Genomic DNA, 72,089 nt, shown 5'->3' with positions numbered 1-72,089 from the left:
ACCTGTGCTTCGGGAAAGGCACACCCTAATGGCTTGTTCTCCAGGTGTCTGACACAGCTGTGTGCCCACGACGCACGTGCAGGTGGTCACTTAACTTTCTTACGGAAATATTTACGACAGCAGTTTCCGCTACAGTGACAGTCTCATATAAAAATTTCAGAGGTCGAGAATTTACGTTGCAAATGTGTAGAAACAAAATCCTTTGAATATAACAGTGTCCAAGAAATTTTCGCCGTCATTGTGATACATTCACGCATTTACACACATTTCATAACTCTTAAAGTACGATTCTTGGTTTCCAACATCCTTTTTCACAAGTCAAGAGTCACTAACTTCTATCCATTATTCATATACATATAAACACGTAATCACATTCCTTATATAGCATCAGCCTATTGATCATAAACATACCTCAACAACATAATACACATCGTCGTCGTAAAAATAACATCATAACATCTCAGTCAATTCTCAAAATCGTCGTAGCTTCCTCCAATAATTTCAAAACCTAAAAAAAATTCTCTGCTCATTTCAATAGTGTCATCTACCTCAAACGTACTTTAAATATTATGATCCCATACCAAATATATCATTCAAAGCTCTCATAATATCACAATGGGTCCGCAAAAATATGAACAGTTCACAAAGTACAGACAAAATACAATTTCATAAGTGTGAAGTTACCCAACTGTGTAATTGCGTAAACATGTGTCACTGATGTAGTAAAAAAAATGTTTATCTCTGTCAAATAATCAGATAGCTGTGTAATTATGTGTTAGAGAAATATGGTACTGATGTGTAAAGTTGTGTAAGCAAATACCATATTAGCTAGGGCTCCTTGTGCGTGCCAAACACATGGTACACAAAGTAAGCGTGTACCCCCCTGAGGATAAATGTAATTATACCCTCAAGTGTTACAAATTACAGCAATGGAATGAAATGTATCACGGAAAACTTTCTATGTAATTCAAAACTCTTTAAAAATAAATGTTTTAAGTATAAAATTAATCACTCAAATACGTGTCCTATAGCGCTAAATGTGCGTCTTGCTGTAAGATAATTCTGTGGAAGTGTCGTAATTATCGTCCTCCGAAAGCTCAGTTCTGCAGAAGTCAATGTACTTACCTGATGATAAACAAAAGTGAAATGCTTTGCTTATAGATATCGTAGTTATTACGCTTATTGTTGTGATGAAGGAAGTACTGTACTGTAACGTATTGTTGTGCTACGGAAAAGGCTGTCTCATTGTAGCTATACCACAAAAGTTACTAATAAAACATGTTTTTCTTTCCAAAAGAATTCAGAAAACTGTGCAAATATAAAACAGATACACCGCAAAAGCAACATTGTAAATTGTCACTCATTAGTAGCGTCGTGATAAAATCGTGTAGCTGTCACATAAACTAACCTCTGTGTCATCTGGTATCTCACAGAAAGTACTTTAAACCCAGAATGTATTTTCAACTAAACCAAAATGTTGCATTAAAATCTCATTAGCAGTACCAGTATGTGTCCTAAGTATTTAAGCCTGATAGTCGTTACGTAATCGTGCAGCTAACAAGCAAGAATGTACAAATACAACACTGAGTCGTCTGTTCACTATAACAAAACATTCGTAATTTCTGTTTAAACATGTTCCCTAGGTTCTAGACTGGATGTTTAACTTCAAACATTGTTGCATGTTAACAGTTTCTCAGAGTGACAAATTGTACTAGTAGCGTGGAGTGAAAAGTTTTATGGCAAAGACTAAGTTAAAAAGCAGATTATCTCTCAATAAACGGTTTTACATGTGAAATGTGGTGTAAACCTTTACTCTTCCTAGTGCACAGAGTTTCAACTTCAAAGCAATTATCATGTTGTATACAGCGGTAAAGAATGCTAAAATTTTTCTCAAGGCTAGCGTCTTATGTTATTTTTCTCGGAGCCAGCGGGCGCACGCGGCTGCCTGCTGTGCGAGTCATTGTCTGTCTCTTTGTTGGCGCGCGCCGTTATTGGGATTAGGAGACCTAACTTCTACAAATTCGCCTTGCCGAGAGGGCCCAGCTCTGTTAGAATCCCGCCAGTTCTGATGCAATTCAGGTCTGTCGTTATGAATATATCGTCTGTCGTCATGTCGGTAGGTTCCGTAGTTTCTTCGTTGTCCGTCACGTGGTGGAGAATTTCTCCCTGAATCGTAACTGTGCGCCGAACTGTTGCGTCTGAAGTTATTCCGCCTCCCTTGATAATAATTGTTTTGGTTTCCATATCGTATGTGTCTCTGGCTGTCTCTGTGATAGTCATTACTATGGAAATGCAATCTTTCTCTGTAATTATTTTTACTCTGCCAACGGTTGTCATACGGGTGGTGTCTGTTTTGCTCACGATTTGCGAGGTAAGAATAGCCTTGACGTGTCCAGTTATTATTTCTTTCATCGCGGAATTGTGACGGATGTGACCTGTAATTGTTTTGTTTCTGTTTCCGCGTTCCGCGATTGTCAGTGTCAATTTCCAGTCCCTGAAAAGCCTCAATGTCTTCTTTGCAACGTCCTGCTAAAATAATATGTCGTAAATGTTCAGGTAATTTGATTAAGCAAATGCGGATGAGTTCTGATGGGCTGTATGGGTTTCACAGGTACTGATTCTTGTGCAACATGTCTTCAAAATATTTCACAAGACTGGAGAATTCAGATTGTTCTAAATGTTTCATCATTATGATGCCATGTTTTACTCGGTCTTGTGTGGCTTGAGACCAATATGCTGAGAGGAAGGCATGATAAAAATCTCCTTCACTGTGACAATCGTGAATGACCGATCGCATTCTTACAGATGGTTCATTCTCCAAGTAGCCACACATAAATTCTAATCTGTGCTGCAATGACCGGTTGGGAGGAAAACAATGAGAGAATTGATGGAGCCACGCTTGTGGATGAATGTCGTTGCCAGCATTCATAAACGTTTTTAATTTACGTGTAGTAATGAACAGCTTATAGTCAAAATCATCATGTCGGCGAGTCGCATGTCGGTCATTGTTACGCCGTGTCGGCTGTTCAATCTCAAAATTCGGTGTGCCTTGCCAATTTCTTTCATAATTTCCGAAGTGTCCTGTGTTATTATTTTGTGGTTGATCCGTATTTCTATGTCCCTCTTCCCGTATTGGGGCGCGAGTGTCCTCTGAAATACGTAATTCTTGTATTACCTGTGTCAGCTGATCTTGTACTTCGCGGATTTCTCTTTGGTGTTGCGTATTAATTTGATTCAGATTTTGTTTCAGTTTCCTAATTTGTTCGCTCTCTTCTGTGTCATTAAAGACTACCGGTTTTGTGTCGTTCACATTATCATCTACCTTCGTAGATAAGTTAGTGAACTGACCCGAAAGTTCGGCTACTTTCTCCGATAGTGAACACATTTCCTCAGTGTGTTTTTCTGAACCAAGTTTCAGATTGTCCATTTGTGTTGAAATCGAATCTACTGTGTCCTTCAAGTTTTCCTGAGTTTTTGCAAGTTGCGTAACCGAATCGGTAGATGCAACTGAGTCAAATTTAGCTTGTAAGGTCTCATGATTTTCATGAACAGTAGTTTGCAGTTCTTTTATGGCTGCTTCGTGATTCTGTAGAGCATTTTCATGACGCGAAAAAATAGGTTGGAAATGCTCACAAATTTGTGTTTTTACGTCGTTACAGACTTTTTGACATTTCGATTCAATGTGATGTAACTCAGTAGTTAAATCCTCACGTGTTTGTTCAAGTGTGGTGTCTAACTTTTGAAGATTTTGTTCCATTGCGTCTAACTGTTGCTGTGTTTGTCTCTGATGTTGTTCCATTGTGTCTAACTTTTTAAGATTTTGTTCCACTGTGTCTAACTTTTGAAGATTTTGTTCCATTATGTCTAAATTTTGAAGATTTTGTTCCATTATGTCTAACTTTTGAAGCTTTTGTCCCATTTGTTGCATTAATTGCAATAACAGTGCACTGGTGTCTGAAACATGTTCCTCAGTGCTATTCGGCAGTGAAGTTGCACCGGCAACATTCACATTTTGACAAGCAGAAAATGTGTCTTGACTCATCTGAGAAAACGGTGAGGACCCAAAACCTGAGTCTACAATATTTGCGAGATTGTTTCCTGTCATTTCGGATTCCTGAGGCGAGCTGTTGCCGACCGATCGATCGATAATGCTTCCCTGTTCTCTAATTGTTTCACTGTCTACACCATTGTTTGCCGCCCGCTCCATTTCCCTATGCACAATTACCAAATTACTACTTTGAACATTAGTTAATTCATTACTCTGCGGCGCTAACACACTGCTTTCGTCTTCACTGTCATTTCTCAATTTAGTTTGGAGCCTAGTATTACGTTTTTCACACGCCATTATTGTCACAGTATTTCACACGACAACACAGAAAAGCACAATTTGAAGAGCAAAGATAAGAGAACACATTAACATAACACTGAAAATAATATCTAGTTAATTGCAGCTGCGAAATACTTGGTGCAAATCTACATGCGTGCCACACCTGTTTTACTGTACAACAATGAAAGACTGCAACTACAAAGGAGATTTTCTCTACAATTACGCGCTAGCAATAAACAAAATCTACACTAATTACACAAACTACAAGAAAAAATCAGAAGATTCCAGTGAGGTATCCTAGGCTATGGGTCGACATATGAAACTTACCCTTTGAACAATTTATACACGACTGTCCTTAACCTGACACACAATATTTTTAGCGCAACGCAATCTGACTTTCAAAATTCCCTACAAAAGAATGGCCCTGACTAACATTAAACTATACCTTTCACGAATCACTTACCTCACAAAAATCTTCGCTGCTCAAGCTACTGCAATACAGCGAGCGCCACTACTGCCAGCTAAATAAAAGATTCAAACTATGGAAGGCACTAACTACTGATAGGGATAGTTAGCAAATGAAAGATATTAATAGAGAACAAACAATGTATTTACCTTGATATCATCATATATATAGCAGTTCATGACAAATTACAAAACTCCGCCATCTCTCTCCCCACATCCACCACTGCTGGCGGCTCACCTCCAACTGCGCAATGCTACGCGCTGTTAACATCCAGCTGCCTAACACTACAATGGCGAGTATTACAACAATGCAAAGCAGCCACAGACTGCACACAGCACAGCCAGTGATTTTCATACAGAGGTGGCGTTACCAAAAAAAACCTAAACAGCCTACTTACAATACCTCGACATATTTCTCGAGTAACATACATAATTCTATTTTCTGTTCTCCCGATAAGGCTTTCGCTTCAGCGGATTTGCATGGTACGAGCGAAGAATTTATGTCGTTTGGCCCACTGTTCTTTAGTTCAGGTGCAAGTTTTGTAAGAGGAGTATTTCAGGCATCGATCTCAGAACGACATTTGCCAAGAATGTTATATGATTTTCTGTAGAAAGTTAATTTTTATTTCATTCACCAGCAATGCTCAGAAAATTATTGTTAAATAATGTACATATATCTGGTTTATCAGTAACAGAAATATTTTTATTGTGAACTGAATGATATTGTCGACCTTGTGCTCCTGACCAGACACTTCCTTCACAACTGACCATACAGTTTTAATTTTATCCTATGAATTAGCTATTCTATTTGCATACCACATAATCTTTGCCTTCCTAATAACGTTTTTAAGCACCTTACAATACTGTCTATAATGGGCTACTTTAACTTGACTGTAGCTACTCATAAGATTCTGAAATAATCCCCGCTTTGTACTATGTGATATCCTTATCCCACTAGTCAGCCACCCAGATTGCCCATTTAGAATGTTCTAATAGAATGCAACTCTCAAAGAGAATGAGAAAAGTGTTAAGGAAACCATTGAATTTATCATCTGTGTTATCAGCACTATAATCATCTGCACAACATTCAAATATCTGTCCAGTGCAGTGTCATGATACATCTATGGACACAAATGGAATACTGTTTTCTATGTACATAGCCTCTCCCCCACTCTGCAAGGAACTCCTTGACAAACACCCATCTAACTGTAGCCTGATAAAGGAAGCTTCTGAATTGTCAAATTATTTAAGTGGTGCTCTGATATACCATAATTTCAGAGTCAACATCTATAAGCAGTTCACTAACTTTATCTCTAATAACTCTTATATTTAGATGAAATATGCGAATTCCTTCTTTACTTGAAAATATGACTTCCTTGGAAGGTGAGCCCTTAGTTAGAGGGACTTCCTTTAAGCAGGTATACAGCTGACTTCAATCTAAAAAAGGTGCAACTCTAACACTAACTACTACAGGAATTTTGCCATGAGTGACACCACCACCACCACCGACCACACTGTTACCTATAAGCTTAGCCTGCCTCCCCTTCTCATACCTATTGAGGTGCAGGCCATGCCTAATGAAACATCTACTGATAGACACAACTGGCATCACTGAGATGTGATCCATGCCATCTACCCCATTAGTTAGAACTGGTCTGATGATTGTATTATATAACTATTTTAGTTTTCCTAGTCAGCAGTTTGGACCCTAAGATGTTTTGTATTGCATAATAGGCTCAGTTAGCATTTTCTTTTATTTCTGTCTGATTTTGTTCAACTATCACTGACCTCATAAATTTGAACTGCCCAACACACTCGACTTTGTGTTCACCAATTATTAGATGTGATTGGTTATCCCATCGATTTCTACATCATTGAACTATCATGTACATAGTTTTCTCGTCATTTACTTTCAGACCTAGTCTTGATGCTTCTGTTGCAAGCTCCACAAACAAATGCCTAATCTCTGTTTCACTGTTTCCAGTGAGCACTATGCTAACGTGTTAATTTTGCTTTCTTTGAGGATCTCAGCAGGTACCAGTTTAAGTTTCCTCACAACTCTTTCTAAAGCTGTATTGAATAGAAAGTGGGACAAAGCATCTCCATTGTCTTAACACAGTTTCATTATTAATGTGATCAAATGGTTCAAATGGCTCTGAGCACTATGGGACTTAACTGCTGTTGTCATCAGTCCCCTAGAACTTACTGAAACTTGAATAACCTAAGGACATCACACACATCCATGTCCGAGGCGGGATTCGAACCTCCGACCGTAGCGGTCACACAGTTCCAGACTGTAGCGCCTAGAACCACTCAGCCACTCCAGTTGGCTAAAATGGTCAGACTTTATTCCATTTAGTAAAACCCGGCTTGTACTTTCATCCAAGGATACTTTGTAGAGATTTTTCAGTTTAATTGGGAAACCAAATTCAGTCATTACATCCTTGTCTATGGATGGAGTCATAAGCTTCGATGAAATCACTGAACAGAAAATGTGTTTTTGTTTATATTCCCAAACTTTTTCATTTATGGATTTGATTGCAAATATGTTATCATTGATGGATTTGTTTTTTCGAAGTCATTTTGATAATCCCCAACTATATTTTCTGCATATGGTATTCAGCAGCATTGCAATAAACAAGGTAAGATCTTGTAAGCAGCATTGACTAATGATAATCCTCTGTTGTTTCGGGGTTTTTTCTTGTCTCCTTTTTTATGTATAGGGACTATTAATGATTCTCTCCACTCTATTGGAATGTTCTCTGTTTTCAGGTTATCTGTACTGTATAAGGTGAAATAAACGTCTGAGCAATGCTTCTCCTCCATATTTTAGTATCTCAGCTGGGATGCTGTCACTGCCAGTTGCTTTACCATTTATTAGGCAGTTGATATACTCTACCACCTCTTCATATTGGATTGTCTAATTTCCTCACAGTTGCGACTGTTGCTGGAACTAGTAATTGGTGCTTCTGGATCAGAATACTCCTTGCTTGTCACTAAAATTTTTCTGGGTTCAGTCATCACATTGGCATTTAAAACCATCATCATGTTGGTTTTGTAATTAAAACCTTTTATAATTTTTTTATTGTAACATACATTTCCTGGATGTTGTTATTTTGATGGTACTCATGAATAGACTTCATCTGTTGTTTTAGAAATTGTTACCTTTGCTTCCAGTTAATTTTTTTTGCCTGTGTTTGAGCCCACCGGTAAGCAACTTCTATTTCTGGATTCTTATTTGTTTGCAACCATTTTTACCATAGTTGTATTCAGCTTCTTCAGTCTCTTCATCGCACCATTTCTTCGTGCCTATCTTAGCTCTCTGCAGGTTATTATTGGCAGCTGTGAGGATGACTACTCTTACATTGTTTACACGGTATTCATCACTGATCATTTCGATTCTTTCTTCCGTATTACTTAAGGCAACAAACCAGTTTGAAACTTCAACTTTGTTCTTCGTTATACCTTTTCTAACTATCACATTTTGCAAATGAAGTATGTTCATGTTTTTTGGTCTAGATTTCACCTTTGGTGCGGCCATCAGCTTGATTTTCATTGTGATTCTTACTAGATTATGATCTGAAATAATTTCAGCTCCTCAGAAGGATCATACACCACCAATAATTTTTCTCTGTTTGCTATCTATGAGAACATGATCAATCCGTAGCTGTTTTCTTGTCACTTGAGTACCATGTATCTTTATGTATTCTTTTATGTGCTAAGATAGCACTGCCGGTGATCATATTTGTTGATGCAGTAAAATTCATCACCCAAGTGGAATTTATTTTTGCATTAAAACTGCTGATATCACTTCCACAGGTCTGATAAGTTTTCATAGAAGATATCCTGTATTACATCATCTTTGTCATTAGCTGGTGCATGACAGTTTATTAGTGACAAGTTGAACCACTTGCACCTGATTCTAAGAAAGCATAGTCTTTCATCAATGGCATCAAACTTTATTATTGTAGGTAGAATATCATTTAGTACACAAAAAACCGTTCCAAATTCGTAATAACAATTTTCATTAGCGCTGGTGAATAGTGTGTACTTATCCAAATCTTATATCTCTGACCTAATAGTGGTGTTTCCTGGATTGCTGCTATTGCTACATTGTTAATGTCTAGTTGCTTGCTGAGTGTTCAGAAGGATCCTATTTTAAACATACTCTGTACATTCCATATTCCAACTCTCATGTTTGACTTCCATTACAACATCATCATATTTTCGGGTCAATTTTTCATCTGAGGCATATGTGACTTATTCATAATATTAGTTTTCTGTACCTGGGTTACTGGCCCTGTGTACAACCTCTAACCTCGAAGACCGGGTCTTTTTCTGTAGGAGTGTTCCTCCTTTAGCCCTTGTAAATTTCTCTACATAGTACAAGACAACAGTGCTGATTTTGGTCCACCCTGAGTATTTTATTTCCTCAGTACCCATCATATCTGAGGAGCTTTCCCCTATCTGCCACCTGTGGAGGTGTCCGATGGGAGACTAGCAACCTCGACACAGCTTCTGCTTTCATATGATCGAAAAACAAATTACAGTGACTGCCTTCAACATGCCATACAGATTCTAAACATATAAATTTCTCTGGAACATTCTTTATTGGAACAGCAATAAATACATTCATTCTATTAAGTCATGACCTTTTATCCTTACTTTACAGGTTTATTTACACTAAGAAAATTTATTCTTAATATATTTTAACCTTATTTAAACGACTGTGGCATATTTTATTTGTCATTCAATACATGAACACTTAAACCCGATATCAAAAATCTAAAAAAGAAGATCAATCACTTATTGATTCAGTTGAAACAGGTTGGATTGAAGGAATGGGGGAAAAAGTTTTTTAAGAAATTGAACAAAATAGATGAGTTAAAAAAATAGTTCCATACAATCGATATTATTTAGAAGAAATCAATGACATTATAGCAATTAAGCAATATGACAGTGATTATATGTTGAGTAAATCAGAAGTAAATAATTTTTAAAGAACTATAAAAAAGAAAAATAGAAGTTAAGGAAGAGGTTTTAAAAAATTATGAGTGAAAGAATCAATCACAGTGAATATAATATTTTTGAAGTAAGACATTTTGCCACATTTAAATCTATTGGTAAGTTACCAGCTGAATTCAATGGTAATTATTTGAAAATTGATGAAATAGTGTATGTAAGAACAGATGGATAATGAAAGTTGTAACTAAATAACAAATAACTAAGGATGATTTAGGTACAGAATTTTAGTCTCTTGGTTTACAAAATTAATCTAGAATTGTATTCGAATGGCATATTATATATAATGAAAGTAAAATAAAATCAAGAATGCTAACAAATATAATATTTTGATTAAAACTATTACTGAAAATTATTTTGCTAGTTGTTCAGAAAGAAACTTAGTGATTCATTTGAAAAATCTGGTCAAGGCTTAGGATAAGAATGTTTGGAAATTAATTGATTAGTAGTAATCCATGAAAAAGAATAACTGGAAATAAAAATTGTCATAATGAAAAGCAGGATATAACTAAATATTAACTAATAAATTTTGTAGTTAATGATCTTAATGGAATTCCTTATTTAATAAGAATTTTGAATAATTTACCACACACTTTTTGGAAAAGTGAAAATTATGTTAGAGGATTATTTAACACTTTAAGTATCGGATTACCATTTGACATACTTCTTCCAGGTTATAAATTTTGTAATCCAGGAACAAAATTGGAAGAAAGATTAGCTATAGGAGATAAAGGAATTAATCCATTAGATGAAAAAATGAAATGTCGTGTGGCTAGCACCTCCCCTCGGGTAGACCATACGCCTGGTGCAGGTCTTTCGAGTTGACGCCACTTCGGCGACCTGCGCATCGATGGAAATGAAATGATGATGATTAGGACAACACAACACCCAATCCTTGACTGGAGAAAATCTCCAACCCAGCCGGGAATCAAACCCAGGACCTTAGGATTGACATTCCGGCACACTGACCACTCTGCTACCGGGACTGGACTCATTAGATGAAGAATGATAAAAGATAATACTTCTTATACATATAACAAAGAACTATAAAGAAGTTACAAAGCAGATACAAACTTCAGTTATTTGCAAAGAAAGAATGCATGCAAGTGTTTTTCATTAGGAGAAAAAATAGTTGCAACAGCAATTAGAGGAATAATGTATGGAAAACGAATATTGCAAATCGGTTTACATTTTGATAATAATGGATGGGATTTATAAAGAATTTTTACTAATTTTTAAACTGTTGAATGAAACTTTCACAAAAATTTTACTTTGTTTTCTAGTGGCTAAATTAAACCAAAATCCCTTAAACTCAATAATGAACAATTAAATAGCACTTCACAATTTGAACTGATATATAAAAATTAAAAAGAAAACAAGTGGCAAAAATTTAGTTCTTTCATTAATTATTACTCTTGTGAAAAAATGGCTGATTATGTAACAAAAAAGAAAGAAACAGATTATTGGCAGCGTTACCATATTTAACTGCACGTGGTTCACTTGCTGGTGGTTCTGCAGCAATTGCAAATGCAGTTATAAGTAACAAAGAAGGTGATAAAGAATTAGAAGAACAAAAAATACGTAATTTAGCAATTGAAAAAGAAAGGAAGTAGAAAATGATTTCACAGAAACAATAGAAAAATTTATAATTATTTATCTAATTTTGACACAGAAGAATTAGTTAAATAGTTAAAACTTAATAATGTTTAGGTCGTTTTTATTTGAAAGTGGAATAATAAATTTATATGCTTCTGAATATATTGGTGACTATCACATTTGTTGATATACAAATAAATGTTTTTGGTTCATATGGAGGAAATATACATCAACAACTAATTAACTATTTGGAAAAAAAACAAATTTTTACTACAATATGGAGAAAATACAAAACTCCAATGAAGTTATTTGTAGACATTTGTGCCTGTATGTTTTAAAACTATTAAATATGAATTATAAGTATAATGACACTTTATGTTCAATAAAAGGACATTTCTCAAAATTCCAACCATTAGACCCAAAATTTAATACAGAAATAAGTTAAAAAATCAAATATATCGTCAGTAGATTCAGAAGAAAGAATGAAATAGTATCTTTAAAGTAGTAATCAGGTTTATTGGTTTTAAATGTAAGGCAATTGAGAATGTAATTGATACAATACAAGCAAAAGCTATCATGAATAATCATTATTTACAGAATGAATACAAGATTATCACAGATTTAAAACAAAGAAATGGTATTTGTGATCATATCACGGAACATCAGAATAATGAAGTAAATGAAAGAAAACAAGCAATAATCACACATTAGATTATATAATTTCACTAGAAAAAATTTGTTCCAAAAATAAATAAATAGGGCCATGAAGTTAGTAGACATCTACAAAAACTGAATCCCTTACAATCAAGAAATTGAAAATAAATTTCTTATTTTTTATTCTATATAATTCAAGAATTATAATTACATTTACTGTCTGAATTGCAAAAAAAGTTTATATAAGATAATAATCCTCAAAAATTAACAACTAAAATTGGAAGACAAGGAATAAAAGGCATTTGTTCAGACTATAAACCTGAAAATTATTTTAAAAAATTGGAAAGTAATGTTGTAACTATTCGTAAACAAATTAGCAATTACTTACATAAGCCCATCACAAAAAATTTAAACCAGAAAATGTAATTTCTTTTGGAATAAAAGAATCATAGCATACTTACATAGTTGGAATGGATTCAGGTAATCTGAAATGAATTTTTAAAAAAGGATAAATTCCAGTTAAAGGTAAAATAGGTAAAACTATATATATATATATATATCTTTTCAAAAAAACTCCACCAAAGCCGGTCCCAAGCCTGGTTGAAAAAGGAGGAGGGGGAGGAGTACACCTCGTTAAAAAACCTTCGTTCACCTGGCCTGAGTGATAGTACCTCGTGAGGGTTCCTTGCCAGGGAAACGGTGAAGACCTCAACGGCAGTGAAGGCGGCGATGAAGATCATCAGAACGGCGGGACTGGCGGAAGAGGCAGGCTTTTGTATAAAAGCACCAGACTGTAGCGTCTGTTCCCACAGTGGGCGGCTGCAAAAGGCATTTGTCCCACACGTTAGTGGCGGCCTCACTTATAATTCTAAGCTAAATGCTTGAATTTTTATCATCGAAAGGTTCAACTACCTTTCCCCAAACCAAACTTTAACCTAAGACATGATGGTAAATTTCAAAATGAAAACTACTCCAGGAAGTAACCAATCTTCCATCGCTATTCATGGCGGTGCAACTAGGCCTTTGGATTCTGGAGAGCATAGAACATCATGTAAGGAAGAGTCGGAGCTTCCTAGTACTTCTTCAAAGATAAGACCGAAGAAAAAACATCTACTGGGGACTCTGAATATCAACACACTTATGAAAGTTGGAAAACTAAAACACAAAACGGACACTATCAATCTACGCAACATACTTATATTAGCTCTTCAAGAAACAAGGTATCTGTATGAAAATGCATTTGAATCAGGTGGATACAGGATCTACAAAGGAAAACCAGCCATTAAAAATTCCAATAATACGACTATATTAGGGACCACATTTATGGTCAAACAGCAACTTACGGAATCAATAACTAATTTTAGCTCCCCATCAGAACGAATTTCATTTCTGACGTTCAAGTCAGGCAATAAACGCTACACTACTATTAATGCACATGCATCTATTAACCAACATAACAGAACAAATGTTGACAACGTGGAAGATCTTTGGGAAATGCTTGAACACGAAACATCCATATTACCAAAAGAACATATAAAAATTTTTGTGGGAGACTTTAATGCACAAGTTGGCAGAGAAATAAAATTTAAATCAGTAGTTAGAGATTATCCAGCGCATGCAAGAACCAACAGAAATGGTGAAAGACTCATAGATTTTTGTAGACAGTTTAATCTAAAATTAATGTCGAAATGTTTCAGGAAACTTGCAAGAAAGAAAAAATCGTGGGTATCACCTAATCCAAATCAAGCTGAATATCAGTTGGACCATGTGGCAATAACGACTCGCTACTACAAGGAAATCTTCGATGTCAGAGTGAGGAAGGGCCTAAACATAGACTCAGATCATTATCTGACAGAAATAAAGACCATGTTCCAACCAAACAAACCTAAACCAAAACCAAGAAGATTTCCAAGAGTAAACACTAAATTTCTCCTGCAAAAGCAGGACAAATTCTGTCATATATTAAACACACGAAAAATGGATAATTGGGAAGAAATTAAAGAAACAATGATAGAGTCAGTTAAAGAAATGGGACAGCCACGAAGAATACCAAAACACAGATGGTGGAATGAGCTGTGTGATGAAGCAATTGACACTCGACTAAAGGCATGGAAAAAATGGAACAGTAATAAGAAACACGAATACTGGGAAGAGTTTAAAGAAGAAAGGAAAAAGACAGCAAAAATCATCAGATCAGTGAAAAGAAAATATGACAAAGACAGATTAGAAGAAATGGATTCTGATTTCAAAAGGTACAACACTACAGACTTCTATAAGACTTTCAGAGAAGTCTTAACAGGATTCCAGTCACCAAGTTTACATTTTAAAGATAAAAATGGAAAAATGGTTTTAAGCAATAAAGAGAACTGCCAAATCTAAGCTGAATACTTTGAAAATATATTAAATTGTGAAGAGTCTAATGACAGGTTACAGTTTCAAAAACCACAACATGAAAATCCACTGTCGGAACCACCTACAGTAGAAGAAATAGAAAAGATTATCAAAGCATTGAATAATAACAAAGCACCAGGTGAGGATGGGATAGTGGCAGAAATGTGGAAACTAGGGGGCTTATCCACATGTCAGAAAATTCACAAAGTAATTAAAGACATTTGGACAAAAGGAATCATACCCAGTGACTGGAAACAAGCATTGATCCACCCTCTCCTTAAAAAAGGAGATAATACAGACACCAACAACTACAGGGGCATATCCTTGTTACCAGTGACATACAAAATACTTTCTAAAGCACTTTTAAATAGTATAGAGGAACAAGCAGGACCTAATATAGGAGATTATCAAGCAGGATTTAGAAAAGGTAGATCATGTGCAACACAGATTCTTAATTTAAAAACAATTTTGAGAGTGAGAGCTATACAAAATAAAAATACAGTAGTTACTTTCATAGACTTCTAGAAGGCCTACAATTCAGTTGACAGACACACACTATTCCAGATACTTTATCAATCAGGGGTAGATGAAAACACCAGAAGACTTGTTGAACAAACGCTCACAGATACAACATCAAGAATTAAGTTTCAAGGCGAAATTTCTGAACCATTCAAAATCAAAACAGGAGTTCGACAAGGTGACCGACGGTCCCCAATTCTCTTTAACTTGGTTTTAGATAAAGTAGTAAAAACATGGGAAACACATTAAAAAACAGAGGCACAAAGGGTATAAGCATGGGCCAAGGAAAGAACCAATTTGAAGTAAAATGTTTAGCCTTTGCGGATGATATGACATTGATAACTGAAAACCGAACAGACGCAACAGTTGATATGTTACACGAAATTGCTGAAAAGACTGGTCTAAAAATATCCTACGAAAAAACCGAGTATATAGAACACAAACATAATACAGAAAAGTTTATGAAAACAAAGTATGGAAAAATTAAAAGAGTTGATAGATTCAAATACCTGGGGGAGTGGATCCAAGCCAATAGACTGGATAACACAACAAATAAAGAAAGAATAAAAAAGTTGGAATTTGCATATAAATTAACACAAAACTACTACAATAAGAAATCAATATCCATACAAGCAAAGATTAAACATTATAATTCAGTTATTAGGACACAAGCAACATATGGATCAGAGTGCCTAACATTGAATAAGAAAGGCGAACTAGGAAAAAGAGAGAGAAAAATATTAAGATAAATTCTAGGTCCTGAGAAAAACAGGGAAAATAGGTGGACTAAAAGGAGAAATGAAGACCTATACAAAAATACAGAAAAGATCACAGATACAATGAGGAAGAGATGGCTAAAATTTTATGGACATTTAAAAAGAATGGAAGAAAGACGTATTACAAAGAAAATTTTTAATTACGTTAGTAAGCTGAAAAACACTGTAGGATGGATAGAAGCAGTAAAGAAAGACGCCAACAAAATAGGTGTTACAGAAGAAATAATACGTGACAGGAATAACTTTAGGCTACTTATAGAAAACGCAAACTATGAAGAAAATGCGCCAAAACCTCGACCCAAGAGAGTGTGGACAGATGAGCAGAGACGAGCAGTTGGCGAGAAAATGAAGAAGTACTGGGAAGAACGGAAGAAAATGAAACACCAAAGGTCTTAAGTTGCATGCGGTCCATAGCTGGCCAAATTCACAATTAAAAAAAAATCTTTTCAAAAAATATTCATCTTTAGATCGCCAACAAATTGCAAACATGTAATGGTAAACAATTTTATAATATATAATTTGAAGGATTATTGAAAAATTTTACATAAATCATTATTCATCATTTAGTGAATTAAATTCATCTGATGTTGAAATATTTTTATAAAACATTGAATGAAAGATTTTGTAAGAAATTTTCTCTTAAAGGAAATTATGAAATTATAAATGGGTTGACTTAGGTACTAAGCTAACCAAAGAATATAATATCACTAAACATACAACGATAAAATGAAACCGAAAGAAGTAATTAAAGAAACTGAAAAAACCTTATTGGAAATTGTTTATGTAACAAATTTGTTAGATGCTGAACCTAATAATAAAACTTGAAATAAAACTGAAATATGTAAACCTAATGGAATTTCCGTACGGGGTATATTGCTCACAGCTCTAAAGAAACTGAAAATGCTGTTCTTATGTAGTCACATATAGATTGAAAGATTCAAATGTAAACAAATAAAAGACAAGTTTTATGAAGAAGAACTCCTGAATTTAATTTTGTAGAAGTTTATGTGTATAAAAACGTTTTAAATAACAAAGGTAATAATATACATGTAAATGGTTACATTTTGAAAATTCACACAATAGTTGGGAAATAAAACTAATGTAATTCTTTAATATGTTTAAAAATTATGTATGTAAATGGAGAGTGTTATTAGGATTTAAACATATTACATTGAATATAACAATCATTATTGTTTTATTAAAATAGATAAGGTATTTATGTTGTTCAAAAATGGGTTAACAAAAACGACTTAATGCCAAAATCATTTGAGGACTTTAAAATTTAGTTGATGGAATGCAATAGTTTCAATCAATTTCGTTAATTATATTTACATAAAAAGTTTACGAATATTATTTTTAACTTTATTATGAAAAAAGTATTTCGAAATTTGATTTAAATTCTAAGAAATGTATATGAGATTATTTATACAATTGTTCTCATTAATAGTGTTTAAGTTCATTCATAAAAATTTACCAAGGTTAGTACAAAATAATTCTTAAAATTTCTTCACAATTGAGTGTTTCTGATAACATGTATTTGATTTTGTAAATTTTTAAGTGGACCTTGAGTAACATAATATTTATAATTAATATCCTGTAATGTGAAAATAATAAAACTTCATATTAAATTTCGTTCACTTATTTCTGGAAGAACATGTGGCAGTAAGATATATATTCTATCATTTATTTCAGATAAAATTTCTAAATCTGAATCAAATTTTTCAACTGATTCTTGTATGTAATTATCGTTACTTTTATTCAGTTCCTTTAACTTATTGATTAACCTTTACACTATCATTTACATTAATATTTATTTTATATTCACAATGTTTTTCAATAGATAGTAAAACTATTTCATAAACTGAGTTTTGAAACATTTCTGCTAAAGGCAACTGTAATTTTATAATTAATTAATATAACACTGTTACATTTATTAAAATCTGTATATCAATGTAAGTAAATTTTTTTTACACCTTCAGTCTTTGTATTTTTATATATTTGCTTCTTACATAGTCACTCAAAGTTTTCCTGCATTGCCAGTACTGCTAAATATTGCACATATCTTTTGCTTTAAAGCACAACTTATTTTTTCGTCTATAATTATCAATTACATTTTGTTGTTGTATACATATTTATTACTTTTTAGATCTACAAGTGTCTCCATTCACAAGTAATAAAATTTATTATAATGTGATCTTTTAATTCCAATATTTTTGCCTTATAAATGAAAAGCAAAAATAAAATGATTTGTCCAGTGCGCAGTCAAGACCTAGAAAGTCTCCAAGAAATTAAAATAACAAAACAGAATATGCCTCAAAAACGGGTATAATGATTCTAAAAGAAAGAAACAAACACAATATCACTATAATTGTCAAACTATATCATTTATTCGTGACAAATGTGTAAGGAAAATAAAAATACACCTAATTATAAACAATTCAAAAGAAGGAAAATATCTTTAATTTCCCATAAAAATGTAGTAAGAGATTATAAGAAAGTGGAATGATTTTGGGGAAAAATTCTTTATAAAAATTATTTGGAAAACGTAAGAATTACTATGTCATGAAATAATACTAAAAATTATTTATCACCAACTTCATTCACTTTCATTTTCGATCTTGCTCTCAATGTGCTCTAATACAATTTTACAACAGTTTCCATCTTTCATTTTTCCTAAACCTTATGTTTTGGATAATTACCTGTGTCAAAGCAATCAATCATTGACTCCATATTCTTATAAAAATATTTAGTTCTGGTATCATAAATGAAAGTATCAGTTCATATTGCATAAATCAATATTTTCACCATATTTTTGTTTCATAAAAATATAAATTGTTATATTGAACATTATTTTTATTTCCTTCTTATGAATTGCTTCTAGATTTTGTGAAAATGCAGTAGTATGTTCATAACTTTTAAAGGAAATATATTGCATGTATTTGATTGAATCTGTTATTGTTTTAATATTTTGTCTATTTCTCATATTTTCAATGTTTTCCCAAATACAGAATTTTCATTAACTTCTTCTTTCTCATTTTCATGTAAAGGGCTTATTCCTTTTGTGGTACAAGTCCATTACATCCACTTTTCTGCCTATAATACTTCTGAAATTAATGATCCAAACTAACAGAAAGAAAGCTTCATCTCTACCAAGAAGCTATATGCTTGAATATTTCTGGTATCTCAACTGCAGATTTTTCAGCACTCAATTAATATTAAGTATCTGTATCTCGAAGTGAACAAAAATGGACATGTACCACCATTGAAATAAACCGGTCATATTAAATTTAAAGTATTTCTTCAAAAGAATAAATTGTTCAAATGATAAGATTGTATGAATTTTCCTTAATTTTAATCCAAGATTTAAACATTGTTTAAAATTTCTATAATGCAGAACATATTTTTCTTTATTATTTAAAAGTGTTAATAATTTATTCTCTATTTCTGGTGCTAGTTCACGTCTTTATGTAAGTCATGTTTTTTATTTGGATACTCTATTTAGACTTCGAAAATACAGCAAAATTTATAATCATCTGACCTTTTAAGTACTTTTTCACACTTAAAACATCCTGGTTTTACAAAACTGAATCTGGTAATTGGTTAAAAAAAGAGACTTTACCCAACCATGAATTATTTGCCTTTAAGTATGCAGTATAATTTGATTGTTTCTTTGGCTCTAAATTTTTCATGAATCTATTTATTTAAAACTTCGAGAAATTCCACTCCGAATTCCCTTGTCAAGAAATATAATCATATTGTAACTGTGTAACAAATGAATTCAATCTTCGTAATTTTTACATAGAATCCCAAGACAATTCTGGTGCAGGAAAGTACCATGATGAATCAAGTTCATAAGATTTGATACACATACCTCTGAAATTTTCGAAAATATCTAAAAAAAATTGAAAACAGGAGGTTTATTATGTAACTTTGTATATTCATCAGAATTTTTAATATTTAATTTTTTCCAAACCTGTTTTTGCTTGATTATAATCTACATTGGAAATATTATGTTAATCATGGCTCAAATAAGAACATTCGTTTCTAGGTACCTTAGTTTCTTGAAATTTTTCCTCAGAATCCATATATACATATGGATAAACTGCTGTTTTAATTATTAAAGCTAGTTCTTCACTATCCAAAATTTTTATTTTTCTCTAAATTGTATTTTTGTAAGAGGAGGAGATAATTTTTCAATACTTGAAGCCATAAATTTAAATGTATTCATAAATCTTAATGTTAATCCATCTTCAACATACATACTAAAAGAAATATATTTTTGGTCATTATTTTGAATTGCATCAGTATCTTCATTATCTATTGTTAATTCTTTGATAAATGACTGAGCATCATAATTTCTTAAATTATGAATATAAACTGGAATAAACTTAGGATTTTGATAAGTAAGATTGCAATCTTCAAATGTTACTCCTGACATTTTCCTGTAAATGACAATGATCTCTTATTTTCTTTTCTCTAAATGTAGAGTCTTTTTCACAAATAAAGCAAGTTTCTAAATTTTTTTAACTGATTATAGCAGTTTCTCTAGTGACTTCTTTTAACTTTTCAACGATTGTTTCTGCATCTTTACCAGTATTCTTAACATGATTTTTATAGTCTCTGATGAAATAGCTAACATAATAATTGAATGAATTTTGTACATGTTTTTGATATTTACTAATATAAAATTTTTCAGGAAATTGGTTGACAAGTGTTAATATCTTTTAAGAAACATTCGAAATCTGCATAAATTACGAAAGATACCCTTCCATAATTATCATAATTTTGATATTCAATTTTTTGACCTTTCAAAGGCATATTAATTTTTACTTCTTTATGTTCTTTGCTATCATTCTGATGATTGCTTAATTTTTCTTGTGAATCAAAATATATTAAAATCATCACAATGATAAATTTTCCCATTGTTTTGGCTTGTTTGTGAACTAATTAGTCAAGACATATTTTATATCTAACAATAACATAAATTATTTTCATGTTTAATTAGAAGAAGATTAACATTATTTATACATGACAAAAACTTCCACATGGTGTGCAAGATGTATGAGACATGCGAAATATCCTAATACTTCAAGAACAATTCAATAATTCCAATTCCACAGAAAGCAGGGGCTGACAGATGTGCATCTTACTCAACTATCAGTTAGTAAGTCACAGTTGCTGAATATTAGCATGAATTCCTTGCGGAAAAGTTGAAAAAATGGACAAAGCCAATCTTGGGGAGGATCAGTTATGATTCTGGAGAAATGTAGGAACATATGAAGCAGTATTGACCCTATGACTTATCTTACAAGGTAGTTTAAGGAAAGGCAAACCAGCATATAGCTTTTGAGAATGTTGACTAGGTCATTCTCTTTCAAATTCTGATGGTAGTAGGAGTAAAACACAGCGAGTGAAAGGGTATTTACATTTTGTGCAGAAACCAGACTGCTGTTATAAGAGTCGAGGAACATGAAAGAGAAGCAATGACAGACAAGGGACTGAGATATGGTTGTAGACTATTGTTGATGTTATTCAATCTGTACACTGAACAAGCTGTAAAGGAAGCATAAGAAAAGTTTGAAGGAGGAATTAAAGTTGAGGGACAAGAAATAAAAGCTTTGATGTTTGCCAGTGGCATTGTAATCCTATCAGAGACAGCAAAGGACTTGGGATAGCAGCTGAACGGAATGGACAGTGCCTTTAAAGGAGGGTAAAAGATGAGCAACAACAAAATCACAATAAGGGCCATGCAGTGTAGTCGAATTAAATCAGGTGATACTGCGAAAATTAGATTAGGAAGCGACACACTTAAAATAGCAAATGAGTGTAGCTCTTTGGGCAGCAAGATAACTGATGATGGCTGAAGTAGGGAGCATAAAAAATTTTGGCTGGTTATGGGATGAAAAGCGTTTATGAATAAGACAAATTTGTTAAAATCGAATATAAGGTTAAGTCTCAGTATACCCTGGGGATAACGAGGTGGTGACAGGAAGGACGGCAGGATACTCATTGCATTAACCATGCCACCTCAGTTAATAACCCTGCTGATCCTCTGCCAATGTGGGAGATAGGCACAAGGTTCAAACGGTTCAAATGGCTCTGAGCGCTATGGAACTTAACATCTGAGGTCATCAGTCCGCTAGAACTTAGAACTACTTAAGCCTAATTAACATAAGAACATCACACGCAACCAGGCCTGAGGCAGGATTCAAACATGTGACTGTAACAGTTGCGAGGTTCCGCACTGATGCGCCGAAAACCGCTAGGCCACCGCGGACAGCTAGGCACGAGGTAATGGATGACTACCACATCCATCTAGTTAACATTTCCTTGAGTTACATGTCAAAATAAATTTCCAGGAAAGACATATTATAAGGTAATACATTTTTTCGACCTGTCAATGATTTGTTACGTCGCAGCTTGCTGAAGATACAGTAGATGACACCCATCTTGAATACTGTTTAAGACATAGTAAAGCCTAATGCCTAATGCATAATACATAACACAAGATGCGAATTGCATGGCTACTAAACCCCAACGCTGTGAGGAATGGAATAAATTGAGAAGTTTGCTAGCAATCGGTTCAGATGTGATTGAAAAGTGCATTTGTCAACATGTCTCTCATTTCGATTGGACAGAAGAGCGTTCTTAAGAGTCAGGAGCTGAAATGGCTAGGAAATCTCCGCATAAAACTGGCGCTGGGGCAAAAAATACAAGCTGAAGATCCTTACTCTGAACATCAAAATGTATTTAAACCTACTTCTCAACTGCTAGGGATATTTGGAGCATTATTCCAAAATAAGACAGATCACAACATTGAAAACAATCTATTTATGAAAGCAGAAGGTAGAGAGGAGATGATGATTACTAGGACGAAATTAATGATGATGATTATGGTGAAGGAGAGTGAGTCTCTAAGAAATCACCAACATATATCGACCAGAATGCAGTGGTGGAGCGATTAGCTTTCTTGCAACTATCGAAAGAGGTGGGAAATATTTCTCATGATAACGAAACAATATCTGTTGGAGAGGAGGTTTGTGAACCACTGATTATATACTACAGATTCGAAAAATAAGGGAAACATTAGTTAGCTCTGTATGAGAACATTAGCTCTCACCTACACTCAGTAAAATGACATGAGGAACCTGTAAGTCTTACCATAAAATTCTGTCTTTATTTACTCTGCTTAAACTAGCCTGTAACTTAGATTTGCCGTAGTGCCCAGATAAATATAACGTTGTGTATATTTTAATAAGCAATACAGAAAATTTAAGTGCAGAAATAATTAATTTTCTTGTAAAGTTTGTCGAACTTTCGGCGATTTTTAGAAGTGGCAGTCATATTTGTGCATTTTATTCTGTATTTCGATGCATTTAAAGTGTGGTACTGAAATCGAACTGTTCTTCTCCACTAATGCATGACTCATTTAACCAGTGCAACATATTGTCTTTGTAACAGGTGTTACAGATAATTTAGATGTAGGAATATTTCATTTGAAGATTCGTTGTGCCTGCCGGGTGGCGATATCTTACATGTAATGCAAATTAATTTGTTCTAATTTTCTTAGAGATCGTGCATATTACTATAAACTATACATGTAGCTTACATATATTTTGATAAGTTATACAGGCAATTTACAATCGCATATATTTAATTTGAAAATCAATAGAGTTTTCAAGAGTGTAGCACTCATTGAAGTTTTGTCATTAACGAGTGCTGTTAAACCTAAAAGTCTTAGCAGTAGTACCAATATGCAAGCTGTGTCCTTTTTAATACATAGTGCAACCAATATAGATACTCAAGTGTTTAATTTCAAAATTCATTAGTTGCACAAAGAGTGAAATCTTATGTGTTATACAACAGATGATAAATAATTTTATTTATTTTGCAGTTACCGACTTTGTCATCATCTTCGGAGATGTCACATCACTGCCACCATCTTTGCTGATATTGTAAGTATGTATAAACAAAGTACGTTATTCTGCAGTTTATGTCATATACTGTACTAAAACGACAACCTCTTTCCTAAAATCGCATTTTGGAGTGTTATTATATTAGATGCTGGTGTAGCTGATTACAGTTTTCACAGGCATTCCTCCAAGTGTAGGAGTTTGTTCAATTAACTGTAATAATTGCCAGTATTTGAATTTTTTCTCATTTTACATCACCTATTTATCCTCCTACACTGTTCTGAAACTGTTAGGTGATGACAATATACATCATCAGACCGAACAAACTTTTTAGCACATATTTTAGAATATTTTGGTATTTGATGAGCAGCACAGATACGAAATTTAATTAACTTGCGATTCCACTTCGTTTGGAACAATCACAATATTCAGATTGAACACTGACTGCTGTCACCTATTGGCAAAGGCAAGCAAAAGGGTTTAAAACAAAGATTTGCAGAACAGTATTAAAAATAAACCTCATCATTGACAACTATGTACTGCTAATTTGTTAATTACAATGTAAAGCAATTGTTGGTTTTTAACAATTTATGGAGAGTCTGTTTCGCAGGTTTTATACTAGCCCCAAATAAAGTTTCATAAGCAAACAGAAACATTTAACTATTTATGAAAATTATATTTTATTCTATTATCTATACTTCAGAAGAAGCTTACATTCCTTTTTATCACTGGAGTACATACTTAAGATTTTACAAACAAACATCACTTCGATACAACTATTTCTCTTTTTGTGTTGTATTTTTGCAGATTTGGAAGGAATATTGTGATATTTAACTGACATCATACTTGTGGAACACAATTAATTTAAGATCTCATTGTGTCACACTTCAAGTGTATTACATAGATCGAGCTTTTAAAGTTTTTTTTTTTCAGTGAAGACATCTGTTGGTGACAGTAAGCCATAGGGTCATAAATCAGCAGTTGATTTTATTTCGCGATTTTCGGGGTTATCGGAATAGTATTTAAAGTAAAACTCGTCTTCAGCAATTTTTTTTACATGTCACTTTTTTCAGAGAATGAAAAAAGTTAACAGCTGTTGGACTAATAACATTTTAATGTTTGTGATAGGTTTGCAGTGATCTAATCCAATCTTCTGGCAAACACTCTAACAATGGAAGTAATATTTTATACCTATGGATAAGCCATAATTCAGAAAATGAAATGTAACACAAAACTGATCACTGGACAATATTCACATAAAATATCGCCTTCCACTCTGTGGTGTCTTTGGAACAAATCACCCACCTCCCACTTCACAAAATAGGGAACCTAATATGTTACCAAAAAGAAATATGTTTTAGAAAACCTCTACCAACAGAATCACAATACCCTTATAAAGCATTAAAAAGTGGGAAACGACCGCACAGTGGATGAAAGCCACTTAGTTAGGATTCCAGCAGCAACCTCCATCCTGTTCATTTGCCCATACTACCAGTAAAACTGTAAACAGCTGAGGAGAGAGACCAGTGAGAGCGGATGCCACAGGTCATTCAAAGAAAGTTATTGTATACAGCTACAGGAGGCGTAAGGTTTATGACTGGAAGGAGAAAAGCAAATAGAAGAAAATTGGCGCACTAAACTCTAGGTAGGAAGGGAACCTGTACATTTGACAAAAAACACAAAGGCTTATAACCATCATGTTACCAAATTTTATAAAAAAAATAGAAATTAAGAAAATTTGAGTTAAGAGATTCAGTGCAGCAAAGCAGATAAAATATTGCAGAAAAAGCCTCGCTTAAATGGTAACTTGAAATATATCATAAGTAGCTAAAATATTTCTGTGTAAAAATAGTAGTTTCATGAGGGTGAGAGAGAAGACTTCGTAGAATTTCTGTCTCTTCAAGTACATATTCGACCTTTACCTGTATTGTGTAGAACTAACAATTTGTTAGTAACTTGTTATAACTCACATTGAATATCAATTAAATGCGTGATCGATGCTGACCTGCATGTAGCAAAACCTTCATGTTCATACAGCTCGCTATTATTATAGTGTAGGCTTCCATGGCCAGAGGCAGCTGACACAAATGTTTTCTGAGTATGGTACCGAGCTATAAAGTAAAAAGTTGTTACTGGAGCAAGCGACATTTCAGCCCTCTGTTGGGTTTACTGGTCATTTCCGTGTTCTTTATATGTGGAAGAATGTTTCTCTCTGCGTAACCAATAAATTTAATACTACACATCTGTCCTCCATTACAATCAGAAGTACAGAATCGATCCTTCTTAGACACATATCTCGTGCTGAACTTTTCGGTACTAAATGTGCTGGAACAATGTTAGGTGTCAGAGTTTCCTGTCCGATCTACTCAGATACATAACTATGATATAGGATCATAGAAGCCATAACACTGTTCTTTCTTCCACCTGGTGTGAAAGTGACGTCCTTCTATGTTTCGGCCACATTCATTCATATCTTCATATTCGAGTCGTCAATCATAGTTACAGGGTAACCATTTTGTGTGGCAATACACCTAATTATATGCAGTTCCCTATCATATGCCTGAAACTTGGGCATGACACTAATCTGCCAACGAGGAACTTAATTACATTTTATAAGGAATTTTAATTATTTAGAAAGAATATGTTACAAACGCATTCCAGCATTCCATAGCGAATGATATACAGTTTTCAGTGAAATTCACAAATGGGACTGATAAGGTAGTCCATAAATGGAAATAAAAACATGGTTGACAATTTGTTTTACATATTTCAGGTACTTTAGAAGTGGAAGTAGGCAAACGGAATACTTTAAAAAATATTTCAGGCCTTTCGGATACTTTGGAGCACAGGTTAGATGCGGCTTCACTGTAATTGGCTATATCATTTTAGTGGTGGCTAAAATACTAGACCATCATTAAAGGACACTAGAGGGAAGTCATACATTATGCAGTGTGTGTTTACGGAACATTACTAAATGTGACGGAAATAATGTGACTCTTACCTGACATGTTATTTTACATTCTGATTGTTTGGGAAGAGAAGAGGGAGGCGTCAGGGTATAAAGCACAGATGAGCTATATTCCCTGTCTGTGATTTCTGACTGGCTGTTTCATTTTTGATCCTCCACAGTGACTGTCTGGGAGGAGAAGCAGGAGTCGGTTTTACTTAGCAGTGATTGACTGGAGGTAAGAGAGGAGGCGAGGGTTTCTTAATTTTCCACTAAGATGATTTGGTTATTGCTCTGTCTTGGTTTTCTTGAGTGGCCCTCTCATGTTTAATAGTATGTCGGACATTTAACGTTTTTCCATTGATGACTTCTGTTGATGACATTAAGCAATTGTGGCATAAATGAGCAGCTGACCTTTCTCATGACTACTATAATAGTGTTTAAAGGAAAATTCGTCTTCTGCAACTATCTATCTATCTCTAGATTTTTACAAACTGAAGAAAATCTCAACATTGTTGAACCAATAACCTTTTATTGTTTACTATCTGTTTAGGAAAATTATTATTCCATTTGGAGATAAAAGGACAACAGTGTGAGGCGGCATGGCTTGTTGACGTCACTGATGTAGCTTGTCGCGTGATAATGGGGTGTTTCTGTCGCCATATTGGATTTCATATCAATGGCTGGAGTCAGATGATGTAAACAAAGTGAGCCAGACTGCCCAATGTAATCAGTGTGGCGTGGAGGCCAAATACCTCTTTTCTTAGGTCTATTGTCACTTATGAACACAACGACATCCTGGCGAGCGATTGCTCGAAACATCCTCTATGATACAGACACCAGTAGCTGATGCTCGTATTATGCAATGTGGGACACTCATCTGGGCTTCCATGGAGCCTGTGGTAGTAATCGAAGACACCATGACGCCCCCAGGGGCTGGGCATTCAACTGCTGAGTACGGGCTTGATGACCCCGGGGTTCTTGAGCTGGTGACTGGTAAGCGCCGCCAGTCCCCTGCCACCGTAAGCTCTGGGAATGCTTCAGCGACCACCGTGTGGCGTGGCCGTGGTACGTTGTGTGTTTCAGGGAATGGGGATCTTGGCTTGACCACCATAATCGCTGGGATGGAATAAACCTCTATAAAAAAATAATAAAGAAAAACATCAATCTCAAGGAGTGCTGCGCGCTGATGATATGCATGGCTGTTAGCGTTCAACCTCTGGGGAACCTGTTGCACCTTAGTTGCATAAGGCTTACCTAGGCACGCGGGGCTCTGTCTAGGTGAACTTGTAGTTACCTAGCTGCTCGTGGGACCGAGATGGATCCTTCGAAATCTTCTTTGCCTCCTCCCAGCGGAAAGGGTGGGCCGCTGGTAGGTACCAACACCCAATCCAGCAAGATGGCTTGCGTAGCCAGTCCTCCTGATTCAGTCAGTAGTAACAGGATGCATGCTGCTTCGCGGAATGTGTTTCTTATAGTTAAAAGAGAAGAGTGGAGTTTTCACCAAGTTTCGTCATTTTACATAGAGAACGGCTTAGAAGGCTTTACTGGCACCTTGAAATCTGTTAAGCGCTTGCGAAATGGGACCTTGTTGATTGAAACATCTAGCTTCCAGGAAGTCAAGAAACTTCAGAAAGCACAGTCCCTTGGGGGGTTTGCAATAGAAACTGAATTTCACAACACCTTGAACTACAGCAAAGGTGTTGTGGGTTGAAGGGATCTCGTTGACATTCCGGAAGAACTGGAAGCTGAATGGTCCTGGGAAGGCATTGTCGACGTGCAACACGTTATGAAACGGGTGGATGGCGCTCTCGTGAAGTCAGACTCGATTATCCTTCCTTTTAACAGCACCAAACTACCAGAGCATGTGAAGGCAGGCTTCCTACGTCTCAGTGTATGGCCTTATTACCCCAATCCAATGCGGTGTTTTAAATGCCAGCACTTTGGGCACACTACTCTCGGCTGTCGTGGGGAAGCCACTTGTGGGAAATGCGGTAAGGCCGCCCATGAGGGAGTTGGTTGCTCCTCTCCTCCCAAGTGTGTCAACTGCTCTGGGGACACCCTGTGTGGAACAGAGACTGCAGAGTTTGCCTTGAGAAACGGAAGATCCAGGATATTAAAACCACAAAGTACGTCCCGTATGGTGAAACGAAGAAGCAAGTCCATGCAGCCACCCGCGTTCGCTCCCTCCTTTTCTTCTGTTCTGAAACAGCTGGACCTGAAAACTGATGCCACTACACAAACGGAGCTTGTTGCTGTCAGCACTAGCACCTGCGTGTGTCCCTGCACTTGTGTTGCTTCACTTGTGTGTAAGCCTGGCCCTCCCCCGACACCTTCAGGAAAAGCTGTGGTTGCTGACATTCTGGAGCTTCCTGCCTCTCCAAAGGTTCCATCTGGCACACTGTCAAACGCTGCCACACCCTCAAACGCAGTTGTGGCTGCACAGTCTACACAGGGAAAAAAATCCAAGGCAAAACGTCCAACGCCGGTGGAATCGGGCAGAAAACAGCCTGACGATGTCGACATGGACCTCTCTAAGTCGATTTTTCTTTAAAGGCTCTGGAGCTTGATGTCGGATTGGGGCAACCATCTCGCTCCAAGCCTGAGCCTCCTCCCACTGTGGGCTCCACTTCCCATCAGAAAGTCAGGATGAAAATACTACCCCCCTGATTGATGGCTCCCACTATACAGTGGAATATGAATCGATTCAGTACGCACATGGAGGAAATGGAACTGCTAGCGCAGCAATGCCCTCTGTGCTTGTGTTTGAAGGAAACACATTTAAAAGCATGTTATGCCCCTGCACTACGGGGCTATACCCTAAATCGCAAGGATGACCTGACTGGGAAAAGAGCCAAAGGAGGGGTTGCTGCGTTTGTCAACAGTGTGCGCCACTCCTCTGCTCTTCCCCTGGATACCGACCTGCAAGCAGTTGCAGTTGAAATTTCTGCACGTTAGCCGCTTACAGTTTGTTCTCTTTATTTGCCTCCACTGGATGCAGTAGACTCTGGGGCTCTTACAGATCTTATCGCGCAACTCCCCCAACCATTACTTTTCCTGGGAGACTTCAATGCCCACCATGACTTGTGGGGTTCAACGTCTACTTGCCATCGGGGTCGAGTTTTGGAGAGCCTCCTGACATCTCCAGAACTGGGCCTCCGAAACGCTAGTACTCTGACTCATTTCTGTGGTGCTACTGGGTCATTCTCAGCCATCGACCTGCCTACTCTCCATCCCTCGCCGACTCTGTTCACTGGGAGGTTCCTAACGACCTTCATTCCAGCGACCAATGCACCTTCAGCTACTCGATGGTTTGTTGCTGTAACGTGGATGATTGGCAGTGCTAAATGGATGCTGTTCGGCCAGCTGGCCGTGTTTGAACAACGCGACAGCGTCCATGAGAGGGTGGCTCACATCAGGCATCTGATCCATCACGCTGCTGATCTATCCATACTAACGTCTTTCAGCCCTCTTCAGAGGCGACCTGTCCCTTGGTGGACAGAAGAGTGCCATTTAGCTATCCGTAACAGGCGTGCAGCTCTTAGACGGTTTAAACTGTCCCTGACAGTGCACAATCTCTCAACCTTTCGAATCGCGAGAGCCAAGGTTCACCGTGTCATTAAAGAGAGCAAAAAGCGGTCATGGCATGAGTTCCTGAAATCCATGAAACGTTCCACTTGTTCCTCAAAAGTATGGGAAGCCATCCTGCGGATTTCTGGTAAACACAGCCGTTTACCGATAGCTGCAGTGCTGAACCAGGGGCGCCTCCAAATAACACCTAGAAACATTGCTCAGACGCTGGCGGAGCATTTTGCTCAAACTACTGCCAATGCAAGCCAGGATCCAGCGTTTCGTCACTACCGTGTGACTGTCGAGAGCGAAAAATTGGACTTTAGGTCGAACAGTTCTGAGGCCTGCAACTCCCCTTTCTCGATGTGGGAGCTCGAACCGGCACTGACTGAGACTTTCGACACTGCACCCAGTCATGACCACATCCGGTACTGCATGCTTCGACATCTGCCAGCGGCGTCAAAGGAAATTCTCCTCCAATGTTTTAATCTAATATGGCAGACAGGTGTCTTCACCAACTTGTGGAGGGAGGCGATTCTAATCCCTCTCCTCAAACCAGGAAAGGACCGCACATGTCCCAGCAGTTATCGGAGTATCGCCTTAACGAGCTGTGTAGGAAAGACCCTGGAACGGATGGTTAACCGTCGTCTGGTCTGGATTTTAGAGACCAGGCAACTCCTTAGCCGCTCTCTGTGTGGATTCAGAAAGTTTTGGTCCACGGTCGACCACGGCTGACCCTCCTAGAAGCGGCTATTCAGCAGGCTTTCCTCTGTCAGCATCACTGTATCAGCATATTCTTTGATCCGCAAGTATTTCATTGTGCCATTCCCATGCACTCACTCACCTCGCTGTTGAGCTCACGAGTCTTGCGTTGGTAGGAGGATGAGTGACTGGAAATGACTGACAAGCCCACAACGCGAGTGTGGCGTACTTTCCAGCCCCGTAGATGGGACGAGGTTCTCCTCACTCGTCTTCAGATAGGCCACAGTCGTATGACGCATGGCTTCCTTCACCGGCGATAGGACCCTCCAATGTGTGGTGCTGGTGGCGTCCAGGTCACTGTGCGCCACGTTTTATTGGACTGCGTTTTATTTTCTGACCAGCTGGCCGCGGCTGACTTGCCGGTGGATATGCCATCTCTTTTAGGAAATAAACGAATGTGGTTAAAGTTTTAAAGTTCTGTGACTTGTCCAAAGTTTTTACCAAGATTTTAGGGAGAGAGTCTTAATTTGTTCACAGGATGACTGGCTCGCCCATATTTTACGTAACTGGCCAGTGACAGTTTTCTGTGGCATCCCTGACGCTCCTTTCTCGTTTTCCTTACGTTTTATTTTCTTATACAGCATTTTGCATCTTTTCCCGCTTTCTTTGCGTGTATGCTTCCATTTTACTAAATTTGTTCACATTCGTTTCTTTTAATGTGTGTCAGGGCGCTGATGACCTCGGCGTTGAGCGCCCGTAAGGCACACACACACACACACACACACACGACACCATGACAACTGTTTACTATGTGAACAAAACTGCGGACGATCTGCATCCCTTCATTCTTGATAACTTCCCCAGTGGCGATAGCATCTTCCTGCATGATAAGTGATAAGTTCTTTGTCGTAAGATTAGAATGGTGCCAGAGAGAACTGACAAGCGTGATACTGAAGCCACTTTAATGACTTGATTCCTGATGTGAAACCAATAAAACACATGTGGGACGCCATTGGGCGCCTATTACATGTCTGAAAACTATCGGCACAAAATTGCAGAAAATAGCGTGATGTGTGTGTAGACATCTGGTGTAACATACCTTCGGGAACATGGGAAGAACTCATCAAATTAAGCAAGTGGACATAATGTTTTGGCTCATTAGTTAATAGTGCATACAGGTGACGGCTCTTGAAAACTAGTAGTACCCAAAAAAGCATCACACTAATACTTTTATTAGAAATCGAGCTTCACTTTCTGATACAACTGCCCTAGGAAACTTCATAGGAATCGTTTGTTATTTACGTGAGCCTGTACACGTTCCATACTTATGTCACCCTCTCCCTTGGTCACAAATAAGGTGTTTTCTGTCGCGACGTCATGTCAAGGCGATCGTGAAAAGTCTGTTATTAATCTTTTCTTTTTTGCTATTACCGGACCGTGTATAAAACTGAACTTAACCTACACCGCCCGACAAAATAGTCAAACACACGGATTGGTAAGAGGAAAGGAAATGGGACTTCACGGGGTGACAGAATATGTGATGATATTTCAATAATTAAAAAATCGAGCCAAATTTTCTGAGAACTTGCCTGCATCAGCCCACTTTTCAGTCAGGCGCTGGATCCTCACTGACACTGATGCATGCACTCATTAGGTTGTGTCTTCCCCTGAGTTAATCTGGACCACAGATTTTGAAACTGATGACAGATTTGACGTCCGAACTGGTTGCACCCATGTTCTGTTGGAAACAGGTCTCTTGCTGGCCACAGCACTACTACATCATCAAACTGACAGTTCATACAAATACGTGTCGTATGTGGACAAACATTGCCCCATTGGAAAATGATACCATCATACTGTCGCGAGAGAGGTAACACAGGAGGATATAGAGTGCCCGTCACGTACGTTTTTGCTGTCAGAGTTCCTTCAGCCACAAGCAGTCGTGGCTTGAAGCCATAACGGATGGTTAACCACACTAAGACGCCAAGAACAACTCCTCTGCGTCCCTCCATATCTTTCGGAGAATGAAACATATCCCCATGTCGCCGCCATAGAAGCCAACGCTGGACATTCAGAGTAGTTCAGAACTACGGATTGCTGAACACTATGTGAAGCCATCAATTAGCGGTCCCTGCTTCCCAGTTATGGCAGCCTGCACTTAAACCGGTAAATCCCTAGACCAGCTGCTACTGGTCTCCGACAAATGGTACGGGACAACACAGAGTCTTGCAGGCAGTCGATTACTTGTTCACGGGTGGCATGTGCAGGGGTGAAGCTGCTTGGTGTACAATACGGCAGTCCTCCCGTGTGAAGGTCAGACGTGGTGACCAGAGCCATAACGACGTGTACGCCTGACCTTACGTTGTCACGTTGTTTACTATAGGGCCACTGTCGCATTCGAATGCCTCACAAACCTCGGTATAGCACGATTCGACCAGGTGGCCTAAGGGAGACCTACAATGATGGCCCTTTACCAGGCCCGGTAAAAACACTAAACACGAACAACACTAACGTACTCTGATGGTCATTCTGCCAGTCACTGAGAATTACAACTCTAACCGTTCACGTACCTGCCCGACAGTGTATACATACACGGCGTTGCAATGATATCTGATCAACTATTCTTGGTGTTTCACTTCCTTTGTCGGCCTGTTTATTTCGGCGTACGATTTAGCATAGTACTGTTAAACTCATTATAGGCTCTACTCCATGTCAATGAATCCTTCACGCAAATATATAACAGAAATCAAAATAATCTGATTAAAGTAAGGCTGTTGAAATGGTAAATCAAACAGATTATCTTCCGAAACTATGAGTGTACTTGATACATCGATTCACGTGGCTCTCTCCAAAAGAAAGAGGGCTTTATAATAATTGGTCGGGTTGGCCGAGCGGTTCTAGGCGCTACAGTCTGGAACCGCACGACCGTTACGGTCGCAGGTTCGAATCCTGCCTCGTGGATGGATATGTGTGATGTCCTTAGGTTAGTTAGGTTTACGTAGTTCCAAGTTCTAGGGGACTGATGGCCTCAGTAGTTAAGTCTCATAGTGCTCAGAGCGATTAGATATAAGAACTGTATAAGTAGTAGCTGTAAGAACATTTATCCAATCAATATTTTCTCGTGATAAAATTTGCTCCCCATTCTTAGCTTGCTTCATTTGTACTTAACTCCACTGACGGAAGAAAGTCGCGACACGAAAAAACAATTTGTTTAGAGTACTGAAACTTCGGGATTACATTTGTCTCGGTAACATATTTAAGTGATAAACATTTCAAGATCACAAGTTCATGCAAGCGCGAGATATGCCACTGCAAATGTGAAATACTGGTAGATTCAGACCGGTGTAATCGCCAGATTGTTTTATGCAAGCACTTAGTCGTGCTTCCATTGTGTGGTAGAGGAGGCGGATATCAGTTTGTGGGATGCAGTTCGTTGCATCTTGCACTCGGTCGGTCTGTACAGTGGCAGTTGATGCTGTCTATGAATGACGCTGGAGTTGTCGTCAGATGATTTCCCATATGTGCTCGACTGGAGACAGATCTGGTGGTCGAGCAAGCCAGGTCTACATGTCGACACCCTGTAGAGCATGTTGGATTACAACAGCGGTATGTGGGCGAAGGTTATCCTTTTCGTAAACACACAGTGGATGGTTCACATGGCTCTGAGCACTATGGGACTTTACATCTGAGGTCATCAGTGCTCTAGACTTCGAACTATTTAAACCTAACCAACCTAAGGACATCACACACACCCATGCCCGAGGCAGACATCACACACATCCGGACTGATGCGCCTAGAACCGCTCGGCCACAACGGCCGGCTACACACCGTGGAGTGCTGTTCGTGAATGGTAGTACGACACATCGAATCATGTGACTGACGTACAATTGTGCAGTCAGGGTGCGTGGGACAACCACGTGAGTGCTCCTGCTATCATACGAAATCGCATCCCAGAACATATCTCAAGGGGTAGGTGCAGTGTGTCTAACACATTGATTACAAGCCCTCAACTGGTCTCCTCCTACCCATCACTGGCACCGAGGCAGAACCAGCTTCCATCAGGAAACAGAATACACCTTCACCATGACCTCCAATGAGCACTCGCTTGACACAACTGATGTCGCAGATGGGCGTGATTGGGGGTCAGTGGAATGCAGATTACAGGACGTCTGACTCGGAGCTGTCCTCGAAGTAACCGATTTGCAACAGTTCATTGTGTCAGTATGGTGCCAACTGCTGCTCAGATTGTCGCTTCGGATGCAATACGATTCGTCAGAGCCATACACCGAACACTATGGTCTCTCGGTAGCACCGCGTGGCTGTCTGGAGCCCGGCTTTCTTGGTACCCCACATTCTCGTGAGCGCCGCTGCCTGCAATCACGTGCAGTGATGACTATATTCCTGCCAAGTCTTTCTGCAATACCCCAGAAGGAACATCCATTTCGTGTAGCCCTAATACACGACCTGGTTCAAACTCAGAGGTGTTGATAATGGCGTCTTTGTTGCCTTAAAGACACTCTTGAATACCATCAGCTCAGGACGTCCAATCTCGAACGTAGCTATTAATATCACCGGTACAGCCTGTATTTAAAACAAATCTGATTTGCATCCTCATAGTGGTGCACCTAGCGCCACTCTTATGCGACTGGTGAGAAATCCGAATAGACATCATCCTTCAGATACAGAAGCATACCTACCACCTTTCGTTTATGTCGCACAATTCCTTCTTGATGGCATTTTCTTCCGCCACTGTCTTGTTAGTTACCTACGTGAATCATATCCACTTCTAACCACGCGACGTGCGCTGTGCACAAAACTTGTCAGGACAAGTACACTACTGGCCGTTAAAATTGCTACACCAAGAAGAAATGCAGATGATAAACGAGTTTTCATTGGACAAATATATTATACTAGAACTGACATGTGATCGCATTTTCAAGCAATGTGGGTGAATAGATCCTGAAAAATCAGAGTACAGAGAACAAACACATCCGGCCGTAATAACGGCCTTGATACGCCAGGGCATTTAGTCAAACAGAGCTTGGATCACGTGTACACGTACAGCTGTCCATGCAGCTTCAACACGATACCACAGTTCATCAAGAGTAGTGACTGGCGTATTGTGACGACCCAGTTGCTCGGCCACCATTGACCAGACGTTGTCAGTTGGTGAGAGATGTGGAGAATGTGCTGGCCAGGGAAGCAGTCGAACATTTTCTGTAACCAGAAAGGCCCGTACTGGCATTATCCTGCTGAAATGTAGAGTTTCGCAGGGATCGAATGATGGGTAGAGACACGAGTCGTAACACAACTGAAATGTAACGTCCACTGTTGAAAGTGCCGTCAGTGGGAACGCCAGGTGACCGAGACGTGTAACCAGTGCCACCCGATGTGCGTTCACCGCGATGTCGCCAAACTCGGATGCGACCATCATGATGCTGTAAACAGAACCTGGATTCATCCGAAAAACTGACGTTTTGGTATTCGTGCACCCAGGTTCGTCGTTGAGTACACCATCGCAGGCGCTCCTGTTTGTGATGCAGCGTCAAGGGTAAGCGCAGCCATGGTCTCCGAGCTGACAGTCCATGCTGCTGCAAACGTCAAAATGGTTCAAATGGCTCTGAGCACTATGGGACTTAACATCTGTGGTCATCAGTCCCCTAGAACTTAGAACTACCTAAATCTAACTAACCTAAGGACATCATACACATCCACGCCCGAGGCAGGATTCGAACCTGCGACCGTAGCATTAGCGCGGTTCCGGACTGAGCGCCTAGAACCGCGAGCCCACCGCTGCCGGCTCTGCAAACGTCGTCGAACTGTTCGTGCAGATGGTTGTTCTCTTGCAAACGTCCCCATCTGTTGATTCAGGGATCGAGACGTGGCTGCACGATCCGTTACAGCCATGCGGCTTAAATGCCTGTCATCTCGACTGCTAGTGATACGAGGCTGTTGGGATCCAGTACGGTGTTCCGTACTACCCTCCTGAACCCACCAATTCCATATTCTGCTAACAGTCATTGGATCTCGACCAACGCGAGCAGCAATGTCGCGATACGATAAATCACAATCGCGATAGGCTACAATCCGACCTTTATCAAAGTTGGAAACGTGATGGTACGCATTTCTCCTCCTTACACGAGGCATCACAACAACGTTTCACCAGGCGACGCCGGTCAACTGCTGTTTGTGTGCGAGAAATCGGTTAGAAACTTTCCTGATGTCAGCACGTTGTAGGTGTCGCCACCGGCGCCAACCTTGTGTGAATGCTCTGTAAAGCTAATCATCTGTGTACCACAGCATCTTCTTCCTGTCGGTTAAATTTCGTGTCTGTAGCACGTCATCTTCGTGGTGTAGAAATTTTAATGGCCAGTAGTGTATCTGCCTTTTTTGCAGTTCGCATCGTGTGACGATTGCCGATAACAAATAAAAAAAAACAATGAAGTGACGCATCGCTGTTTCCCTTTTTTTATTTTTTTTTTTCACGCACACTGACATTTCCGTGAATCTACACGCAAACATGTAACTTTAGTGATTATATAGCCAACTGATATCCACAGATCGTCTTATTTTGGTATCGCCGGACCCAGTTTCACAAGCCTGGCGTCCTTGGTCCCACCATAAACTTACTGCTCACTCCTCGTGTGGACACGAGCGTACTCTCTTGCGTAATTTACGGCACTGCTGTGACAGGTTTTGCAGCCGTAATGAGGACAGATCATACGAAAGAGTCGTGTGTGACCTGTACCCTTTCCTTTTCCTCTCACACTTTTAATGTTCGTTTATCAAGTGCCTGGCGTGCTACGGACAAAGTTACCTCTATTTCGGACATCAGAATCTTTCTCTCTAGATAGTGTTATGTTCGTTTGTTGCTGGCCTTCTTCACTGTCAGTAATAATTTCGCTAAAGGAGAGTGGTATCAGTTTGTATCATTGGGCCTAAGATGAATCGATGATATTATTTCACTATAATTGTGTGTGGCAAGTTAGAATTGTGTGCCGAATGTCCCTGTTGTACCGATCTAAATGTAATTCACATTATGCTGCATTATTATACATCTGTATCTATAGTGTGTAAGTCAAGTTACGGCGTTTGGTGGAGGGTACTTTGTGTAGAACTGTCACTTGTCTCTAATTATGCCTTCATGCTCTATTCACGAGATGTAAGTTGGAGGAAGGAATGTATCAGTGACTTCTAGGAACCTACAGTCTTAGAATTTTTACAGTAAACTACGAAGTGATCCGTAACGCCTCTCTTGTACTGATTGCCACTGGGCTTGGAAGTGCATCATACTTTGTACAATATGTCAAACTAGATACATGTTTCTTTCATGCCTGAACACGAAACATATATATATATATATATATATATATATATATATATATATATATATATATATATATATATATATATACCGACACTAATTTCTGTCTAAATTTGTAAACACTACTATTATGGTTTAATTACACGTATTCATGAATATGGATGTTATTACCTTCCGCAAAGTTTTCTTCCGCAATACAATATTAAGCGAGTTCACACAAAGGCAGAAATAAAATGTGGTTTACCGCCGACACTACTAGTATCAACTGTACTAAAGAAGTTAGCACAAGCACTTTTATACAATCCAGCGTCGTCCATGGAATGCTTCGGCATTACTTTTGGTAGGCTCGATAAATATAATATTAAGGAAGAAATTGAAAATGGTTGAAATGGCTCTGAGCACTATGGGACTCAACTTCTGAGGTCATTAGTCCCCTAGAACTTAGAACTAGTTAAACCTAACTAACCTAAGGACATCACAAACATCCATGCCCGAGGCAGGATTCGAACCTGCGACCGTAGCGGTCTTGCGGTTCCAGACTGCAGCGCCGTTAACCGCACGGCCACTTCGGCCGGCAAGGAAGAAATTGTTTTCTATTCCAGAAAAAGTATAACGGACTAATTATTAAAAGGGTGGAAGTATATGTTTATCATATTGGTTCACGCACTGAAAGGATCTCTAAGGAAAATCAGGCCACCAAAGTAATATATGGAGAAGAAGGTATTTCTGGAAAGCTACGTATCGCGTTTGGTTTCTACTGTAGTATTTGACGCTATTGGTGTATCGTAGCTTCATATAATGGTAGAAAGCGATATATTTTCAATGTTCATTCAATACCTAAGAAAGCTGTTGACACTGATCGTGTTTCCAGTTGTATCAATTTGGAGAAATTAAGCGAAGCAGAGAACAACGTATTTCAGGATATTAATACATTTTATTGTTATTTATTAGTATTGGAATTGGGGCCAAAAATAATATGATAAAGGAAGACAGATATAAAAAATCCTTGGCTTTCATGATTGAAAGCAAAGTTTATATGACTTACTGTAAAGAAAGGTCAAAGACGGCATTAAAATAAACATTTCTTGTGTTGCAATAAATGTCTGCACTGTAATACTTCTACAATAAATACAGACCACATCTTCTAAGTCCCGGATCCCGCTTTCGGGCTTACTAAATAAACCTGAACGAATCTTGCTGCTTTTATCGGGTGATCTCTGTTACCTCTATCAATCCTACCTGATATGGGTCCCAGACCGACCAGCAGTATATTCAAGCAGCTGTCAGAGGAGGATTTTGAAAGCTACCTGTTTTAGTGGACTACGTTTAATGAATCTCAGTATGACATCTGCGGTAGCTTTGAAAAGTTTTATGTGGTCACTCCATTTTAAATCGCTCCGTTCGGATGCTTCCAGACATTTATTGACTGTCTCTGTCTCCAATGGCTCTTAGGCAATCGTACTGTCATACAATTACATATCTTCCAGCCTATTTATGTATAACGAGCCACATTTGTCTGTATTAAGAGTCAGTTGCCAGTCCGTGTAGCAAGCGTAGATTACTGGCTCCCAGCCTTTCTGAGCCCTTTAACCCTTTTAGCATTGAAATATTTACTACAAACCCCCCTTCCCTTCACAATAATGAATATTATCTCCTAGCCAAACTTTAAAAGAAAAAAATTCTTTAAACACTTTCATTTTGAAATTGACGAAATATAAACGATATTTAGTTTTGTGTTTCATTAAGCCAAACGCTAACGAGTCAGTGGAACAAATGGTACTGCTTATTTTTAACAGCCTTTTTTTATAGAAACGTGGAGCAATTAAAAGTGCGTCCGAGGTGCTACCTACCACTCCATCTCAGATATTATAGCTAACTATCAACACTGAGCATAGATACTTGTTACAATACACGCCTCGTATGCAGCACTCTTCTCTCTAGCGGCACTTGCTTCACCCGTATAATGCACTCTCCTTTAAAATCAACGAAATTAAAATACGTGCACTATACTTAGGCCAGCAGCTTGTAAATCACTTCCTTGCTGGATTCCATACTTGCCAAAATTCGAAGACTTCAAGCTATGTGCTTCGTCTGACCACTGCCACGAATGTAATAACAATAATTATACAATAATAATATACTGCAAGTTCTGCAGCAGTGTTATAGCCACAGTTAATCTTGTGTTTTCCTGTTAATTAATTCGTTAACTGTTGCGAAGTGAATAATGAAGTAATCTCTGATCTATTGTGGTAACTCCCTACAACTAAGAGAAGGTATTTTTGTAAGGTATTTAAGTATTTGTGAAGTATATGTCTCAGTTTTACTGACATAGATGCATAGTATGAAGGAGCGCGTGTGCAGTGGTTGCATTATGTGAGAAAGACGGTAGTGAAACATTCGTTTGGCAATCTGTGACCTCCACCACACTGTCACGCATTAAAACTAGTATTAAAGAAATATTGTAAACTTACGTAATGAATATTACCATCTCAAGAAATAGTGATAATACATAGTAATGATAAACTTTCTGTCAGATTGAAACTGTGTGCCGGGCCGAGACTCCAACTCGGTCCTAAGTTCGAGTCTTGGTCCGACACACAGTTTCATTCTGACAGGACGGTTCATATCAGCGCACACTCCGCTGCAGAGTGAAAATCTCAGTGTGGAAACATCCCACAGGCGGTGGCTAAGCCATGTCTCCGCAGTAACCTTCCTTTCAGGAGTGCTAGAATCGCAAGATTCGCAGGAGAGCTTCTGTGAAACTTGGAAGGTAGGAGACGAGATACTGGTAGAATTGAAGCTGTGAGGACGGGAAGTGGTTGTGTTTGGGGAGGTCAGATGGTAGAGCACTTTCCCGCGAAAGGATAAGGTCCCAATTTCCAGTCTCGGTCCGGCACACAGTTTTAATCTGCCAGAATGTTTCGTAACAGGGCACACTCTTCTCCAGGGCGAAAAATTTCATTCCGTGGTGACGATCTGTTAGATATTATTTAGTTTCGTGACCGGAACACAATCAACTTATCTGTTTTCACCCCTAAAAAGGGGTAATTACCTCAAGGTTGGGAACAACTGGCGTAAATACTCTTCAAATCTTCCTGCATTTCTAATGCCGCCTAAGGGCATTGCATACATGTAATGGCTAATGGCTCTCCTCGTGTCGATATGTTGGGCTCGTATGGAAAGTGGGCAAAGAACAGGGAGCCACGAGTATGTAACATGTTATACGCCCACGCCTCAATTCACACAAAGTTCAGGCCAGAGGTTTGCCGCCTCTGAAAGCAGGGTATGCGGCGGTCTGTGACAAATCGGACAACGGAGTACAACATTGGTGCGGGCAGATGAGTTCCGTAACACAGTGTTCAACCCTCATTTATGTAAATCGCGCTCTGGAGCCCACTACCTGTGGGTGTTCCCATGTTCACCAAACGACATGGGCAGTTACGTCTGCAGTCGCCATGGGACCATCGATATTGGATCGTGGCCCAACGAAAACACATCGTGTGACAGAAAAAAAAATTGGTTCTCTGAACACTATGACGGTGTAGTGTTGGAATACGCCGTCCCCCAGGCCAACTGCAGCTAGAAACATGGATCACCGGCTGATCGGGTAGTATTGTCCCATAGGAGACCTTCATCTGCACTTTCAAAGGACCTACGTCAGCAATTGAAGGTACCAGACCATTGGGAATATTATGCTTGATGTCTTCCACAACGGCGATGACAACTTGGCAGGATGGGAGCCGGCGTCACAAATTGAGAATCTTGATACAAGCCGGCCGGAGTGGCGGAGCGGTTCTAGACGCTACAGTCTGGAACGGCGTGACCGCTACGGTCGCAGGTTCGAATCCTGCCTCGGGCATGGATGTGTGCGATTCCCGTAGGTTAGTTAGGTTTAAGTAGTTCTAAGTTCTAGGGGACTGATGACCTCAGAAGTTAAGTCCCATAGTGCTCAGAGACATTTGAACCATCTTGATACAAGGAGCACGATGGTAAAATCACGTCGATGTCCTCTCTTGAAACGAACCACATGGAATACTTCTGTGACGGCATCGGAGGCCAGCTAATCGTCTCCAAACAACCGGCCCGTAATTACCACGAATTGCGTGATGTGTACGTGGATATCTGATACTAACGGCCTCCAGAAACCAAATGAGGGCACTCGAAATCTATGCATTCGAATATTGCCATTATACTGAGTTCAAAAGGCGGATCAACACGCTATTAGAGATTGGCATAATTTTTTGGAGTATCAGAGTTCGTGCTAAAAGATCGAAAGTACCCGTACAACACAATGTAATTAGCGAAGGACAACTAGATGTCATGAGGAACGGACGCACCTGCATGAAATGAGATGTGGAAAATTGTGTTTACAATAGAGAATTAGAAACAACCAGAGGGAATAAAAAGAGTGGACAACCAAGAACGGAGTCATCGGATTAAAAGGGCTGTAAGACCAGGATGCAGTCTTTCGCTTACACTCTTACGAAATATGGCTCTGAGCAATATGGGACTTAGCTGCTGGAACTTAGAACTATTTAAACCTAACTAACCTAAGGACATTACACACATCCATGCCCGAGACAGGATTCGAACCTGCGACCGTAGTGGTCACGCGGTTCCAAACTGTAGCGCCTAGAACCGCTCGGCCACACCGGCCGGCCCCACTCTTCAATCTGTACATTGAGGAAGCAATAATGCAAATAAAAGAAAGGGTCAGGAGCGGAATTAAAATTCAAGGTTAAAGGATATCAGTTATACGATTCGCTGATGACTCACTATCCTGAGTGAAGGTGAAGAAGAATTACGTTGTATGCTGAATGGAATGAACAGTCTAATGAGTACAGAATATGGAGAGAGTGTTTATCGACGAAAGACGAATGTAATGAGAAGTAGCAGAAATGAGAAAAAATTAACACCAGGATTGATGGTCACGACGTAGTTAAAGTTAAGGGATTCTGCTACCTAGGCAGCAAAATAACCAATGACAGACGGAGCAAGAGGGATATCAAAAGCAGATTAGCACAGGCAAAAAGGCCATTCCCGCCAAGTGTACTGATATCAAACATAGTCCCTAATTTGAGGAAGAAATTTCTGAGAATGTACTTTTGGAGCACAGCTTTATATGGGGAAACCGGAACAGAAAAGAATCGAAGGCATTTGAGATGTGGCGTTAGAGGTGAATGTTGAAAATTAGGTTAAAATGGTTCAAATGGCTCTGAGCACTATGGGACTTAACATCTGAGGTCATCAATCCCCTAGACTTAGAACTACTTAAGCCTAACTAACCTAAGGGCATCACATACATCCATTCCCGAGGCAGGATTCGAACCTGCGACCGTAGCAGTCGCACGGCTCCGGACTGAAGCGCCTAGAAACGCTTGGCCACAACGGCCGGCAAAAATTAGGTTAATGATAAGGTCATAAATGAAGAGTTTCTGCACAGAATCGGAGAGGAAAGGAATATGTGGAAAACACTGACCTTGAGAAGCGACAGCGTGATTTGACATCTGTTAAAACGTAAAGGAATGACTTCCGTGGTACTAGAGGGAACTGTAAAGAGCAAAAATTGTAGAGGAAGAGAGAGATTGGAATACATCCAGCAAACAATTGAGGACGTAAGTTGCAAGTGCCACACTGAGACGAAGAGGTTGGCATAGGAGAGGAATACGTGGTGGGCCGCATCAAACCAGTCAGAATGTGTCGACCAGGAGAGCTCAGTGGAAAATATTTGGAAATTGGTTCAAATGGCTCTGAGCACTATGGGACTTAACATCTGAGGTCATCAGTCCCCTAGAACTTAGAACTACTTAAACCTAACTAACCTAAGGACATCACACACATCCATGCCCAAGGCAGGATTCGAACCTGCAACCGTAGCGGTCGCGCGGTACCAGACTGAAGCGCCTAGAACCGCTCGGCCACAACTGCCGGCTACAAATTGGTGGTAAGATCTTATGCGATAAAACTGCTGAGGTCATCGGTCCCTAAGCTTACACACTACTTAATCTAACTTACGCTAAGAACAACACACACACCCATGCCCGAGGCAGGACTCGAACCTCCGACAGGGGGAGCCGCGCCCGTGACAAGGCGTCCAAGACCACGCGGCTACCCCGCGCGACTGAGCTCAGTAACTAGGAACGTCATTGGGCGTCAAGTGAGTAACAAATCCATGAGGAAGATTTCAACGCTTCTAAAGTTGCACAAGTCGACTGTTGGGGATGTGACTGACGTGGCCAAAGGAAGGAACAACTAAACCGAGACCAAAGCTCTTGCACTGACGGACAGCGCCCGTCGAGCATCGCACAGTGCGATCCTAAAAATATGACATGAAATCAGTGGAAGGAAAAACTCGGGAATCCAAACTGCAACCCGTAATCCATCTAGAACAGTAACTTAGCGTAGGGAATCAAAAGTAATTGTGTACAGTAGTTGAGCAGCTTCTCATAAGCCACTTATTTCTGTAGTCCATGCTACACGACCTTTGAAGTGGTGCAAAGAGAGACGGTACTGGACAGTGGATAACTCAGAACGAGTTAATTGTCGTGATGAATTTTGATGCACCCTGAAGAAATCCTATGGAGGGTTTTGAGTTCGCCAAACGCCTGGATAAAATTAGCTGCTATGATGTTTTGTGTGACAAAGAAGTACGGATGAGTTGATGTTATGGTATATGGGTGTTTTTGATAGTGTTGGATCCCTACTGTGTTTAAGAAAAATATAAATGTGGAAGGTGGTTCTAGGCGCTTCAGTCTGGAACCGCGCGACCACTACCGTCTCAGGTTCGAATCCAGCCTCGGGCATGGATGTGTGTGATGTCCTTAGGTTAGTTAGGTTTAAGTAGTTCTAAGTTCTAGGGGACTGATGACCTCAGAAGTTAAGTCCCATAGTGCTCAGAGCCATTTTTTGAATGTGGAAGTATATGAAAACATTTTACAGCATTGTGTAGTGTGTACAGTAAAGAAACAATTCGGGGCTATGATTACCTGCGTTAGAATGACAATGCAAAATCAAATGGTTCAAATGGCTCTGAGCACTATGGGACTCAACATCTTAGGTCATAAGTCCCCTAGAACTTAGAACTACTTAAACCTAACTAACCTAAGGACATCACACACACCCATGCCCGAGGCAGGATTCGAACCTGCGACCGCAGCAGTCCCGCGGTTCCGGACTGCAGCGCCAGAACCGCTAGACCACCGCGGCCGGCAATGACAATGCAACCTGTCATAAAGAACCATCTTTAAGGCAGTGGTTTCTGGAGAATAACATTCCGGAAACGGACAGCCTCGCTGAGTGGCCGCGTGGTTTGAGGCGTCATGTCACGGGCATGGGTGTGTGTGTTGTTCTTAGCATAGGTTAGTTTAAGATGGTTTAAGTAGTGTGTACGTCTAGTGGCCGGTGACCTAAGCAGCTTGGTCTCTTAGGAATTCACACACATTTGACCATTTGGAAACGGACAGTTATACCTAGACATTCAGACACCCCGTTTAAAGTTCAAATGGTTCAAATGGCTCTGAGCACTATGGGACTCAACATCTGTGGTCATCAGTCCCCTAGAACTTAGAACCACTTAAACCTAACTAACCTAAGGACATCACACACATCCATGACCGAGGCAGGATTCGAACCTGCGACCGTAGCAGTCGCGCGGTTCCTGACTGAGCGCCTAGAACCGCTAGACCACCGCGGCCGGCCCGTTTGAAGTGTCCCCAGCACTGTTGAAACTGTTATAGAGGCGAAGGGTGGGCACACCGGACATTAGTGTCCACTAACAAGTGTCCTGACACTATTTATCAGTTACTGTATAAATTGTTAGTACCACTTAGAATCTAGGGGATGCTGCTGTTCGCCGGTCACTTTGGATACATAGGCCCTGGCGTGTATGTAGTGACAGTTTCGGGCAACATGGCTATGCGACAGTGGATGCTCGTGTTCGAGAAATCTACAGCGCACTTCCAGCGCTCCACTGGATACACGCCCCACACGCAACAGCAGGCGACTTCACCTTGCTGACTACAGAACTTCTGCGGCATTCTCTTCCAAGCTCCTGCAGCGCATTTGCAGATATCATACCACCGACTCTGTGTACATCGCTCCATGTGAAACAGACACGTAACGCCAAGTACAGGTTTACAGCACGTCGAAGTGGAAGCTTTTTAGGTCCCTACTGTGTACATTACAGTCTCGAACTACTTGTTTTGCGGTCCCAGTTTCTCCACAACGACACGATGTAGACCACAACAAGGAGAAGGAGCGAGGTGACACAGGGCTTCAGATGCTGGAGTTGCGTTCGGAAGGAGAGCCTTTAACCTCCGAGACTTGCATATTATTGCCTCGGTAAACATGACGATGTGCTGTATTCAGAAATGCATTAGACGTCCTGCATGTAAAAAGAAGTTTTTTAAGCGAAAAGGAAATACACACACACAATGAAGTAATCGTAGCCTATACTCAAAGTCGAAGTGCAGGAAAAATTCACAGAGGTAACATGGCATCACCAGCAGTGGCCGATGTATATAGATAAACATCCCCTTAGAAAAAGTAACGAATGACTGTGCTGATAAACCCCATACGTTATTTGATTTTCAAACAGCTGAGCAACACTGAACGTGCTCAGACATTTCTCTCTTTACTTATTCTGCCCAACACTAAACTGACACACAATATTTTTAGCGCAACGCAGTCTGACTTACAATAAACCCTACAAAAGAATGGCCCTGACTAACAATAACCTATACCTTTCATGAATCACTTACCTCATAAAAATCTTCGTTTCTCGAACTACTGCAATACAGCGAGCGCCAATAGTGCCAGCTAAATAAAAGATTCTAACTACTGAAGGCACTAACTACTGATTGGCACACTTACAAAATGAAAGATTTTGATAGAGAACCAACAATGTATTTATCTTAACAGTATTCAAAAGTCATTATATTATTATTATTATAACGATTGTTCCCCTTTAGGAGAGCGATTTAACTTGAATTCATAATTTCATCTTCGGATGTTTTTCTTCTTTGCTTCCCAAAACCTCCTCATCCTCTCAGAATGCTCCTTCTTCCGTTCCTCTGTCCATTTTTTACCAGGCTGACGCGATGTTCTTTCCCCAAACTTCACACTTGTGATTTTATGCCGGCACTCGGTGCGATCTTCGAGATTTTTTATGTTGATCTGCTGTAGATCCCTCTGGACTTCTTTCAGCCATTCCGTGCCACATTTACTCCTTGTTATAATATTGAATAATTTCTTTGCTGTTCTGGAGTCTTCCATCCTGTAGATGTGTGTATAAAATTTGGCTCGGCGCTTTCTGATTTCATCTGTTACTATGTTGATCTTTCTATAGAGCTCGTTTTGTGGTCTCTTCATCCAAATGCCATTTTTGTTGATTGGACCGTAAATCTTCCTGAGAATTTTTCTTTCCTGCTTTTCTATTTCCTTAATTTTAGAACGACCATCAATCACCATTGTTTCAGCTGCATAGATTGCTTCTGGAAGAATCACTGTTGTATAGTGCCTTAATTTTGCGTCTGTCGAAATGCACTTCTTGTTGTAATGCGTCCATGTTAGCTTGTAGGCTTTCTGGAGCTTGGTGATTCTTTGTTCATTGGCAATTCGGTTTAATCCTGAGGACTGTATAGTTTCACCGAGGTATTTAAAATGGCAGACTTGTGCAATTTTACCATATTTTGTTATTAAAGGGGATTTATTTTCTGGCTGCCTTTCCATATATTGGGTTTTTTCATAAGATATCTGTAGTCCGGTTTTTTGTGAAATTTCATGTAGTTTTTCCACTGCGTGAATCGCTTCTGTTCTGTTATTGGTGATAGTTGCAATATCGTCAGCGAAAGCAAGGCACTTGACTTTAATTGGGTTCTCTTTCTTGATACCAATTTGGATACCCTTTACGTGAGGTTCCCATTCCCTGATTATCTTTTCTAGAACAATATTGAAATGGATTGGGGATAGTCCGTCCCCCTGTCGGACTCCAGATTTGATTTCGAAGGGTTCTGATACTTCACCCATGAATTTCACTTTGGCCGTTGTTCCTGTAAGTGTCTGTTCTGTGATTTTTCGTGTCTTTCGGTCGATCCCAAATTCTCCCATGATTTTAAACAGGGTTCCACGGTCCACTGAATCATATGCTTTCCTGAAGTCGATGAATGTAACTACTGTGTTTCTGCATTTCCTCATTTGTAATATTGTCTTTAAGCACCAGATCTGTTCCGCACATGACCGTCCTTTTCTGAATCCGGCCTGGTATTTGTGGTGTCACAGCCAGACACCACACGTGCTAGGTGGTAGCTTAAATCGGCCGCGGTCCATTAGTACATGTCGGACCCGCGTGTCGCCACTGTGTGATCGCAAACCTAGCGCCACCACAAGGCAGGTCTCGAGAGACTGACTCGAACTCAGCCCAGTTGTACGGACGACAGAGCTAGCGACTAGACGTACGAAGCCTTTCTCTCTCATTAGCCGAGAGACAGAATAGCCTTCAGCTAAGTTAATGGCTACGAACTAGCAAGGCGCCATTAGCCTTACAGTGATTGTAATTAGAGTCTCACTTGTGTTCACCATAGAGATGTACAAGAAGAAAATAAAGTTAAGTATTATACCAGCTACATACTTTTCTTCATAGCATTAATTACGTATCCTGTTCCAGTACTTCACGCCCGTCTGCGTTAGTCTCGCGTGCCTTTTTAAGCCACCTCTAGCTACAAGGTGTTGGCCCAGCTGCCGACACATCAGTATTCACCAATTAGTGTATCTGCTTCGGATTCTATCCTGTTTAAAAGCGCTTTGGAAAGGATTTTGTAAGCGACTGGGAGCAGGGAAATTCCTCTGTAATTGTTCATGTCTGTCTTGTCGCCCTTTTTGTGTAGCGCGTGAATTAGAGCGCATTTCCAGTCCTCTGGTATCTGCTCCGTTATCCATATGTCTGATATTATACGGTGTAATTTCTGCATAAGTATAGGATCGTTTAGTTTCCAGAACTCAGCAATGATCCCATCTTCTCCTGGTGCTTTGTTATTTTTCAACTGCTTGACTATCTCCATTATTTCTTCAAGATCCGGGGCATGTGAGTCTGGGTGTGTGGATACTGGAGAAGAGAAGACAAGTTTTTCTTGGGGTGGTTCGCAGTTGAGGAGGGAACTGAAATATTGGGCTAAGATTTTGCAGTTATTTTTCGTGTTGGTTTCCAAAGAACCATCGGGTTTCTTGAAGCACAAGCTAGGCGCTTGGTATCCCTGTAAGTTTTCTCTGAAAGTCTTATAAAAATTTCTTGTATTATTTTTGATGAAATCCTACTGGATTTCAGAGAGTCTGTTGTTGTCATATCCCCGTTTTTCTTTTCTAATTATTTTTGAGGTCTGTTTTTGGGTTTTAAGAAAGTTCTCCCAGTTTTCTTCAGTCTTGTGACTGCTAAATTTTTTCCATGCAGTTATTCGGTTGTCAACTGCGTCATCACAGGTTGCATTCCACCAGCGATGTTTCCTGTTGCGAGGGGGTTGTCCTAATTTGAGGGCTTCCTGAATTTTCTCTGTTAGTTTCTTCCAGTCTGTTGATTTTTCCTGATTAATTTGCATGATGATTTTTTCTTTGTTCAGTTGCAGATATTCCGGATCTGGTTTGGTACTTTTGGGTGGCCTTTTTAGCATTCTGTTGGGTTGGAATTTTGTTTTTATTTGGAGAAGATGATGATCTGATTCAAAGACACCTTTGCGGGTTCTGATGTTTTGAATTTCTTTTATGTTTTCTTTAGAAATTGCGACATGGTCTATTCGGTATTCACCCTGTCTAAGACTGGGTGATCTCCATGTGGTTAATTTATGTGCAGGTTTTTGAAACTGGGTACTCATTATTTTAACTCCAAAGTTTCTGCAGAAGTCGATTAGTTTTTCACCATTCTTGTTGGTACGTTTGTGTTTGGTGTGGGGCCCAGTGGTATCTCTGAATTTTTTTTCCTTCCCTAATTGTGCATTAAAATCGCCTACTAAGATTTTCACATGGTGCTTAGGTACTTTATTTGTTGTTTCTTCTAGTGTTTCCCAGAAATTGTCCACTGTTTCAGGGTAGATTTTATTGTGGTGATATATATATATATATATATATATATATATATATCAGTTCATGACATCCAGTCGTACAAATTTACTGTCTGTGATGGACACACGTCCAGATCATCCGCTCTCAAAACTCCGCCATCTCTCTCCCCACATCCACCACTGCTGTCGGCTCACCTCCAACTGCGCAACGCTACGCGCTGTTCGCATCCAGCTGCCCAACACTACAAGAGCGACTATTCCAACAATGCCCACCAGCCACAGACTTCACACAGCACAGTCAGTGATTTTCATGTAGAGCTGTACGTGGCGTTACCAACATAAAAACCTAAACAGCCTACTTACAAAGCGTGTCAGGGAACGCGGAAAACAGTGTAGTGATTATCATAATATGGAAACGGACCCATTTATCTGCCGTGCAAAAGAACTTGATTTTTGGATTTCGGGGCAAGTGAAGGAAGGGGGTTGGGGGGTGGGGGTGGGGGTGGGGGAGTAGGAGCTAAGCTTGTAAACTTCTGGCGGCCGGCGTAGGCAACGTACACGGTGAATGGTAAAATGGAGCAATCCAAAGCTGTGGCCGAGCCAACAGTGGCGTATCATGGGGAGACATGATCATGGGCCAGAGATGTGATGGTTGAAAGACGGCTGCGGAGATACACTACTGGCCATTAAAATTGCTACACCCAGAAGATGACGTGCTACAGACGCGAAATTTAACCGACAGCAAGAAGATGCTGTGATATGCAAACAATTAGCTTTTCAGAGCATTCACACAGGGTTGGCGCCGGTGGCGACATCTACAACGTGCTGACATGAGGAAAGTTTCCAACCGATTTCTCATACACAAACAGCAGTTGACCGGCGTTGCCTGGAGAAACGTTGTTGTGATGCCTCGTGTAAGGAGGAGAAATGCGTACCATCACGTTTCCAACTTTGATAAAGGTCGGATTGTAGCCTATCGCGATTGCGGTTTATACTATCGCGACATTGCTGCTCGCGTTGGTCCAGATCCAATGAATGTTAGCAGAATATGGAATCGGTGGGTTCAGGAGGGTAATACGGAACGCCGTGCTGGATCCCAACGGCCTCGTATCACTAGCAGTCGAGATGACAGGCATCTTATCAGCATGGCTGTAACGGATCGTGCAGCCAGCTGTGGTTCCCTGAGTCAACAGATGGGGACGTTTGCAAGATTCCCTGAGTCAACAGATGGGGACGTTTGCAAGATTCCCTGAGTCAACAGATGGGGACGTTTGCAAGACAGCAACCATCTGCACGAACAGTTCGACGACGTTTGCAGCAGCATGGACTATCAGCTCGGAGACCGTGGCTGTCGTTACGCTTGACGCTGCATCACAGACAAGTGCGCCTGCGATGGTGTACTCAACGACGAACCTGGGTACACGAATGCCAAAACGTCATTTTTTCGGATGAATCCAGGTTCTGTTTACAGCATCATGATGGTCGCATCCGTGTTTGGCGACATCGCGGTGAACGCACATTGGAAGCGTGTATTCGTCATCGCCATACTGGCGTATCACCCGGCGTGATCGTATGGGGTGCCATTGGTTACACGTCTCGGTCACCTCTTGTTGGTACTGACGGCAGTTTGAACAGTGGACGTTGCATTTCAGATGTGTTACGACCCATGGCTCTACCCTTCATTCGATCCCTGCGAAACCCTACATTTCAGCCGGATAATGCACGACCGCATGTTGCAGGTCCTGTACGGGCCTTTCTGGATACAGAAAATGTTCGACTGCTGCCCTGGCCAACACATTCTATAGATCTCTCACCAACTGAAAACGCCTGGTCAATGGTGGCCGAGCAACTGGCTCGTCACAATACCCCAGTCACTACTCTTGATGAACTGTGGTATCGTGTTGAAGCTGCATGGGCAGCTGTACCTGTACACGCCATCCAAGCTCTGTTTGACTCAATGCCCAGGTGTATCAAGGCCGTTATTACGGCCAGAAGTGGTTGCTCTGGGTACTGATTTCTCAGGATGTATGCACCCAAATTGCGTGACAATGTAATCACATGTCAGTTCTAGTATAATATATTTGTCCAATGAATACCCGTGTATCATCAGCATTTCTTCTTCGTGTAGCAATTTTAATGGCCAGTAGTGTATGTTAAATGAAGTGAGACCATGATCTATGTGAGTTAATGTGTAGCAGGAGTATAGATTTCTGCCACATGCAATTTTAGAGGCATGTGTTAATTTGGTGATCACGATCTGTGTTGTTTGGGTTTTGTTTGTGCTTTGCTTGTTGCTGATCCGTGTCTAGAATGGTATTATTTCGTGGGCACATGGTAACATGAGGATGGTACTCAATCTATGAAATATAAAAACAAGGAAGCAAAGAATTTTGTGAACAGCAGACAACGAGCAATGTATTGTAACAAACACAGGTAACATAAAGAAAACACAGACACATTATTCATGTAAAGTACGCCACTTATAAGAAAGACAAATGTAAAAACTACGTCAGTTAATTTCTACAAGAAGTAAATACGATCCAGGGAACGAACAGAGTGGTTTTTGAGTGTTTTTTATAAATGATTATAGCGACGTGATCTGGCGAACAGTGGTCGCAATAGGACACTCAAGCGAGTGACGTTGGGAATCCAGAATGTATAAAGTAAGTAAGCGTAGCATGAAGTGAATAGTTCATATTTCAGTATTCGGCCATAGACCTTTGGCACACTTTGTATTCATAATGGTACAAAATATTTCGAGGCAACACCAGAGGCATCGCATCCGTCAGCAATATTAAAGGTTACTCTCTCATTTCGCACTTTCATTGCATCCCATTATATTTTCTTTTTAGCAGGTCGCAATAAATGTCTTTACTCTATTTTATCGAAGTCTCCTATTGGTCGAAATCGGCACTCCGTAAATTCTTTGCATAATTACTGAAGCGACCCACGGCCTCGACAACTCACTTTATTTTCTGTCCAATAGGATTCATTCCGCGGATATCGGACAACGTGGTTCCGCTCGTTTGAAGGAAATTCATCTCATTCTGTTCTGGTTGTAGTCTGTGCTGTAGGGCCTATTCTGATGTCGACGATTCTGGTCTGTCCTGATGTAGAGAGGAAGGTTACCTTTGTCTCGTCCGTGTTGTTCTGCGGATACTACAGTGATCCAGGAATTGGGTCACACTAATTTATTAAACGTGGTGTAGTTTATCGTGAAAGACGAGGTTACGTTGGCGTTACTTAGCAGCGGCCGTGTTCTTCTATGCATTAAAAGCGATGCTCATGTGTTGTATGTATTTAGCCGAATAGAAGGCGATCATAGCGCAGTAAATTACCTACGTCCTTAACCATTTTGTAACTTCAATACAGCGACCCTCTCCTGAAGCGCAAGGATTATGGGATGCAAACGGGAAGTTTCGTTTGCTCGTCGGGAACAAGAATCTCATGTTTGTGGGTTTGAATGTCTATGCAGGCTTTCAAATGTGCCAACTTGTGCGCTGATATAAAACACACCTTTATTAATCCACTTTCTATCTGATTTATTTCAAAATACGTTCCTGTTCTTTCTTATTCAACGGTTGGGATATTTGGCACGTGACATGACAGCCATCTTTTTTTTTTTACTTGAGCAAACTACACGACTTACATGCTCTCTAATGGGTAGGCAATCACCTGTTGAGTCACTAAGAAATATTAGTAGTAAATAGTTCCTCTCTGCATTTTATTAAGTTTCAGGTGCTGATAAATACTCTTTCGTTCATAGAAATACGTTACACTGATTTCCAATCTTCGTCCAGTTACCTACATTTTGATTTGTAGTGATTTACCTGAATCACTCTAGCAAAATGCTGGTGTGTTTCCTCTCGTAGAATTCCTCAATCTCATTTTCTTCTTCGTCTGTAATGATCTCATCTTGGATGGGACGTTAAGTCCGGCTCTTCGTTTTATTACCTCGCAATAAACACGCCTCATTGAAATTCGCTCAGTACTCCATCGAGATCTTTCTGCAGGACACACGTATAGTGCAAGTGCATATTTACAGGTTAACGCCCGACAGTGCTGCTGCGTGGTGTAAACAATCAAGCAACCCTAACCTGCCTAGGTGAGTTCTTGGAGGAATGTTGGAAGAATACCGTCGGCGATGGTGCTTAAACCCTTGTACACCAGCGAGGTAACGACGATAGCTGATCAGGAGAACGAATGTGCGGAATAAATTTCGTTGCGTGCCATAATGCCCCTCATTATGTTCTTATTTATTACAAGCATCGGACGGTATCTGAGGCAAATTATTTCTTAGAGTTTGAACGGGGTCAAAACGTTTTGTGCCACCTCGTTACTAATTACAGTTACACCATAATGATTCACTTCTGGATAAATATAACAGTCTGTCAGGAATAGCTTAGTTTATTGTTCTGTTAATGACACAATTATTCCTGACAATAAATATGGTTTACTCACTGTTATATTAAAAAATGCAAAATTTACGGAAACCTTCATTCTTTACCTTGTCATTGCAATGAGAGTTCCAGTAATTAAGCGGACTAGAACTATCGTCTTAATAAATGAAAACTCTAATACTCTTGCCTGTTGATAATGATAGTCATCTTATTCATTCTTTCATTGATTCTCTTCAGTTTCTGTACATTGCCTAAGCGTCTGATGGTCAATAGCGAACTTTCGTAATTGCGTTGCTGTGATTTTACTGTAACATGAAGCTGACTGCTGTTAATTATAACCAGCTAACTAACACTGCTTTCTTACTCATAGTTTAATTCTTTACTGATATCATGTACCAAAAACCAATTCAGATCGCCTTGCATCCCAAAACATTGCATGTGTTACGTCTGTATATCTGAAGTACGTAACGGTCTCGTTCCAACTCATTGAAACCATGGTTAAAACCTGATGGTACTCTTACAGTGCCCCGTGAATGAAGTTCAGTCCAAGACTCCCAGAAAAGATACACAGTTCGCCTTTTGAGCACGAGTTCCTCGAACGATTGTAGTAACAAGTTTTAGAAAGTCACGTGTCCCATATGATAATGCCGAACTATAGAATCCCGACATCAGTTCCCTGAAAACACTTATTTACACAAATCACAAACTTTTTCTTGTGGATTATCTACAGCTGACGCTGCTTCTCTATCACCTTTCTAAAGTTCTTTCTGTCTCGAGTTCCCTCAGCGTTCACATTCTCTGCTACCATTGCCCCCTCAACATCATGCCTCCACTTCCGTTGTGGGCGACCCGTTTTCTTACGTTGGGATGGTATTCATCATAGCATCCTCTTTGGTATCCTTCTCCATTCATTCTATTCAGGTGGCCAAACCGCATCAGCTTGTGGGATGTCGTAACAGATATTCCTACCCATTTTCATCCTTTATCGCATTACGTTTATAGAGTTCATTGCCCTTCTCACAGCTCGTTCTCTGTTAACCCTACAAGTGATTTCCTCTTTACTTGTGCCCTGTTGGTTAAATAATACCCCCAGCTATTTTGCCTTTCCCATACCTACAGTTACTTCTCCACGTAACTCCAAATTATTTACTTTCTCCGTGCCAACGGCAAACGGCGAAGTTCATATTCAGCCAGCCTTGTTGTATTCCTATTTAAGCTTCCTTATCATAGTTTTAGACGATCTTCACTTCTGCTAATACAATATAGGCTACACATCTTTATATCCTCTACGGCCACTCCCATAACCACAAATCCTGGCATTCTCCAGAAGTGAAACTGGGAACAAGGGGACACCAACATCTGGATAGTTGAGAATTTAGCTCTGCTTCAGATTTCATATCCACAGAGTTAAGCACTGAACCGCTTCATTCAGTGTTAAAACTGGATGTGGGAGACCAACAGCGAAGAGTTTGTGTATTTTGAGCAAAAATATTGTGGCGCGCTACATTATCCAGAAGGAAACGTTATTTTGGACTGTACCAATATTTCGACTTTGTCTTGCAGAAGTAATGCGTTCTGCTCTAGAATCTCATAAGAAGTATATCTAGAAAGTAATCTCTATTTTCATGGAGCATTGTAAGCGGCGGAAGAAAGGAAATGGTGTATAACTGACCCTCGAAATAAATTAATGTAATTAAGACCTACAATAACAAGAATAGCGTTACAGCTAAGAAACTCTGTTACTGAAATAGCAGCACTCGATGGCTATCACAAATGGCCATTAGCGCTGATGCGTGAAAGCAGGCCATGGCAACGGCAGACTAGTAGTTGCCACACCTTCTGGTACAGCCATGTTCTCGCTTACACGTATGGAACCGGTGCCTTGTCTCCACAAGTGGGTACTGAACCAGTATAGATGCCCATCGTTTCTAGCCAAAGCCACTGCAGTCTGGTAGCACCAATTACGAGTGGGTATCCGTATCAGGCTTTGTAAGCTGTCACTCTGACCCTTTGTCTACACCATGGACCAACCAACTTCTAATTTCTCTCTTGTGGACCTTGTGCCTTCCAGCTGGTGGGCCATCTTCAGACACATCTACTTGTGTAGGCAAACTGATGCTGCATGCCTCCGCTTGCAAGATCATACATCGCTGCTGCGTGTTTCTCGTCTATAGGCACCCCCTGCCCTGAGCTGTGGACGTGCTGGGGAGGGGGGGAAGGGAGCCACGTCAGCATTCCAGCTGCTGACCACCTGTTGTGTCAGCACCACCGGCGTCAAACTGTCATCGCGTTGTGCGGGGGCGTGGCTGCTACATAATGACGCAACAAGTGTTGTACCCTATTTTCTAATAATATTTGTGAGCGTTAATGTTGTTTTGTGGAGACACCAATCGACAACATAGAGGCGTCAGCGCACTGCCTCAGTTCAAAACTGCCACTGTAGAGGTCACCCACGCTGTCTCTACAGTTGTGCCAAAGGGTTTTGATGCAACAAATTCTCAGACTGTTCGTAATGAATATCTTATTTCTGTTCAGTAAGTGCCAAATGTGGGGGTGATGGTGTTCTGCAGTAGTGGTTTAGTTTATTTATAAATGGAAGGACTCATGCTCATGCTGTTAACAGAAGATGACATTATGTCTACAGTTAGTAAACATTTGGCGGTATGTGAAGTGTAGGAAAGCTCTCTGCAAATTTCGTGGGATACATTACTTAAGATCTTGACCAAAGAATTAGTTCATTGCCGACTGGGTTCAACATCTCCTTTTTGAGAAATCAAATGCAACCGATAACTGCTTCTCCGAACTTTCTTTTGCGTTTGGTGCGGAACTAGAAAGGCCGCTGAACAGAATAGCCGTGGGAGAAAATGTGAAAAGATTTTCCTGCAGTAACACGGATACAAAACAGCACTCAATAGAGTGGGCTCATCCCACCCCAGCCGAGCAGTAGTCACAGACTGTGCGGCTGGTCCCGGCGGAGGTTTGAGTCCTCCCTCGAGCATGGGTATGTGTGTTTGCCTTAGGATCATTTAGGTTAAGAAGTGTGTAAGCTTAGGGACTGATGACCTTAGCAGTTAAGTCCCATAGGATTTCACACACACACGCTCATCCCACTCCGCCCACTACCAGAAAATACGACGCAAAATTCTTTCAGTCAGATAGGTAATCGTTTACCCTTTTTCAGACCGCAAAGAAATCGTTTTGACAATATTATGGAACATAGCGGGACAAGCGATTCTGAAGCCATAAGAACAAACAAAACAAAGCGACGCGGGTTCATGGCTACCAGAGTCTTGTTTTTGCACGACCACACTACGCCCGGAAAACGCCATTATTCATGTAGGGGACGTTGGTTGTAAGACATTTTTCATCTCTCCGCATATGAAAAAGTGGCTTGGCTCCCGCTGCTTGCAGCCCAACGAAGAACCAGTGTAGACGGAAAACTGTTTACAATATGGATACCAAAATTTATAGGAATAATAATGAGACTATGCACTAGAGCAGAATTTGAGTTTTTATTAATTTTAGTGTCGTGACTTCCATTAGGCACCGCTACTGGTACACCGACATAGGGTTGAAACACAGGTATCAGTGAATATGGCTCAGGACAAATTGAGCAGGGCTTTACCCGTAAAACTGTTTTATCAAAACGACAGCAATAGTGCTGCAGTTTTTCGCTAGTATCGTCGCTTTACAGGGATACAGAGAGGTCCACTGCCCGCACCGATGTTGAACACCATGAAGAATCATTGTGCTACCGTTCCAAACTGTGTGGCTGCTAAGATCACTAAATTTAAACTGTTTCTGGTTGTGGGGTTACCTAAAGGACGGAGTTTATCTGTCGGACACTAACACTGTTTGGGGGTTGAAAATGAGCATAGTGAGCGAGATAGCCGTCATCCCACCTGTTCGGGCAGCAGTACAGCAATCTCTAGTTCGCTTCCAGGTTGTTGTGGATGCAGGTGGTCGTCACGCTGACCGACGTTTGTAACCTGGAACGTAAGTATCGTCAGCAGTTAACAGAAGTTACCCTCCCATGTGGAAATTAAAATGTGTTTCTTTCAGTGGTTTATTCCTTATTTCTCTTCTGCATGTCCTTGCAAACGTTTCCACAAAGTTTAACCACCACTTATTTTTCGTAGGGCTCCCTCTCAACTAGCGAAGCATTAACGACCCTGTATTTTATTCATATCATACCAGCAGTTTGACCTTGGAAGGTCGCGACGCTATGCAAAGCAAAAGAACATTCCTGTTGTTGTCCACTTACAGTAGGATGCAGAAAAGCCGATTCGTTTCCAGTTTCAAGAAGGTTTCGCGGCAGCAACGCCTGTCTTCCCCGATGCCACTAATTCCTACGACTGAGTTGTTAATCGGACAGCTACGTTTAGCTAATCAGGGCGACGAAAATTCTTCTCGGAAGACCGGTTTCGCGTAGTGTGTCACAGCACCATTTAACAAAGCACGGCGTAAGTCGGGCCAGCGTGCAACAAAAAAGTGACAGTTTTATTTCGAGCTGAAAGAAATCGGAGCGGCCAACATGCGGCGGTGCGCTTCCCAAACGCTGGATCCGGGCCTAATGAGGGCCGAGTGTGCGGTTCTCTCCGAATCAGTTAATGAACCAAATCTTGGACACATTCGCTGATACCAATCCGGACGGGTACAGCATCGATGCTAAAAATAGTCGAACGAACACCTGGCCAGGGAACGACATTCCTGTGTAACGTGTGTGCCAAGGCGCTCAAACAGATGGCAGTCACCTTGAAGTCGAGTGGTAGGAAGAAAATTCATTAACACGACCTGTAGTTCGGGAGACGACGGGAACATCCAGTGTCGCTCAAAAGTATTTAGTAAACGTAATAAATTCGGGAAAAATTATTTAGCAGGAAATTTAAATGAAATAATGTAATTACCAAATCATCAAAATGTGTACTTTATTTTCTTGCACGTACTGTACAATTCTAATCCTTGCGTCAATAATAAAACACAAATGAACAAATTACATAGGCTTGTAAATAATTTGTTGAAACCAAACAGAAGAAAAACAACAACGAAGTCTTGACCCATGATGTTCTTGGCTTAACACTTGATTGCGTAGCTCTTTGCTTGTATTACTGCAAGACACCTGTGTGGCGTAGAATCCACAGGTTTTGCTGTGCCTGAGGAGCTCACACAATTCTTCGTGTAAAGGCTCTCCGATGGTGCTTTTTTTTTTTCGCGAACACATCTACCCAGCTAACTCCAAAGCTGTTTGATGGGATTTGTCTCTGGACTTCGACTTGCCCGTTCGAATACCTTTACTTTCTGCTACTTCAGAACTCTATTCACATGGCCAAAAGTGTGCTTCGGATAGCTGTTATGCTGCAGTTTGCCAATTATGAGGCACATTTCGTCTTCCTTGAGGAACCAAGTGGCCTGTTAATAGCTCACCATACTTCAGACTATTCGTTACCCCACCAATTTCGATGAGAGAGCCTACAATACTTCGTGGAAAAACGGGCCCACACCATGGTACTTCTTGATCCGCTCTTGGTTGAGGGTACTTGCTACTTTCTGTCACTACTCTTGTTTTCTGACCGTTGAATGCACAGTATCCCGTCTGAGGAGAAGAGCTTAAACTTACTTGCCGGCCGTTGTGGCCAAGTGGTTCTAGGCGCTTCAGTCCGGAACCGGACTGCTGCTACGGTTGCAGGTTCGAATCCTGCCTCGGGCATGGATGTGTGTGCTGTCCGTAGATTAGTTAAGTTTAAGTAGTTCTAAGTCTAGGGAACTGATGACCTCAGATGTTGAATCCCATAGTTCTCAGAGTTATTTGAACCATTTTAAACTTACATCCACTGTTGTGGATTGGCAGGAGGGCCAACCCGTATGAATAGAGGAAGCCGAAAGGCACGCGTTTAGCTCACGCGGGCTGGCGTGAGGTCTGGAACAGAACAAGGATATTAGAACTTAGAAAAAGAGGAGGTAACTGGTGGAATACTTAACTTTAATCCATTAATGTTGAACGTAGCTCTTGTCTGTACATTATTTACAATATCAGTAGTAACTGAATAATGGCGCCTTGCTAGGTCGTAGCAAATGACGTAGCTGAAGGCTATGCTAACTATCGTCTCGGCAAATGAGAGCGTATTTTGTCAGTGAACCATCGCTAGCAAAGTGGGCTGTACAACTGGGGCGAGTGCTAGGAAGTCTCTCTAGACCTGCCGTGTGGCGGCGCTCGGTCTGCAATCACTGATAGTGGCGACACGCGGGTCCGACGTATACTAACGGTCCGCGGCCGATTTAAAGGCTACCACCTACCAAGTGTGGTGTCTGGCGGTGACACCACTTTCCTCCCCCGCAAATCGGCGTACGGTTGTGTTATAAGACTTCCGCCCGCCGTGGGGAGGACCCCATGTTGACGTATGCGACGAAGTGGGGAGCCTAACAACAGGCGAGACTGTGCCACCTGCACCCGGCCATTCGGTCCGAGGGGAGCTAGGAAACGCCTGAAAACCTGCTCCAGGGTGCACGTCAACATGCGGTGTGTGCGCCTGCAGAGAGACAGGAGGGGCCGAAGGGTCGACCTCCATCGGGCAGGGGCACCCGACGGGCGAGGACGACATATGGTCCGGAGCGTGCAAGAATTCCATGTCGGAGGACAACTGGTCACGGAAAGCGATCGGCGGCGCGGGACCCAGGGAGGCGCCCGGCGGTTGCAGCGACGCGCCCACTGCGGGCGTCGCCGGCGGGAGAACAGGCGGCGGCGGCGGCGGCGCGTCGTCATGGGGCAAAATGGAAGGCAGCGACGGTAACACCTGGGGCTGAGGCGAGCCAGTAGATGGGTCCGCAGGGCGCTGACCGGACGACACCGTCGCTGAAAGCAGACGGTGAGCGGCAGAACCCGTGCGACGACAGAGGCGCAGCTGATGGAGATGCCGGCGCACCTCACCAGAGGCCCCCAAAAACAGATACATAGCGCGGCCGAGGCAGCGAAGAATGCGCCCTTCGAGCCAACGACGTGAACCTCTATAGTGACGATAGTAGACAACGTCGCCTGGAGCAAAAGCAGGTGTCTGCCGCTGCACAGGAACCTGATGCGGCGGATGCAGCAAAGACATCAAGGTGCGATGAGGGCGACCGTGAAGCAACTCAGCCGTTGAGCGACCATCTCGGGGTTGAGAGCGATACGAGGACAAAAAGAGCAATAACGCGTCCTCCCGAGAATGAGACTCTTTCAACTTCAACATATGTGACTTGAAAGTCCTGACCAAACGTTCAGCGGCACCGTTTGACTGTGACGAAAACGGCGTGGACGACGGATGTTGAATACCATTGGCCTTGCAGAATGACTGAAATTCTGCGACATGAATTGTGGGCCATTGTCGGAAACAATAGTCTGTGGCAGACCTTCAGTGCAAAAGATAGCAGATAACGCTTGAATGGTGGCAGATGACATCGTGGAAGACATCTGGACAACAAAAGGAAAATTACTGAATGAATCTACCAGAACCAACCATCGAGCATTCCAGAATGGACCAGCAAAATCGATGTGTAAGCGTTGCCAAGGGGAAGTGGCTTTTGGCCATGCAAAAAATTTCCGCGGTGGTGCGGATTGTTGTTCGGCACACGCCATGCAAGAACAGCACATATTCGTAATGGCAGTATCGATTCCGAACCAAGTACAGTGCTGACGAGCAAGTTGTTTCGTTCTCACTATACCCCAATGTCCTTGGTGGAGAAGCCGTAAGACAGAGGACTGTAACGACCGTGGGACCACGACCATGGACTGATCATTATCAGAACGCAACAGCAAAACACCACGTCGTACAAAAAGTCTCTCCTTGTGAGCAAAAAATCGGCGAACCAACGGATCCCTGATCCTTGACTTTGACAAGGGCCATTGCGTAGCAACAAAACGCAGAACGGTAGCAAGGGCAGGGTCAGCAGCTGTGGCTGTAGCTACACGACGAAAATCAATCGGAAACGATTCGACCACGTCAACGGTTTCCGCATCAATGAACATGCAAGCAAGTTCGGAGGAATCGAATGCTCTATCCTCAGCAACAGGCAAACGGGACAACGCATCGGCGCTTCCGTGCTTAGCAGTGGACCGATACAAGATATCGTAGCGGTACTGCGAGAGGAAAATAGACCAGCGAATGAATTTCTGCGCTGTACGTGGAGGTACAGGCTTGTTCGGATGAAAAAGCGATGTCAAAGGTTTGTGGTCTGTGATTATGGTAAAGTGACGGCCATACAAGAAATCATGAAACTTAGTAACACCAAATACGAGAGCCAATGCTTCTTTCTCGATCTGTGAATAATTTCTTTGCGCAGACGAGAGCAATTTGGACGCAAAGGCAATAGGGCGATCATGCGATCCATCTTTGTGCGCAAGCACAGCACCGATCCCGAAATCCGATGCATCCCCCATCAACAAAAGGGGTTTCTGGGGATCGAATCGCTTAAGGCATGTATTGGAAAGCAACGCCGATTTCAACTGGCGAAAGGCGCGTTCGCATTCCGTCGTCCAGATGAACGGAACACCTTTACGGCGTAAGCGATGAAGCGGAGCTGAAATGGAAGATGCGTGGCGCACATATTTATGGTAGTAGTTGATTTTTCTCAGCACACTCTGCAGCTGCAGCAAATTCTGCGGCGAAGGCAAGTCTTGTATGGCACGGAGGTGCTCTGGACTGGGATGTATGCCGTGGGCATTGAGTACATGTCCCAGGTAGGGTAAGTCACGAGCAAAAAACACACATTTGTCTTTCCGCAAGCGAAGACCATTTTGTCGCAAGACCTGAAATAATGTTCTGTGATTGGATAAATGTTCTTCTTCTGTCTTTCCGGAGATCACAATATCGTCCAGATAGTTTCCTGCAGTAGGGACCGACGTACAAACAGTTTGCAGATATTGCTGAAACAATGCAGGGGCGGATGCACACCCGAATGGCAGTCGTTTGAATCGATACAAACCAAGATGCGTGTTAACCACCAAAACGCGCTGGGATTCGTCGTCCAACTGCTAGGTCCAACTGCTAGGTCCAACTTCGAAAAATATTTACCCGGGCACAGTTTGTCAAAAAGATCTTCCGGGCGGGGTAAAGGAAAAGCTGCAATCACTAGTTGTGGATTCACTGTTACCTTGAAGTCCACACAAAGTCTCAATTTTCCCAAAGGTTTTGGCAAAATTACTAAGGGTGATGCCCAGAGAGAAGCCTGCACACGTTCAATCACATCTTGTGACTCCAAATCGTGTAATGTTTTTGCGACCTCATCACGCAATGCGTGGGGAACATTGCGCGCTCTGAAAAATTTCGGTTGCGCGCTTACTTTCAGTTCCAAATGTGCTTTATAGTTCTTAGCGCAACCAAGGCCCGGTGCAAAAATGTCTACAAATTGTTCACATAGACGAGAAACACTGTCTGAAGGCACAGTTTGGTTCACTGATAGGACCTGATTGACTATAGACAAGTTAAACAACTGAAATAAATCTAAACCAAACACGTTCACAGCAGAAGAAGAACGAAGGATGTAAAATGACACAAGTTTTGTTTGTCCTTTGTATGTTGCAAAATGGTTCAAATGGCTCTGAGCACTATGGGACTTAACATCTATGGTCATCAGTCCCCTAGAACTAAGAACTACTTAAACCTAACTAACCTAAGGACAGCACACAACACCCAGCCATCACGAGGCAGAGAAAATCCCTGACCCCGCCGGGAATCGAACCTGGGAACCCAGGCGTGGGAAGCGAGAACGCTACCGCACGACCACGAGATGCGGGCTGTATGTTGCAAGAAGGCTGCACTGTCCTAACACAGGGATTGCTTGTCCTGAATAACTACTTAACTTAAAATTTGCGGCACGCAACGGAGGTGTGCCCAGCTGTGTGTACGTGTCGTGATTGATAAGAGAAACTGCAGCTCCGGTATCGAGCTGGAATGGTATCACTTTGCCGTTAATGTCCGAATCTACAAAAAGTTTATTGTCCTGCTGACGACAAGAGCGACTGTCTCGCGCAACGTGAACTGACACTGGTACATAATCACTTGCGACTTGACGGGATCTCTGACGATGTCGACGCACACTATTTGTGGGACGAACACAGTCACTGTTAGAGAGAGTGGCACTGAGCAGAGTGGAATGAACTACATGAATTTCCATGGGCGAAGTTTCACGGGCCGGAGTATCCTTGGTTCGATTCCAATTCTGGCGCGAAGCAAAGGGCCTGGAATGGTTGTGAGTGTCCGATCTGTGCTTTTTCTGGCAAACACTTTGAAAATGTCATTTTTTATTACAGAAAAAGCAAATAGCCTGGCGTGACGGGCAATTCTCAAGCGAATGTCTAGTAGCACACCATGGGCATGATTTTAGCACTGCATTTGCTTGCCTGCGTGGCACACGTGGCTGAGAGCCTGGCGGCAAGTGCGCGGCTGGGCGCGAGGACTGTTTACTGTTCCGTGCAGCTCGCCCGGCGGGCCAGTTAACCAGACACATGGCTGGCGAAGTTTCAAATGATTCCTGAGCAAAGTCAAGTGTGTCTTGCCGATCAAATATGTCCATCACTTGTTGAAGGGAGGGATTGACTAGTTTCAAAATCTGTTCCCATATACGAACATCAGAAACGTTCTGTACAATTGCATCACGTACCATAGTATCTGAATAAGGGAGTCCACATTGACACTCAAAAGCACAATCCCTAGTAAGGCCTTGCAAAGTTGCAACCCACTCCCTATTAGTCTGACCTGCCATACATTTTGTACGAAAGAAGGTATACCGTTTTGCAACTACATTGACTGAGTCTTTGAAATATGCATCTAATGCAGACAATATTTCGTCATAGGTCAGAGTTGCGACGTCACGTCGGGGAAATAATTTGACTATCTCACGGTACGTATTCACGCCTACGGAAGATAATAAAAAAGGCTGCCGCTCGTTACCTTGAATTCTGTAGGCGGCGAGATGGAATCCAAATTGGCGTGACCACTCCGTCCAGCTTTCCAGTGCAGCATCAAAAGGACGAAAAGTTGGTGCAACTGCATGTTGTGGCTGTGTTAGCGGTGGAGCGGCGGCCGCCGCATCGTTTTGCATTGCACGTTGACCATGGACGAGCTGTCCAAGGGCATCCAGTAAGGCCCACATCTGCTGATTCTGTAAGCGATAAAATTCGGACAGTACATTTGGAGATTATGGCGAGGCCATTACACAGGTAAATCAGGGCAGTATAGTCACGAATGCGGTATGGCCTCGTCGCCAAAATGTTGTGGATTGGCAGGCGGGCCAACCCGTATGAATAGAGGAAGCCGAAAGGCACGCGTTCAGCTCACGCGGGCTGGCGTGAGGTCTGGAACAGGACAAGGATATTAAAACTTAGAAACAAAGGAGGTAACTGGTGGAATACTTAACTTTAATCCATTAATGTTGAACGTAGCTCTTGTCTGTACATTATTTACAATATCAGTAGTAACTGAACAATGGCGCCTTGCTAGGTCGTAGCAAATGACGTAGCTGAAGGCTATGCTAACTATCGTCTCGGCAAATGAGAGCGTATTTTGTCAGTGAACCATCGCTAGCAAAGTGGGCTGTACAACTGGGGCGAGTGCTAGGAAGTCTCTCTAGACCTGCCGTGTGGCGGCGCTCGGTCTGCAATCACTGATAGTGGCGACACGCGGGTCCGACGTATACTAACGGTCCGCGGCCGATTTAAAGGCTACCACCTACCAAGTGTGGTGTCTGGCGGTGACACCACATCCACCACTCCACAGCGTTTTCAACCAGTCTTCAATGGTCCGAAACGCGTAAATCTTAGCAGCCTGCTGTCTGGCCTTCCCGTTTTTCGCACTTATCGTAGATTTTCGAAAAGGTCGCCTGCCACTGAGATCTATGGCTGCTAAGTGACGTTCAACTCTCGAAACATGGTTCTGCAACACGTGTTTTACATGTAGTTCGTCATGTACTGCCCGGGCTGACTTCCTGAGATCAGCCATGGGTTGCCTTTGGATGATCCTGTTTATTTTTGGGTGGTTTTCCGTTGCGGACCACTTCGTATATTGTTCTGAGTAGTCCCCATTTTTTTCTGAAGGGCGTCTCAGACACTATAAAGCTATTGAGAGATGGCGAAGACTGCTTGTCTGAAATCTACCGAATATCCTTTAGTTTTAGGTATTGCTATAAGCAAATGAAATATTAAAATTTCATTTGCTTTACGTAGTCAGGTCTTCCCATTCTACATGATTCTAATGAATCGCTTGGTAACACTGTTTACAGCTAAAGTCGATTGTTACCCGCACTTAGCAACCAATATACGTAAACGCAACGAGGTCAAGCAGTCTTCTGTCTGGACAACCTGTTTGTTTCGATGCTGCGTACAGACGAACTCGCAAACCAATCTATTAGTTCAACTGCAAATTACTTTTGAGCGGCACTGTATCTGATTGCCAGTCCGGGTTGAACAGTGGTAATGGACCTCTCCACAGTGTCTCGTGTGCTGTTAGGTACGTGACGCGGCGTCGGCGTAGGTGGCGCTCCGTTCGCACCGATAAGCACATTCAACAAGGCGTACGCTTGATGCTATTCAACACGAATAGATTGTGTACTCAGACAGTACATGAGTAAAGAAAACACTGAAATAAAACAGCTGCAGCAACAGAATAAGGAATCCTGACACTGTAATGACCTTGTGACCGCACAACTACGCCTTGCCACCGTTCCCACAACTACCCCCCGTCGGAGGTTCGAGTCCTCCCTCGGACATGGGTGTGTGTTGTCCGTTAGATTAAGTAGTATGTAAGCCTAGGGGCCGATGATCTCACCAGTTTGGTCCCACGAGAACTTACCACAAATTTCCAATTTCCTTGCACCCGCCACTTGTATTCGTTGTTATAAGGAGTGACCAAAAAGTTTCCGTTTAAGGGCGTTACTGCAAGGCATATGCAACATGGCGCGACTTCAATGCGTGTATACAGGGTGTTACAAAAAGGTACGGGCAAACTTTCAGGAAACATTCCTCACACACAAATAAAGTAAATATGTTATGTGGACATGTGTCCGGAAACGCTTAATTTCCATGTTAGAGCTCATTTTAGTTTCGTCAGTATGTACTGTACTTCCTCGATTCACCGCCAGTTGGCCCAATTGAAGGAAGGTAATGTTGACTTAGGTGCTTGTGTTGACATGCGACTCACTGCTCTACAGTACTAGCATCAAGCACATCAGTACGTAGCATCAACCGGTTAGTGTTCATCACGAACGTGGTTTTGCAGTCAGTGCAATGTTTACAAATGCGGAGTTGGCAGATGCCCATTTGATGTATGGATTAGTACGGGGCAATACCCGTGGCGCGGTACGTTTGTATCGAGACAGATTTCCAGAGCGAAGGTGTCCCGACAGGAAGACGTTCGAAGTAATTGATCGGCGTCTTAGGGAGCACGGAACATTCCAGCCTATGACTCGCGACTGGCGAAGACCTAGAACGACGAGGACACCTGCAATTGACGAGGCAATTCTTCGTGCAGTTGACGATAACCCCAATGTCAGCGTCAGAGAAGTTGCTGCTGTACAAGGTAACGTTGACCACGTCACTGTATGGAGAGTGCGACGGGAGAACCTGTTGTTTCCGTACCATGTACAGCGTGTGCAAGCACTATCAGCAGCTGATTGGCCTCCACGGATACACATCTGCGAATGGTTCATCCAACAATGTGTCAATCCTCATTTCAGTGCAAATGTTCTCTTTACGGATGAGGCTTCATACCAACATGATCAAATTGTAAATTTTCACAATCAACATGTGTGGGCTGACGAGATCCGCACGCAATTGTGCAATCACGTCATCAACACAGATTTTCTGTGAACGTTTGGGCAGGCATTGTTGGTGATGTCTTGATTGGGCCCCATGTTCTTCCACCTACGATGGAGCACGTTATCATGATTTCATACGGGATACTTTACCTGTGCTGCTAGAATATGTGCCTTTACAAGTACGACACAACATGTGGTTCAATCACGATGTAGCTCTGGCACATTTCAGTCGAAGTGTTCGTACGCTTCTCAACAACAGATTCAGTGACCGATGGATTGGTAGAGGCGGACCAATTCCATGGCCTCCACGCTCTCCTGACCTCAACCCTCTTGACTTTCATTTATGGGGGCATTTGAAAGCTCTTGTCTACGCAACCCCGGTACCAAATGTAGAGACTCTTCGTGCTCGTATTGTGGGCGGCTGTGATACAATACCCCAGTCTCCAGGGCTGCATCAGCGCATCAGGGATTCCATGCGACGGAGGGTAGATGCATGTATCCTCGCTAACGGAGGACATTTTGAACATTTCCTGTAACAAAGTGTTTGATGTCACGCTGGTACGTTCTGTTGCTCTGTGTTTCCATTCCATGATTAATGTGATTTGAAGAGAAGCAATAAAATGAGCTCTAACATGGAAAGTAAGCGTTTCCGGACACATGTCCACATAACATATTTTCTTTCTTTCTGTGTGAGGAATGTTTCCTGAAAGTTTGGCCGTGCCGTTTTGTAACACCCTGTATAAGCATTGACATGCAGGCTAGGGATTAGTACGGCATGCATGTCTTCCGACGTTCGAGTGGTGAATGCACAAACGCGACCCATGGCGACGTTGTTACCAAATGCGTACAAAAAAAAAAGACCAATGTGCTGTTGTTCTCCCCTTGGCACCCGAAGAACATCAAACGGATAATGAAGAATGTGTGTGGGGCAGCATGTCTGTCGGAGACCACCGTTGTGAAATTGTGCGCCGAGGGGTTCAGCTGTTTAATGATAGCGCTAGTCCCCCATATCATAAATTTCGTAACATAAGGTGACACCAGTTCAAGTGAGAGATACTCGAGCCCCCACTCTACACTCTTCACCGCTCCCCACCGACAATCACACATTCAGTCCCTCAAAAATGGCCCTTAAGGGTCGACGATTTCTATCGCACGAGAATGTTCAGAGGGTAGTTACGGACTTCTTCACGCAGCAGGACAGGATGTTTTATCAAACGGGTGTCTTCAATCTGTTGCGTTGGTGCGATGATTGCTTCACTGTTAGAGGGGATTTAGCCTCATTGGCATACCGATTCTGCACTGTACTTCCTTCGAACGGAAACTTTTTGATCGGCTCTTGACATAGGGTGCTAGGGGCGTAGGTGCGGATATTTTTAATGGTCACTGAGGACAGTGTACTGAAAAACATTACATCACTATTCACTTCATATTCAGAGTAATAACTGTAGCTATTAGGAGTGTATGTTTTTAGGTTCGTTAGCACCTCCAAGTACATGTGGCAAGGTAAGCCATTAATGCTTATTTTCCACTGTCCAGACTGACAGACATAGTCTACATAGTGCAGTTACAACTGTACAAAAAAACATCAGGTAGTAAATTATGTGTAGTGTTTATGGCAAGACAGTTAGACCCAGAGAGAAACAAATAAGACTATGAATTTGGTAAATATTGAGGTACCAGTGATCGCAATGACTACACATATACCTCTAATACAGCGTACAGTGATGTCTTATTGTCTACTGTTAGATTGTTTGGTCGAGCCTGTTAAGCTGTATGAACTTACCAGAACCTTGGCTGTTTGTCGTAATGTATAACTTCGGACTTGCTGCTGAAAACAATAATATTGAAAGTTTGAACATTATTTTAGTGTAAACTGAACTCTCTTCCTAATGTTAAACCTTTTTGTACCTGTTTGAATGTTAATTACGCTTTCGTGCTTCTTCTTCAGCGCTTAGTGGACAAACTAAGCAGACGTTCTATCCAGAAACAAAGTATACACCTTACTCCCGCATTACCCGTACTTCTCGGTCTGGTGATTGTTATTTGCTACTACAGAACAGTTACAGCATCTGCCACTGGGTCAGGAACCAATACTGATTCCCCTTCAGATATTTCGTCGTTTTAAATCAATAATCCTACTTGCTGACACCTGTCGCCACATCCTGAAGGAACTAAATTTGCATGTAAGTCTGTTTATTCGAATTTAACAGATAATCAATTTATAATTCCTAGAACGTAATTGTAGCTTTTTGTATCAAAACTAAACCAACAACATTTTTGAATGCTTGCTTTTCAAATATTACTTTACGAACTTTGCAAAGACAAAATGAAGTTAGTAATTTCCACTAGACTGATGTTACTTTAATTATGAGACTCCCAATAACTGAATTAAAAACGAAATGCAACTAAATCAAAGACTGTAGCAGAGCGATGATCAAAGTTGTGAGTCTTCACTTTCTTATTTTAATAAACACAAACCACACCATTGGCCGCTGTTAAATTTGCACACATTAAATGGTTACTTTATGACAGAATTAAGGCAAATTAATGATAAGTACTTGAAATAAGATGATGAACTCACAATAATTATCTGTCAGTCTACTGAACCAAAAGCATTTTTTGTTATACACTCCTGGAAATTGAAATAAGAACACCGTGAATTCATTGTCCCAGGAAGGGGAAACTTTATTGACACATTCCTGGGGTCAGATACATCACATGATCACACTGACAGAACCACAGGCACATAGACACAGGCAACAGAGCATGCACAATGTCGGCACTAGTACAGTGTATATTCACCTTTCGCAGCAATGCAGGCTGCTATTCTCCCATGGAGACGATCGTAGAGATGCTGGATGTAGTCCTGTGGAACGGCTTGCCATGCCATTTCCACCTGGCGCCTCAGTTGGACCAGCGTTCGTGCTGGACGTGCAGACCGCGTGAGACGACGCTTCATCCAGTCCCAAACATGCTCAATGGGGGACAGATCCGGAGATCTTGCTGGCCAGGGTAGTTGACTTACACCTTCTAGAGCACGTTGGGTGGCACGGGATACATGCGGACGTGCATTGTCCTGTTGGAACAGCAAGTTCCCTTGCCGGTCTAGGAATGGTAGAACGATGGGTTCGATGACGGTTTGGATGTACCGTGCACTATTCAGTGTCCCCTCGACGATCACCAGTGGTGTACGGCCAGTGTAGGAGATCGCTCCCCACACCATGATGCCGGGTGTTGGCCCTGTGTGCCTCGGTCGTATGCAGTCCTGATTGTGGCGCTCACCTGCACGGCGCCAAACATGCATACGACCATCATTGGCACCAAGGCAGAAGCGACTCTCATCGCTGAAGACGACACGTCTCCATTCGTCCCTCCATTCACGCCTGTCGCGACACCACTGGAGGCGGGCTGCACGATGTTGGGGCGTGAGCGGAAGACGGCCTAACGGTGTGCGGGACCGTAGCCCAGCTTCATGGAGACGGTTGCGAATGGTCCTCGCCGATACCCCAGGAGCAACAGTGTCCCTAATTTGCTGGGAAGTGGCGGTGCGGTCCCCTACGGCACTGCGTAGGATCCTATGGTCTTGGCGTGCATCCGTGCGTCGCTGCGGTCCGGTCCCAGGTCGACGGGCACGTGCACCTTCCGCCGACCAC

This window comes from Schistocerca nitens, chromosome 8, assembly GCF_023898315.1.
Source record: "Schistocerca nitens isolate TAMUIC-IGC-003100 chromosome 8, iqSchNite1.1, whole genome shotgun sequence".
NCBI lineage: Eukaryota > Metazoa > Arthropoda > Insecta > Orthoptera > Acrididae > Schistocerca > Schistocerca nitens.
This window is presented reverse-complemented; position numbering follows the sequence as displayed.